Source organism: Mus caroli, unplaced genomic scaffold, assembly GCF_978045245.1.
Source record: "Mus caroli unplaced genomic scaffold, Mus_caroli_1 scaffold_11, whole genome shotgun sequence".
NCBI classification, from domain to species: Eukaryota; Metazoa; Chordata; class Mammalia; order Rodentia; family Muridae; genus Mus; species Mus caroli.
The window spans coordinates 101,352,780-101,424,145 of NW_028227266.1; the positions used below are offsets into that span (position 1 = coordinate 101,352,780).

Sequence of the window (71,366 nt, forward strand, 5' to 3'; positions counted from 1 at the left end):
CTAAACAAGTAAAATGTCTCCAGGGAACCAGAATGAAGAGAGCTAAGTGGGGTAAGTTTCTGAAATCTTAACCTGGCAGCCACAGACGGCATCCCCAGGAGCCTAGAGGCATAACACAAGTCTAGGGCTCCACGAACTTGGGCTCTCTAACTGAAATGTGGCATTTCTTCCATTGTGACTAGAGGCTGTAACCCACAGTGGTGTTGCAGTACCTGTGGTTTTAGTTCCAAGAGAAATCACAGATGTTCCCACAGCTCTGCAAACATCACAGAACATCCTCTGCACGCACGGCTGCTTCAAGGCATGGTGGGTGATAGAACTGCCATAAGGCCTTATTATTTAATGACTTAATAGAGAAGCACACATTAGACAGTATCATAAATTTGCTTTTCTTGTGTTTTGATAGCTCAGTGCCAACATAATTGCTGTTCTCTTTAATACTGTGCATTTTATTTCTTGCATTTAGTCATTTTCAGAGAAGTCCCGGGGCTCCACCATAATGCAGGAGGAATCCTCAACAGCGAGGCTATCAGCCTTTTGTCCACTTGGGAAGCAGTGAGAATGGTGGGAGAAGATCCTGGCCATTTGGTGGGGGAAGTGCCCTGGACCTGAGCTGTCTTGTAATGTTTCACATGCTGATTTAGCACATCATTTGTGTATACACATGCGTGTTCATGTGTGGGACTGTGTAAATAGACATGTGTATGAGTGTATACAGGTGTGTGTGCATGTGCCCTAAAGGCATATGTTAGGCAAGCTCTTAATGCATTGCCTTTCTCTACCTTGCCCAGTCAAGCTCAGAGAAATATCAGAAGGGCTTGCCAAGCAGTCTGGGAGCACAGAGAGTGGTCTGCAATCCTAGCCATGAGGCTGACCCCAAGTTCCCTGTAGCCCAGAAGCCACTTGGATCCTGCAGCTTCACCCTCTGTAACTCTGGGAACTGCTCCTCCACGGGAGCAGCACCAAGACCACACCCACTGCAGCGAGCTGGAGCTGCCTAGAGCATAGGTGCGTGAGAAATCTCTCTGAGCCATGCTATCTCATCAGCTGAAGCTTTCCACAGAAGCAACTGCTCCTGAAGTTCTATGATCCACCCTCTGACAGGAGTGTCACACTCCAGAATAGGAGCCAGAATAGGGAATACCAAATCCCACCACAACGTGTACTACATTTCCAAAAAACCAAATTCATCTTATCTTTTCCAGTGCTGCCTTGAATCAGGAGTACTGGGGGAGGGGGGAGGAACTTATTAAGATTAAGATAAAATTCAGAATCCTAGTGGCCCATGCCTATTATCTCAGTACTTGAATGAAGCGGGTTTAACCGACATAAGTTCAAGGGCAGCCTGGACTACAACAGTGAGTTCCAGGCCAGCCTGGGTTACAGAGTGAGAACATCTACAAAAATAAAAATAGAAAATAAAATTCATATATCATAAAATTCACTCATTTGAGAAGGGCCACAGGAATTTAACCCTCTGTGAAGATATATGAACAGTCCTTGGCTGCTGAGGGCAGGGAAGAGTCATATTCACCAGTGATATAGCCACTGGTTAAAGTGCCCTTGCTCAAGTAGATAGCTCTCTACCCATGCTCTTTCAGGCAAGTCTACATGCAGTAGGAATACAAACACACACACACACACACACACACACCACTGAAAATAGTAAGAGGACTGTGAAGGGGTTCAGTGGTAGGGGAAGTGGATAAAATGGGGGAGCTATTATCAAAATAGATCATTCATATATATATATGTATATATATATATATATACATATATATATATGATGACATATAAGAAAAAAATCCTCCCCAATCTGAAGCATGCAAATTCAATGTTAACCGTGATGTGCTCAGAGTGGGGCAGTGGTCAGGGCCATGAGTGATAAAATATTTATAATTCCCAAGGTAAAGTCTGTACTCTTCCATTTGTCCTGCTTCCCCCCACTTCCACCAAGATCTGCTGACCTCCTTCTTGCCCATATGAACTTATCTGATCTGGGCACATCATATAAAGAGTGTAATGTTCTGTAGCTGACACAGCACTTTCTCTGCATCCCCAAATAACACTGCGCTGCATGGCTAGCCATATCCTGCTCACCTACTCTTCAACTGTAGATGTCTGGGTTGCTTCCACTGTGGGGCTGTTGTGAAAACGCCACTGTGAACCCATGTGACCTGCTTTCTGCGTGACAATTTCCTTCCCTTGAGCATGCCTGGGACTGATGCTGCAACGTGATGGGCAACTCGACATCTGCTCTCTGAAGAACCAGTGTCATCTGCTTCCCCACATGCGCACCGTCCTTCATTCCCATCAGCAGTGTAAGCGTCCGGCTTTTCTCGCATGCTCAGCGCTAATCAGAGCCCTTTTGCAGTGGCTGTGCAGTGGTATCTCACTGTGGGTTCTAATCTCATTTCCTGGCATCCAGGGATGCCAATCATCTTTTCATGTGCTTTATTACACATCTGCATATCTTTCTAAAACATCCTTTGCTGATGTAACTTTTTGTATGTGTATGGTTGGTCTGAGCCGGAGCCCCGAGTCGCCAGCCTCTTGTCCCAGCTGAGTCCTTGTTCCACTCTGCCTTGTTCCTTTGCCCATTTTTAATGATTTGTGTGTTTTGTTTTGTTTGCTTTTAATTACTGAATAGTTTCCATTCTCTACTACACTTTAAAACTTAACCCCGGGTAAGGAGGACTTGACTTCAATTTCACGTCTCTTGCCAGGAAACAAGACACTATCCCAGGGGCACTTCAGTCCTGAGAGCTGTGACCCTTAAATCCCTTTTTTGGCTCATCGATACCTTCAAGAATCTAACAAAAACCAAATTCGATGCCAGAAAAACACATGTGCACACCTCTCTCTTCTCATCTGATACTGAGGGGTTTCTGGGCCTTCCACTGTTCAGGCATCACCTTGACCGGGTGCTTTCTTTTCCCAGGAGGACTGTAAACTCACTTTTGATGGTCAAAGAGGCAGCATAAAAGGTCCATATTCTAGGTTCCCACAGAGGAAGGTGTGAACAGTGTGTTGGGGCTACTCTAAGGCCTGCAAGGCCATCACCCCCACCCCACCCCACCCAAGCTTTCCCTTTGGTCCAGCTTCAAGCATTCATGCCCTGAACCTTCTCAGAACCAGATCCTCTTTCACACTCCAGCCCTATGCCTTCAACCTGTAACCGTACGGAAGCAAACAAACTCTCTATCAGTCAGGAGAATACTGTATACCTGTCACCTAAACAAATCTTCACTAGGCATGAACAAGCGAAACTTCTCTTAAGGTAGGCATCTGCTCCAGGCTTGGAGGCGCCAGAAACCTATAAAGTACAAGTGTTTTCTCCTCTGCCTTTGCCCCTAAGAAGCACCTGGGCTGCCTGCCTCGAGCAACTGAGTTGGTGTATCCATCACGGCCTCCGGCCCCCACTCTCCCTTTGACCCAGATCTACTATGTGGCTCTGCAAGTCCCACTGTTTTGCTGTTATTATCCTCCTGCCTCAGCCTTCTGGGCACTGGGCCGCCACGCCTGGCATGGACACAATATTTGGTATGTTAGCTCCATCTTTCAGGCACAAGCTGACAACTCCCTTCTCTCCTCTGTCCCGTACTTCAGTGCTCTTTGTGACAATTGTGTCACCTCTGTCCTCGGTGATGTACAGCTTATTTATAATATTTTTCTCACCTGTAACTTTTAGGTTCCAGACGCAAGGGTATTCTGCAAACAGAAAACTCCAGGCACAGCTCTGCCAGGGCCTCCTTATCACTAGGAGAGGGGAGGCAGGGCTTGGAGTCAGGGAGCCCTCACAGAACAGAAGGCAACAGGCTCTTTCCCAGTCAAGATGCTTCCCCAGTATGCTGTCCCAAGCAGGATTGTAAGTGCTTTACAAATACACTTAGTTCATTTTCACAAACCTCTGAGGTAGGCATTGTTTGCACTGCTCTATCTTACAGATGATAAACTCAAGTGTGGGGCTCAGTGCAGTGGCTCAGAGTCACCCAGCTAAAAGGTGTGCTAGGATTAGGTCATTAGGTCACTCGGTGCCCAGAGTCCTTGCTACCTCTTGGCTCTGTTAGAAGGAAGGCTCTAGGACCCTCCACAGACCAGTTTAATTCCCTTATAAAATGGGGGACATTACAGCTCCAGTGTCCTAGAACCTAGACACAAAGCCATCAGGAATCCAGGGCAAGAACTAACTCATCTGACAAAGCAGTCTCTGCTGCTCCCCAGCCGTGGCAGTGCTGTGTTCTCAGTGCTCTCGGCATTTCATAGGTGAAGGCAGGCTGCCGCCCGGGGGACAGAGGATGCTCCAGGACAGACTGGGCAACACTAGACCTTGTCTCAAATAAATAAACTTCCGATCCTTTCCATCTCATCTGGGAACTCTGGTCAGTGACCGTTTATAAAACCTGCTAAGAAACAAACTCACTAACTTTGGACAGCTTTAGGTAGTAGGAAATCTTTTGAAAAAGCAAAAAAAGCTTTTGTAAGAACACAGTATAATTCTAAGGAAATTCATCGCACCTCATGATTCCTGAGTGCTCCCAGGGACTGATCTGTCCCTGATCCTCCCAGTGAAGACATCAGATGGAAATCTTTAATCTGAAGCTTGGGAGACTCTGAAATTCAAAAACTCTTTCAGACTCATCTCCACAGGTGTAGCATCTCAGAATCTGAACAGCCCTTTAGAAAGAGCAAATATATGGAGTAGATGGGCACTTTTTCTGTTTCTTTTGAAAAGAAGAATCCCGGGATGTTTACGTGCTGATGGGAAAGACCCTCTAGCAGGGAGAATGGGAGGAGCTGGGTCCTTGAGCTGACAAGTCCAGCATGTGCCTTCTCCTTGCCCTGACTGCACCGTCCACTTCTGCACTGGTGTGGCTCCTATGCGCCTCAGCTGCCTAGAACCTTGCTCTCCTCTGTCCATGCCCTCCTTGGTTGTCAACAATGTGGCTTCAAATCCTCTCTCCCCTCTGACCTCTCCTCAGCATGCCAATGCTAAGCATTCAAACTAGATATCCCATGAGTTGCATACATTGAATCCAGCTCTGACCTATACAGTCCTCTCTTCGTGAACGTGTGCAAAAGCCTCCGTGCCAAGGACCTCCCCATGGCCCCTTGACACACTTGTAGCCAGACTTTACACCTAAAAAGGTGAGAAAGCGTAAGAAGCTAGCTGAACAACTTCACAGCCATGCTTCCACTACATACTTCCTTTAAGGGAAGCTCTGGAGTTACTTTAGTTTCAAACTGTATAGTACAATCTTTATTTTCATTAGTACACAGCTATTCACATGTAAGTCGGAAAGAAAAAGCATTGCTCTTTGTGGTAATAAACATTCGTGTGAGAAAAGTCTGCAAAGCGGTTTATTCTCACAAGTTCCTATGGAAGCGATCCTCCACACAAAGCAGTGAAAATACCCAAGTGCCCAATCTGCAGACTCCTCAGTGCTGCCCTTGCGAGCATTGCTTTATTAGAACTTTATAATCCAGTCTTCCGTCTGTGGCTGTGCAGGGCTACACGAGGGCTGTGAACTGCCTCACCGTCTTCTCACTCTCTCTTTTCAGTTCTTCAATGTGGGCGTCCAGGCGCTCTAGAATATGGTGAGACCTCAGCTCCTCCTCTTCCAGAAACCTGGTAGCTATCGATCCCAGAGGAGAGGTGGGCAGCGAGCCCTGGGAGAGGGACAAATCATGACATGTGTTAGGAAGCAGGAATGGATGCCCCAACATTTTGATATTTTCTGCCTAGTCCTGTTAAAGGGAGAATTTTTCCTGAGGAGATATTTTCATCTTAAATCCAAGAAAGAAAAAAAGGCAAGTTCTGAAAACGTAGCACCACAGAGCTCTTTCTTTCTGACGCAAAGAGTGTCTGTGTAAAGTGTACAGGAAATGCCGTCAGTGGTCTGAGAGTACCTCAGCTTAGACTAGAAATGCCTGCCTGCCTCTCACCGAAGAACACAGCCAATGCCTGCTATTTCAAAACTCTGAATGTTACTCTCATTTTAAAGCACTGAAAATCTACAGGAAACAAATTAAATGCCAGTTAAAAATCAATATTTTTCCCTTTCTTAAAATTCCACTCCATGGCCTTTGATCTGCAACTCTCAGTTCTGGTGATATTTCAGATCTCGGATTTTTGAAGGTAATACAGGAAATCTAGCACATGCAGTTTGCTCTCATTTAATGTTATACTTTAGAAGTCACTTTAAACGCTGAGTTAGCACAAATCATTGCCTCCGGGGGAAATAAACACACACCGTATAGACATATATACACTCTCTTGTCTCTATTTGACAAAACAGAAATGAGTTTCAGAAGTGAGAAATGACTTTCCCAAGGCTACCACAGTAACTGGTGCTGGAATTAAGGCTCTCACACAACAGGGTGCTGCCTGCCATCACCACATGAACACTGAGACTGGAACGAAACACGAGGCCACCTTTGCTCCCTCTATTAGGAGCATGGGAGCCAGCTCTCCTGCTTTCTGTGTGTCCACGTGTGGGCACAGCAGGGCCACAGTACAGTTTAGTGGGCAGTCAAAACGGCAAGTGATGAATAATAAGGACCAACTGTGCCGGCCCTGTAGAGTGCAACCATCAGATACCTGACTTCTGAAGGAAACGTGTGATGCTCACACTAGTTGGAAAAGGTGACATTTGTGAAATCACATCATCATAGGGCAGGGAAGGCTGGCTGCCAAACTTAGAAGAAAGGTACTTTTCAAGGTGTTGATTTTTTTTAACTATGTCTAAGTTAAATTGGACATTTATTTTGAAAACTAAGAAAATCTTTCCATGGAATTGCTGACACATTCAAAAATAAACAAAAAACAAAGGTTACTAAACTTTCACAAAGACATACCGCAGCTAACAACAGGCAATGGACATCCCAACACCAGCTTCATGATGGAAGGTAAAGAACACTGGAGCCTAGTGGTGAGGGTAAGGCGTCATCATAGGTACCCAAATCATGCTCTATTCACCTCAGATGCACCGCCCTCAGCCCCAGGCCACCAGCTCCTCCCCAGCAGCCCCTCTTTTCCCTTCTCAGTCTCCATGCTTGAGACAGTCCTCGATTCAATCCCTGCAGCATGGTCAGTCCTTTGGGAAAGGCAGGCAAGAAGACGCAGGCTAAAGTCAATGAATGCCTGCACTCATATTCTAAGTATTTTAGAACCTGAATTTGAAGTTGTCTTGGTTGAATGTGCCTTCACAAGCAAAACTACAAATGTGAAAGTAATACAGAGTACTGACTGGGACCCAGTAAGAAAAAAAAATCACCCTCTTTACCTTAAAATTAAAAATAAAAATAAATATTAGCATGAGAAAGTTTTCATACCGAAGATACAAACTCTTCTTGGTCATTCATACAGTCAGACAGACTGTCAGAAAAGTTGACATCATTTATATCTAGCACTGAAGGCAAAGAGTGAGTCTCAAATAGAAAGTTGGAAGGCAGAGAGACGGTGGAGCTGCCAGGGCTGATGTGAGAACTCAGGGGGCTGGGACCCCTGGCCACAGGGTCTATGCTATCCAACGTTTGTCCTCGAGGCGAGTGGTGACCTGTTTTGTACTGCTCGGTCTTTATTCCGTCATGTCTGTGCTGGCCATGGATTGGCCTGGATAGCAGATTAGAAAACAAGATAAATGAAAAACTGTAGCAACTTTTCTTTCCAATAAATGCTGAAAGAAGCATGTTCATAAGAGGCTATGTGACAGGACTCTACTGCTTACAAATGAGGGGTCCACTCGGAGACAAGCGCTCCTTGGGCTCTGCTCTCATGCTCCCAGCATAGCAGTGGCCAAACATGATGCCAGTGGGGTGCAGAAGGAACAGGGCCAGGGCACCCCGTGCACAGAGAAATCTCAGAATGTCACCGTGGGTGAGAGTGGGGTGGGGATGCTAACAAAGGCTTCTGGTAAGAAAACACACAGGCTACACAGAACAAACTCAAGCCAGTTGGCTTCTCATTGAAATAACCTTTCTTATGGTAACAACCTAAAATTAATTGATCAGAAGTGCAATGGGTGCTTTTTATAGAAAGCCACGTTTTACTTCTTATGGAACAGGTGTGATGAAGGTAGTGGGAGGCAGCATGAAAACTGGGGAACAAGCTGCTGTTCACACACATCTACACTCAGGGTGCACAGAACAAAAGCTGTGATGAAATAGGCTGAGCCACCTGAGCCTCTTGTGCACACTGGGCAGAGTTAAACCAGAGCCTGTGATGACTGCACAGCTCTAAGCCAGAAAGTCTTCTCAAAGCAGGAAAGCAGACGCCGTTAGCACATGCACTTCAAAGAGACTTTTAAGAAACTTTACAGCCGGGCGTGGTGGCGCACGCCTTTAATCCCAGCACTCGGGAGGCAGAGGCAGGCGGATTTCTGAGTTCGAGGCCAGCCTGGTCTACAAAGTGAGTTCCAGGACAGCCAGGGCTATACAGAGAAACCCTGTCTCGAAAAACCAAAAAAAAAAAAAAAAAGAAAAAAAAAAAAAAGAAACTTTACTTAAAGTGCTGAAGAGATGGCTTAGTAAAAGAGCACTGACTGCTCTTCCAGAGGTCCTGAGTTAATTCTCAGAAACCACATGGTGGCTCACAACCATCTGTAATGGGATCCAATGCCCTCTTCTGGTGTGTCCAAATACAGCTACAGTGTATTCACATACATAAAATAAATAAATAATTCTTTAAGAGACAGAGAGGAAGGAAGGGAGGAAGGGAGGGAGGGAGGGAGGGAGGGAGGGAGGGAGGGAGGGAGGGAGGGAGGGAGGGAACTTTACTTAAGCTCTGCATTCTTGAACCCGGCAGCTCTGCTGTGTGCTGGGTTAAAGATCTCGACATCTTTTTTTTTGCACATGTTAGTAGCATGCTCCAGCTCAGATTTGGTGCTCATCAAATCTTTCTGTAGTTGTTGATTTTCAGACACTAATTTATTTAATGCCTCAATATAATTCTCCTGAAGGTCTGCTAGTGAAATCTCTTTTGCCTAATAAAAAAAAGAACACTAGAATCACTAGTATGTTTAAGGGTAATTATGATCAATCTACAACAGTGTTGGCTGAGGTATTTTCTGTTTTAGTTTTAACTATGGCTTTACTTAGAGAAACTAAAGATTTGTCTTTAGCCCTCTTAAGATGAACACAGGAAAAGCATCAGTCTGCCTAGAGTGAAGGAAGGGACAAAGTTAAAGGCAGGATGGCCTCCCTCTGTACATAAGCATCCAAGGCATGGAAACAAGGCAGAGGAAAGCTTCAAGAATCAGACATGGAAATCAAGAAGAATGAGGAGCCCTCTCCTTACACACAATACCTGTGGAAGGAAATTAAAAGAACTAATTCAAAGAAAGTAATTTAAACACAAGAGTCTAAAGATAATTATGGCCAAAAGTGGTAACTTTAAAATAAATACCCTTCCATCTTAAATACTTTTTGGCATGTCGCTTGATAGGAAGTTAGCAACATAAAAGCAGGACTCAATTATGTGGCAGGAATTTACCATGAACTGGTCTTAGTTCTCTGATCATATATCTTATTTCTTGATAATACACATCTACTTTCTTTTTCTAATTTTTTCATTTAATTAACATTCTATAAAATTATGGTGATCTTTACAGTTTAACATATTTCATTTTCTGTAAAGAAAAATTGTGAAAGTAAGCTAGTCAATAGAGTTCTGATAAACATAATTTGCCTGTCAACTCACAAGTGTGTAAATAGACCTGTAAACTAGGAATTTACACTATCATTCAGTAGCTGTCCATGTTTTATAATATCTCAGAGAAGTGTATTCACAGGACATGTGCTATACTGTCGACTACCTACCCACCTTTTTATTTCTAAAATGCAGGGCTATGCTATGAACTACGACTCATCTTTAAAGTGGCCAACATTAATCAAAGCTGCTGCTTTCATTAAGATAATTAGATTAATTTGGAAAAGTAAATTCACCTTCCTGGGTGGTAACATGCAAAAAGCACTTCCTAATAATTATGTTTTGATAATCTGTACAGATATTCATACTGTATGCAACTCTGAAACCAGAGAAAGCTAAAGCTGATAGGATTTTTACAACTTTGATGTCTGAAATCATTAAACCAGCATTCCTTAACCTACAGGTCATGACCCCTTTAGCAAATGTCTATCTCCAAAAATATTTAGATTACAATTAATATCAGTAGCAAAATTATGGTTATGAAGTAGTGACAAAAATAATTGTATGGTTGGGGTCACTACAACATGAGGAACTGCACTGAAGGGTCGCAGCGGTGGGAGGGTTGAGACCCCTTGCACATACCTAAAAAGAAGAGAAACTTGTCTTTTCTGTGCATCTTTCTGAAATCTCCGAGAGCTATTAGCTTACTAACAATTCCTCCCCGTGCCTGAGCGGGAAGGGCAGCATGACAACTGGGGAGCAGGTATGTACTCAGTGGGGAAAGAGGATCAGCGCTCCCACTAAGGTTCAGGAGAAGTTCAGCTCCACAGAACCCTGCGCAGTCTGCCTTTAGCATCTCTGGAATCTCTCAGTTCTTTAATGTAAACAGAGAGCCACTCTAATACTGACAAATGACACATTTTTAAAGAACACTATAGTGTAAACAGATTAGTCCACAAATTACTACTCGCTCGGTATTGGCTTTATCAGGGCATACAAAGTCATTTGTTGGCTACACTCTCACTCACTCACCTACCTGCTCATCCATTTACCCACTCACCTACTAATCCAGCCACTTATTAGCCATCCATCTAGTCATTAAGACAGCCAGCTGGTTAGCCATGTGCCCCAGCCCCCACCTCTATCCATCTTCCACCTCCTTGATAAAACTTTCTAAAATATTTAGCTATGGGATTGAGCAAACGGTTCAGTTGGTAAAGTACTTGCCGTGCAAGAGGACCAGAGCTCAGATCTGTAACACTCATGTAAATACTGGTCGAGTAGACACGGTAGACTGCCAGTAATCTTAATACTTGGAAAAAGGAGACAGGATCTCTGGAGCAAGCTGGCTAGCCAGACTAGCCCAATTTGCAAGCTCAGGGTCCAAGTGAGAGACCCTGCCTCAATACAAAAGGCAGAGAATGATAAAGGAAGACACCCAATATCAACCCCTAGCTTTCATACATTCATACACATACACACATGTACATACACATGCGTGTACACAATCACCCACCATGCACACAAAAAAAATTATATTAAATATTTTAAATGTTTGGCTATTGTCTCCTCTATTTTTTTTCCCATCCATGTGAGTTTGTGCTTTAAAATTTTTTTTTCATTATAGTATCACAGGGGTGTGGAGTGGCAGAAAAATTAAATGAATGTTTCCATCTTAAATGACAGCATATTTCAGAGTACAATCACAAATCAACCATTTAAGTAACCAGTTTATTTCATAATACCTGTGTGCCCATTTCTGAACCTTTACTCCCATAAGGTGGGCTCTCTGGGGATGCAAACTGCTGAGGACACTGAAGAATGTGACTACTAATCTTCCAGGTGGAACTACCAGGAGGACAGTGAAGAATATGACTATTAATGTAACAGGTGGAACTACCAGGAGGACAGTGAAGAATATGACTATTAATGTAACAGGTGGAAATACCAGGAGGACAGTGAAGAATATGACTATTAATGTAACAGGTGGAAATACCAGGAGGACTTGGGGGTGTATGGACTTACAAGCTTCATGTCCATGGCTCAACTGTACTGAAGGCAATCTCTATATGCATGGGAGAGTCTACTGTTAAAATACTTGCCAAGAGAGGCCATATATTAACTTTCTAAATTATTATCAAGCTTATTAGCAAGAAAATTTTATTTTTAAAAATTTTGGCTATTAGGGAAGTTTAATAGCTTCCCTCGCTCACTTGAATTTAAATATCTACTTAGTTCTTTGCCCTTTTCCAACTGGGTCTCTTTCCCTATCGCCTCTGTAGGAACTCTTACTTGCTAACACTTTGTTAGCCTGTGTCTACTTACAGGTTACTGCTCCTTTCTTTCAAGCACTAGTGCTGTCAACCCCGGGCCTCATGCTAGGCGAGTGTTCTCCCTCTAAGCTCCACTCCCAGCCCCTCTGGTGTTATTTTTATTCTTGTCCAGTTTGGCCTTGAACTCTCACTCCTTCTGCCTCGGCCTCTCGAGAGCTGGGATTGTAAGCATGAGCTGCCATACTTGGCTTCTATTATCAGTCTTTTTAATGGAGCCTTTTGCCATCCAGAAATTTTACATTTTTATGTTGTAAAATCCTTTGTGGCTTCATGATGCTTAGAGAATCTTGCCCATCTGAAAGATTATGAAAATAGTCCCCCATTTTCCTAGTTGAAATAAAGTATTCTTCTAGCCTTTTGCGTCTTCACTCTCGGCCTCCATGACTGTGAAATTGGAACTATTAGGAGCAAACTGGGTGCCTTTTGTGACTATGAATCTTTTTGGAAGCAGAATACTCCCTGGAAGTTCAGAAAAAAAGAATTCAATCTTCCGACTTTTGACCTACACCAAAAAAAGATGGGTCAGAATAAAAATGCATCATTTTTTAAATTGTAAGACTTTTACAATATGAACTTCACACTGTCTGTTAGCCAATCCTGTTCTGATTTCACAGTAGCTTATATGTATTTCTCATATTCTCCACTAAATTACTATAATGTCTTCAGAGTCAAGCATGTGATCAGTTATCCTGTGTGCAATCTAGCACTGAGTGTTCTAGAATAAATGAACTATGTATGATAATAAAATGAAAACTAAAATACTTCAAGGATGGCATGCTTTATAATAAAGACACTGTGAGCACAACAGCCCAGCACTAAAAGCAGCGCCCAGTGTCCACTTCACAATGACTGCCAGCACTCTGCTGGCACTTTACAGATACTTCCCTTGCTGAGAACACAGACTATATATGCATCTTGTCACACACAATAGGAAACTATCCTACTGCTCCAGCAAAAACATCCTCTGGCAGGAGGCACCTGGACCTCATTTGTGACTGTATCCTAAGGGACTGTTCAAACTAGTTAATTCTACCTTCTTCTAGCATCAATATTAACAGTTTAAAGGCTTCAAAAACACAAAAGCTAAGTGTCGATGTGTGTACCTCATGCAAGCCCAGTTCCAGCTTCATCACTGTTTCAGAAAGACGATGATTTTCTAATTTGAGAGATTCCAGCTGACTTAGAATCTCCTGCAAAAGGAAAATCGGGGGACTCACATAAATCAAATATATTTTACAAAGCTTTTCCACATCATTTTCTCTAGTCTACTTAGTCCAGGCTACATTCTCTATCCATATAGATAAACTTTTAAAATGTGTGTAGATACAGGGTGTTGTGTGTGTTGCATACACATGAGAGCACAAGTGTGCCTGTCATGTTTATTTGCAGAGACCAGAGTCAACAAGTTCTCAGAATTCACCTATCTCTGCTGTGCCCATCCCCTGCAATGCTAGGCTAATAAACAGACCATGAAGCCATGCCTGGCTTTCTATGTAGGCTCTGGGAATCCCAACTCAGATCCTTATGCTTGCAGAGAAAGGGCTCTCACTCCCTCAGCCGTCTCCCAGGCCCCACATATACTTTTTAAGAGTGTCAAAGGTGTTAGTAGGCAAAGCAGTATGCATGTGATTAAATGTCACTCAGTAATGAATGGGACTAAGGCACAAAGTTTCAGTGACAGAAGATCTTAGACACACCCTGCTTCCAGCTCTCATCAACTTTCTGCCACCAACACCATGTGGGACTGCGCTTGCATAAAGCATTCATTTATTTTCAGTCCTCACTCTGCTGAGCTTTTCTGCTAGACTACCTCGATGAAAAAATTCCTGCCTCCTTTCATGGCCTTCTTCCTCAGCAGGCACAGTCTGGGAAACTCCTTCACTGCTACTTCTTTTAAAGTTCCATCCCACTCTTTCACTCCAACTGAGAAATCTGCTAAATTTGAGCCAAGTCACTCTTAGGCATACTCTAGTGCCTTTTCACTATAACTGCTGTATCTGGGAAGAGGGATTTCAAATGCCACCTTCATCCAGGAATTCCACAACTAAATGGCCAACCCTTGAATTTCAGGATTTCCGTAGAACCAATTAACCAATTTTTCCATATAAAAGTTCAGGCTTTATCTGAAACCAAATGTGCCAAACTAATGTCTCCTCTGCTAGCTTCCCTATCATGGGCATCTTTCATAGAAATGTATCATCTTCCACAGCACTACAACCATTTTCTGCCTTGTTACAGGGCATTACTTGGCTACTCAAGCTTCATCCCTCAGTAATAGCTTCTTATCGTCCTCTTTGTTACCGTAGTCTAATCAAACACAAAGCCTAGCCAACCGTGCAGCCAAGTATCTCCAGAACGCATCCATTCCCCATTTCCCTTGAATGGTGGGCCCCCACCCGCTGCTCAGGCCACATCTTGCAGTTTTCCTAGCTCTGCATGGTCTCTTGCAGCTTACTCATCCTCCTCTTGCAGGAAGAGAGATCTCTAGATATGCAACTCCTTGGCTCCCAGTACCTTGCCCACATTCCACTAGGGTAGTCATTTTCCTTGTCGGTATCATTCTGACCTCCCCACCAACCCTCACTATCCTGCTTGCTAACCAGCCCAAAGCAGGCGTCTACTACTGAAATACGGAAGTTATTCCTTGAATAAATTCATTCTTTAAAAACAAACAGGCAAATATGAAGTGGAGAGCTCTGGATGGGCTTTACCTTATGCTCTACAGCCTTTTCTTCTGCCTTCTGCATCTCTGCCTTCAGCTGCTTTTCCATGTCTGAAGAGGAACACTTGGCAGAAGCAATAGTGATATCTCGCTGGTGTAACTCCCGAGTTAGCTGGGAGATTTCCATCTTCATTCCTTCCAGGGCAGAACTGTAGGTCTGATCAGCCTGCAGAATCTGTTCCTTCAACTATAGAGAGGCACAAAAGAAAACACCAAAAGTTCAGAGAAAGTATTTAGGATTCAGGCATATAAATCTACACAGCAGTAACTCTGACACTTAGGAGGTAGAGGCAGAGACAGAAAGACCCCAGGATTGAGAGCAGCCTGATCTAGCCAGTGATTGCAAGGCCAGATTGAACTTCACAGGAAGACCCCTTCTCAACAAACAAGGTTTTGAGATGTAGCTCAATGGTAGAGCGAGCACTTGCCTAGCATGTCCCTAAAGAACAAGGTATTCAGAGAGAAAGACACCTGGTTAATGGCTGCCAGGACAGCGTTGTCATTTTCTTCAATAGTGTAGTTACTGGTAAATTGCTCCAGTAGATAACTCCCTGCCAACGTTCATGTAAGCAACCCTAAACAATGTAGGCCTAAAAGAAAAACAAAGAGAAAGAAGGAAGAAGACAAGATAGGAAAGGGAGATCATAGAAGGGAATAAAAGAGGGTACTGGAGATGACTATGATATAATCATGTATGAAACTGACAAGTAAATGTTTAAAATGTACAGAATTTAACGAAGAAAAATATACACAAAATTGATAAAATAAGGTAATGTCTATCTTACTTTAAGACATGAAATTTTTCCTAGATTAGATATACAGAAAATCATCAATTACAAGTTATCAACTTGTATAACTACTGTGAAAGTCTGGTATTTAAATTCAAAATCATGCATTAGGTCTCAGAAAAACATGTGTTACTCAAACACTGGGGTCAATGGCAAAGTCTACGTCTAATTTATGTAGTCTCTAAGACTTTCATTCTTTTCACAGCTACAAATTAAAATTTGTTTGTTTGTTTTGGGTTTTTGTTTGTTTCTTTATCTAGTTTTCTGTTTCTCAGGAGAGAACTAACAGAAAGATAAGAGGTAGAAAGGGGCAAGAGCCTTTGAGGAAGGCAGCTCAGTCTATAACATATCTGCAGCAGGAGCAGAGGACTTAGTCTAGACTCCTAGCCCCCACATAAAATTCATCTTGGAAGGTTGTATACATCTATAATCTCAGCATGGGGAGAGGGACAGCAGATAAAGGTTGATTCTGCAGCTCAATGGCCAGCAAAGCTAGTCAGCCAATGAATACTGAGTTCAGTTACAGCCGCTGAGGCAGGTGAGTGTGTGAGGAGAGAGCAATAAGCAGCTACTTAATATCTACTTCTGGGTTCTACATACACATGCATGTGTGCACCATACACACACATGCACAGGAACTAGCAATAATCTCAAAGTAATGAAAAACACAAATTAAGACAAGTATGGTAACAGATGCCTCTAATCTCAATATTTAGAATTCAAAAGACCAGAAGATTATGAGTTTAAGGCCAACCTGGGCTATATAACAAGACTAATCCTCCAAATAAAGCCTCTAAAAAAAATTAATTTATTTTTGGTATTTTGAGACAGTCTCATCTAACCCAGGCTGGCTCTGATCTCCTGTCTACACCTCCCAAAGCCAGGATTAGAGTGTACCAGCACACTGGGGACAGGACCCCTTAAAAACAGTCTCTAGAGTACCAACAGCCAATGAGGATATTAACTACTTCATAGCACAAAGGAAGCCAATAAGAAAATTACAGGTAATACAATGTCTTTTTTAATAAACAATATAATTGTTTAGAAATCAGCATGAACATATTTCCCAATTTCCCACACATGCACAGTGTACTTTGATCATCCATCCCTATCGTCCTCTCGTATCCCTCCTTCTCCCACTGAGTTCCAGCAAACTCTTCCACTGACCATCCAACAGATTTCCCTCACTGAGCACCTCCTGTCCAGCTCTGAGCCCAGGCTCTGACGGAGGCTCTCACCTTCTTTATCTCTGTCCGGTACTCATTATTATGCCCTTCCATCCTCTTCAGCTCTTCATATTTTTCCATTAGTTCTTGGCTCAGCTGTTTGCATGTTGCACTCACAGATTCTAAACTGTATGGCAGAAATACAACCATATATAAATAAAATTCCTGAAACCCATCAGATGGATTATCTAAGTGTACCCTCTTGATGCCCAAGATACCTCCTACTAACACCTTAAACCTCATACCCCTCATGAAAAGTCATTTGTAATTCCCCTATCACTAGATGCAGCAAACCCATCTCAACTCTGAGGTAGTTTTGTCTTCCATGTTTTCCTCCACTCCCGCCCCCTGATTTAAACTTTACTGGCTACAGAATTATAAAGACACCAGCTATTTTACTAACAGTTTTGCTCTAGCTGTATGGGTTTTCTCTAGCTCTATAAGAGAGGGAAAGCCACCAAGAACTGTCACAACAGACTCACATTTCATCACTCTTAGCAACACACAGACACACACTCCACACTATACAGAACCACAAGAACTCTTTAAAGAGTCCCCAACTCATTGTTCTTACTCAAGAGCCAATCTTTCTGACACTTAGCACCATGGAGGCAGCATGCCTCTCACTCCAGTGCTCTGCCTCTTTGTAGCAATGCAATCGTCCCTTCACCACAAAGCACCTCCTTCCCCTAGCCCACGATGGCCATTAGCTTCTCAGGAACCAAACTGGCACTGACCTAATTACAGTCACTCCAGTCCTTACTCCCCTGTTCACCTTAAATAATTCAATTTTTATAACTTGAAGGCAAATTTTTCTAGAAGTTGTCTACTTTAAATATGCTCATTTAATTTCCCTAAGTCCTTTAAAATGAATATTTTATCTCTAAAACTGAAAACTATGGTTAAAATATTTTACTTCTTATGCCTGCCAAACTTAGCCATTAGCCCTTACCTGCTACAGCATATACTTCTAAATTATTCTACAAATTATATTATTAATATTATACTATATTATTTCACAAACATGGCAAATTTGCCAGATAAGTTATTATTCAAAAATATCATCTTTGGGAGCTGGAGAGATGGCTCAGCAGTGAAGAGCAGTGGTGTCTCCTCCAGAGGACCCAGCTTCAATTCCCAGCACCCACATGGCAGCTCACAACTGTCTCTAACTCCAGTTCCAGGGTTTCTGATACCCTCACACAGATATACATGGAGGCAAAACACCAATGCACATGAAACAAAAATAAAATAAAATAGATATCATCTTTGTAGTAAAACAAAAGCCCCGCCCTTCCTGTTTTAGGTGCTATTCAAACTAAACACCACACTGTTTAGAACAGTCTTTTTGTCCACTAGATTTTTCAAAGAAAAAAACTGAAGCCATTCTTACTGAATACTGTTATTTATTCATTCTAATTTTATTTCCAGAAATTCTAGAATTTATATTTGCCTATTTAATACTAGTATATGGTTACAATGTGCTAAACACTGAGACTAACAGAGGAGTAAAATCAGAGATCACATTGTCCTAGCCATGCATGGAAAAAGCAGGACCTGAGGGGCTAAGGTGGTCAGTGTAGTGCTGGAGGTCAAACCCAGAGGCACAACTTCTGAGCCTGACAAGAAGTCCATGAAGATTGGAGGTCGGGGGAGGGGGAAATGACAACTATGATTAAAAACATAAATTTTTTTGTTCCAATATCAAAAGACTAATAATCTTTATTTAACACTCATGGTGGGTGGAGTACACCTTTAATCCCAGCATTTGGGAGGCAAAGGCAGGCCAATCTCTAAGCTCGAGACCACCATGGTCTACATAAAGCAGTTCTAGGACAGCTAAGGCTACCCAGAAAAAAAACTGTCTCAAAAAAAACAAATGATAACAATACTAGTAATAGTAGTAATAATAGTAAGTTTTATTTAGCTCAGTCTAAAGCATATACACACACCTCAGTAGTGATCACGAGTGCCCCACGCACTCTAAAAGGCCTACAGCAGAGGGCTGCACAAAGCAGAGCACACTGAGGAGTAGTGCTGTCCACAGCAGCAACATGAAAACCAAAGGATACAATGTATCAAGACAAGCTAGAAAGTGTAAAGCGGCACTTCTTGTTATGTTTGCCTAAAGGCAAAGAGCTTATGCAAATACTTTATCTTTTACCCACACCAAAAAAAATTAGTATACAAGCAATTATAATGAGTTTAAAGCAAAATATCAAACTCTTCCCAATAAAAAAGTTTACAAATGTGACAAGCAAAATAAAGTTTGTAACTATGGCAAAAAATAAAATAAAATAAAAAGCACTACCTATCACACATGCCATGCTATGCATGCTATGCTAGAATATACTATGCCACCAAATACTATAGTTTTTGTCATTAGCTAGCATTCAATTCAAAGCCAAGAAAATCTAAATCACACCATAAACGAGAATGAAGGAAGAAAGACATGCCCACTGTGTCTTCTCCAAGAACAGTTTCAGTGAGGGAGTACAGAAGAAAGCTGAACTGAATGGGGCCTAAAAGGTAAAGGGTGAAGTGGGAATTATCAGAATACACAAATCTTCAAGAATTTGATTCTAGGGCTGGTGAGATGGCTCAGTGGTTAAGAGCACTGTCTGCTCTTCCAAAGGTCAGGAGTACGATTCCCAGCAACCACATGGTGGCTCACAACCACCTGTAATGGGATCCAATACACACACTTCTGGTGTGTGTCTGAAGACAACTACAGTGTATTCATATAAATAAAGATAAATAAATAATTTTTTTAAAAAAGATTTTGACTCTGAAGAACAGAGAAAGAGGAAACATTCTGATGGTTTAAAGGGGTTTAATTGTTTTCAAAATGGAAAAAGCTCCCAGAATACTTTCTGTCCATATAAACCACTCTGAAGAAAGCCCTAAAGAGGACGTCACAGCAGGAGCAAGTCAGCCTCAGACACATCCAGAGCACAGGCTCAGATGCAGGCCAACTGGCAGAAGGTTAGGACAGTGTCTTCTGTATTTTCAATGAACTAGGGAGTGAGGCCATTTGTGAATGCTAGAGAAAAAAACAACTTCATTTCACCAATGCACTGTTTGACTCAATCAATGTGAGAATCAAAGTTCATCCTAACAACTTCACATTTTCAATGTGTAGCTAATTATCTACCTGCCTTCAAGACGCGTCACCTCTGCCTGCAGGAGTTCTTCACTGCTGTGGCTGAAGTCCAGCTGGGAGAGCACATTATCCAAGACTCCATGCCCTGGAGAGCTATACTTCCTTTCCTTCTGACAGTCCTCCAGAGGCCTAAGAACAGAAGGAGGAGGAAACAGGTCTCTCTCTTATCCCGGCAAACAGACAATGCAAGCCAGGCTGCTGTCCCAACTATTCTTTTAACTAAGCTCCTTAGAGCTGGTCAGTCTGTAGTCTGCTTTCGGGAGGAGGGGGATACCTGGAGAACAATCCAGGGTCAGCAGCAATTTAATCTTTACTAGGATTTGGGATGTGTTTCAAGGGGAAAAGTCGCATAAAACAGCAAAACCATTTTGTTGACACTCGAATCCTTCTATCAGAAAAACTTTACAAGACAGTCTGGCAAGAACAGAAGCATACCTGACTTACACAAAAGGAAGCTCATTTACTCTATTATTTTTTACTATAACCCTGCCCTAGCAATAGCCCAGGGCCGGAGATTTATAGCTTAGTTGGTAGAGAACTCCCAGGGCATACAGGAAGCCCTGAGACAGGGTGGGGTCACAACATTGCTAATCCCAGCACTTAGGAGGCAAAGGCAGGAGGATCAGGAGTTCAAGGCCATCCTCAACTGCAGAGTAATTTTGAAGGTAGCCTGGGATAATGCATAAAATCCTATTTCAAAACGTAGTAGTAGTAGTAATAATAATACAATAATAATAAGAATAATAAAGTCAGTTCCCAAAGGGCTAGCTAAGTGGCAGGCTGTCACTGACAGCAAGCGACTACTTTCCACCCTACCCCAGTCTTCTAAGGCAGGGAGGCCCTCCAAGTCTCAACAAAGAGAGATAAGGAGTTTCCAACCTTATGATCCTCAGAATCTGAGAAACTTAAATGAAAAGGAGACAAAACCATCCATACAAATTTTAAGACAATAAAAATCTAACTCATAAATTAAAGTCAAATAAGACAAGATGATCAAACACAGAAATGAAAATATTCGATATTAAAATCAGCATTCAATGCCAAACTGTCAAACAGACCAGCAGACTAACATTTATGGTTCAAACAGACCTTTCTACGGACTGCTGAGTGCCAACTGCCTTTAATTTCATTTGCAGTTTCTCCTGCATTTTTGCCTCAAGGATGAAGGTTTCTTGAGATTGAAGACTTGCCTTCAACTCTTTCTGTTCTTCCTGCAGAGCCTGCAAAACACTCAAGAAAAAAGACAGATATTATTACAACTTTCCTTTTAGTTCTCACTTTTTCCTGCAGAGACTGCAAAATACTCCAGAAAAAAAAAGTCAAATAACATTGCAATGCTTCTACTTCATGAGAAAAGCAACCAGGAAGGCTGACTGTAAGTTTTATGACAAGGACAGTATGAATACAGCTATCAGGAGCTGAGCCACCAGCCTCAGCCCAAGGAGGAAGCTGGGCATCCAGGACCTAGTCCTAGGGCATGCATTCTAACACACACCTGTAGTAACTTCTCAGATTCCCTCAGTTTCTCCTCCTTCTGCCGACGGTCCTGCAGGATAGTCATATTGGTGCCCATCAGGTCGTTGACCCTTATGTTAAGGCGCTCTATTTCCAGCTCATTGGCACAGATGGTGTCCTTAGCCCGCTCAAGCTTACTGTTCAGGTGCTGAATTTCTGACTGGCTAGACAGTTCCACGGACTCTAATTTCTGTTTCCGGTTGGCAAGCTGAGCCTAAAAACATATAGGGAAAAAAGAGTTGATAGAAGAATGATCAATAATTGTATTCATTGAGGAAAGAAAAGATTCACTCCTAGGAAGGCTGGGCTATCAGCAGGTTTTAGATATTTTCTTTTAGTGGCATATCCTACTGAAGTCTATTCAAATAAAGCCACTTCAGCAACTGTCTCAGGAACCGTGGAGTACAGTGTCTAACCTTTTGGCTCTGCATGCCAGTTGAAGTGTTTTTGGCTTCTCACATTCTGGTTTTTTTCAAGTTTTAATTCAGTATCCAGACTGGTTTCTTATCTATACATTAAAAATGGACATAAATCATTTGTAAAGTTAAACTTCCCTCTTTTATTTTTAATAATGTTAGTTTTTACATTGTTCTTTTAAAAAAAAAAAGATTTATTTATTTATTATATGTAAGTACACTGTAGCTGTCTTCAGACACTCCAGAAGAGGGCATCAGATTTCGTTATGGATGGTTGTGAGCCACCATGTGGTTGCTGGGATTTGAACTCCGGACCTTCAGAAGAGCAGTCGGCGCTCTTAACCACTGAGCCGTCTCACCAGCCCAACTTCCCTTATTTTAAACCTCTCTTAAAGGAAAGGCACCCACTTGCATTTTAGAAATTCAAGCAGAAACATCTCTGTGGAATCCATCTGCGACAGATTTAAAGAATCTGCTGTACATAACTGAGGCCCAAACTCTTTCGCCTTACAATATGGTGACACAGAGATGCAAAAAAAAAAAAAGGAAACAAAAAGGGAGAGGCAAAGACACAGACAAATAATTTTGTGTAAATTAGAGTTCAAGGCCTCAGAGTAGAGGTAATTTGTTTTCTACCAGATCCCTAGAATGGCATGTGAAAGAAGATTCAGGACAGGGTCAACGCTAACCACTCTGCATGTAATTGGCAGAAGAAATCTTATACAGAACCCTCTGCACAACAAGTAAATGTAGAGATTGGTTGAAGGTAGGAGGAGAAAATGGCTGTGCTCCGTTGCTGAGCCTCAGCTCACCCCATCTCTCACCTGCCCACCAGCCCTGGAGCTCACAGAGCACAGCTGGGAAAAACTGTCCAAATGAGTGGCCAGGAGGACAGGGCACATAGCCCAAAACCTCAGCACTTCAACACTGTGTGACACTATGGTCTGGATTCAATGCTAGAGCTTTAGCTGTGTTAGCAACTCTGTAACCAGGTAGTCTCCATTTGTTACTTTAGAATTAGTCTCAGTCCTCTTTTATTGATCTACTATTTCACTCATGCAAAAACACAGTATTTTCATTAACTAGAAATGATAGCCCAAGTTCTACTGTCCACTATGGCAATAAGGGAGATTGAGCACTGAGCTGTGGCTAGTCTGACTTGAACAATGTTCTAACTGTGTAATACACAGTGAGGTGTCAATGACTTAGTTTTTAAAAGAATGTAAATTTTGAACTTATAATATTTTGATATACTGGGTTAAATAAAATATATTATTAAATTAAATATATTTATTTATATATTTATATATAATATATTAATTTACATATATTTATTAATATATTAAGTTAATCTTATATTTCTTTTTACCTTTTTAATCTAACTGCACAAGATAGTAAACTGTGTAATTCACATATTTCTACAGTGGTACTAATTTCAGAAATACCTCTTTTAATCCTAAGCAAGTCAGAAAATCACAGAAACAACTCCTAAAATTCCTCCTCTTAACTGGCGAGCTTTAGAGCACTTGTAAATATATTTGAAATATATATTTTCATGCACAAATACATTTTCTTTCAAGAAAGCAGAAATGCCCTTCTTCGATAAGTATTCAGAAGGGTGGAGCTATCTCACTACACAGAGGGCAGTGAAAGTAAGGAAACCACTAAGGCAGTTTGCCTTAGGGAGACAGAGGCACGTCTGTCAAGGCGCACCAGGTGACAGACACCACAGAGGCATGTGCACACTGAACTCAGAGCCTTGTGGGATCCTCAGGCTGCTGCCTACAAGGATGCTATGGCCTGCGTGGACACATCTGAAGGCGACCCAGATGGGCAGACAGGTACTGGTGCTGCAATGGAAAATCAAAGCCTTTGCTGCCTCCAACATCACTGTTCTTAAGCAAACTCTTTGTAACAATGGTTTCCTTGAAGCTCCAAAACTACATTAAAAAAAAAAAAAAAAACAAACAAAAAAAAACAGACAAAGGATGTTCTCATTTTTTTTTTCCTAAAATAAGCATGGAGTATAAAACTTCAATAGCTGCATAGATGAATCCAAATACATGACTCAAAGTGTGTGAAGCTGTTTTTGAATCTTCTTCAATGTTAAAAATATGAAAGATTTTTTTTCAGTTTTTTCTCATAACATTTACCCAGACTCTCAGATTTTCTGCTGTCCCACATATCAATTAAATGCAATTAGTCAAGCTTAACTGGATTCTGCTTCAAACAGCCACTGTGAGAGAGCAGATTTTAGACAACTGGATAAAACTGCGGACTGAATACTAAGTTATATTACTATTATTTATCCTATTGATGTTATCCTATCATATTATAGGGATTTTAAGTCCTTGCCTGTTCAAAAATGAGTTGATGCCATGATTTGCTTTGTAACATTTTAATAGCAAAAAATAACGAGTAAAAGTGTACCCAGTTTTAGCTTTCCAAGATGAAAGAAGTGGGCTGGAGAGAGGGCTCCTTGGATAAGAATGCCATGGGCTACTCTTCCAGAGTTCAGTTCCCAGCATTCACACTGTACCTCACACTGATCTATGTCTCCAGTCCAGAATCAATGCCCTGTTCGGGCACTGTGGCACTGTACAACAGTGGTCACATATATACATCAAGGAAAAATACCAATACAAAGAAAATCAATCTTTTATTTTTTAATGCCATGTCCCTCTTTAAAACAAAAGAGGAAGAAATCTCAAAAAACAGCTGCACAAAACAATGTGTACATGTTGTCAACACTAATGCGCTCAGAAAGCAGTAAGGGTGGCACGAGATTTAGCTCACTGGTACAGTATTCGCCAAGGATAAGTGAAGCCCTGGGTTCAATACCACACGAAAAGAAAATTAGGTATAATTTCTGTTATGAATTTCTAATGCTCATTTACATACAAGATTGGCAAGATGATGACAATCATTAACACTAAGTAATGGGCACACAGAGATTTAATTAAATGTTTAGTAAAGATAATAATACAGCATTGATTGACACAAACTGAGTTAAAGGAAGCTTTCATTCTTGTTTAGTTTGCCAAGGAAAAAGAGAAAGACATTTATACCTAATACTTTTAACTAATCAGATAACTTTATGTTAAATAAAACTATGAGAAGAATTATTCAAATATCCTTAGTGGGCATAACAGATGTCAGTTCTTTCAAGGTATCTTATTCTATCTCTAGTGGACTGCCTGGTAAACAACAACTCCACTTTTACTAAAAGTGAAGTTTGCATTATATGGAATTAATCACAATAGTAATTTGATAGCAGTGACTTAAAGATAATAATCAATAAACATGAATAAAATGAGGATTGAAAAAACAAAAACTCACCAGGCAGTGGTAGTACATGCCCTTAATCCCAGCACTTGGGAGGCAGAGGCAGGCAGATTTCTGAGTTCGAGGCCAGCCTGGTCTACAGAGTGAGTTCCAGGACAGCCAGGACTACACAGAGAAACCCTGTCTCGAAAAACCAAAAAAAAAAAAAAAAAAAAAAAAAAGAAAGAAAGAAAGAAAAAACAAAAACTCAATTTGTTCTTTCCCAGTCTAATGTTTATAATTAGGTTACAGCAATGTATCATAGCCTTTAAGAACATAGAGCTTTTTCAGTCAGGTTAAACCCTGATCCTTATCCTACCCCAAGCCCTCCAGAAGGCTCCACTGTCCTACTTTGGTTAGTAGCTTCTTGAAAATGACAAAAGTGAGGTGTAGGGTCCTCCTTGAAAGTCTCAGTAGAGTTATTACTCATAGCAAAACCATTGACAATAGTGTGACTGACAGCTGGGATTTTAGGGGACAAAGAAAACGCCAATGCTTTAAAAAGAAAGGTTTAAAAATGAAGGTTTGGTCTGGAGAGATGGCTCAGCAGTTAAGACCACTTATTGTTCTTCCAGGGGACCTAAGTTCAATTCCCAGCACCCACATGATGGCTCACAACCATCTGTAATGGGATCCATTGCCCTCTTCTGGTGTGTTTGGAGACAGCAACAGTATACTCATATACATAAAATGAATAAAAACAAACAAACATCTCCCTCTAGCTCTCTGAACTTACCCAGCCTGTTCTGGCATCCTAGAAATGAGATAAGTACCAGAGTGGATGGATTGTTATACTACAAATAACATACACAACCAATAAGCACCCGACAGCAGATAGTAGAGGGTGGCTATACATACTCACCACCCTCTCTCTGTTCATTCCTTCTTGTAGTCTTGATTTTAAGGAAAAGGTGAAGGAGCTGGCTATGTGGTAAGAACACATCCTATATTCAGTGTCTATTTAGTTTTACTGAAATCCTTAGTTTTTAAAGTTCCTATTGCTATACTAAAAAAAGCATTTCTGTAGCCACAAAGACATGACTTTCCATTATGATGCATACCAATGCAGTGAGTCTTTCCAATCAAATTATCTGGGTTCCCTGGCTAAGGCTCCTTAGCCAAAGTGCTCAAGCTACCATGGAGATGAGCAGTGGGCTTAGACAGAAGCCAAGTCAGAAGGACCAATGACAGAAGCAGAAAGAAATGGGAAAAAGCAGACAGTGGTCAGGGGAGAGCAGGGTAGGGACCAAGACTAGGAGATTGAAGACAGTATGGAAGAAGGGTGAGAGTGATAGGAGGAGACGAGGAATCTGAGTGTTTTAGATACTGAAGAGGCTAAGCCACAAGTAGAGGAAGACAGACTTACCACACAAAGACTACAGAGAGAATCCAAGTAAGACAGAAAGAGCATGGCAGTAAGTCAGATCCAGTCAATACCCATGCATTGGACAGCTTAAACCTACCTGGATTATCTCCGACTGTTCAGCCAGAGCCTTCCTCTGTGCTTCCAGAGAAGATACCTGTTGCTGATAAATCAGACGCTGCTTCTCCCAGTCCAGAGACTTCTGTCGGAATTCCTGAGGAGGTAAGTAAAGTACTTAACATCTAAGTGCTCCCAGGCTGTGAGACTTGCACAGCGCCCTGCTCCCTGGGCGCCCTTCTCTCAGCAGGAGCCCCATTCCTCACGCTGCAAAGGAGGACTGAATCCTGCTCACACTGTGCCTCTGGATGTCTGTCTTTCTAAATGTAACACCTTAGTGGTGAAGAGGAAGAAACGGCCATGACAGAGGGCTCAAGAGCATTGTTGCAGATCTGCTGCCACCTATGGGCTGTTACCATTTTGTATTTTTCAGAAAAGTGATGCTAAAATAATAATATTCCCTTTGCCATCTAAATTTCTAACATTCAGACCCAGAAACTGAATAGATTCGAACAGATTTCTAAATCAGTAACTCAGTAGCCTGATTCTCACTTCGTATTCTGCCAATAATAGTATCTTTGATAGTCAAAATTTTTATTTCATAGAATTGCAAAAGCTTGAATAATATGAAAAATATGCATCACATTTTATCAGGTACTTATAATCCTAGAGTCAAAACTTCAAAATAGGTAATTAACAGCAATTTCAAATTCTATGTCATGAAAACGGGCCCCACTTTTCTGAAAATAAAGCAAGTCAAGGGGAAGATCCTCAGCCTCCCCATCCTTGTCCTCCAGGGTCTCGAGCTCGAGACTGCTCCTTAGCTAGTGTAAGTCAGCTTCCTGATATTCCATTCATTCACAGTCCGTCTGTCTATATGACATTCTATCACATGTGCCAGCACTGACTCAGGAATAGCAATTAATAAAAATAAACCAAAACCCAGCCCCATTCAACTGGAGGGGCTGGACATGACATGCACACTAAATGAATGAATAAGTAAGAACGTTCAATGAAATCAAACAACATAAACAAACTTTTGAGGGATTCAAAAAGGAAGCCAACGAGTATCTGAATGAAGTAAGAAGTCAATACAGGATATGAATGAAGCACTCAATAGAGACAGAAATACTGAAAAAAACTCAAATATAAATTTTGTAAATAAAATCTCATTGAGTCAAATAAAAGCTCAATGGAAAGCCTCTCCAAATAGAAAGCAGAGTTTCAGGGCCTAATGACAGGTATATTTTACAACGGTAAAAAGAAAATATGAAGGGAAATGACAAGATACACAGGACATTATTAAAAGGCCCAATCTAAGAGCTACTAAGATGACTCGATATGTGAACAATGCTTGCTTGACATGTAAGCATATAGGCCAGATCACTAGAGAATGCTAGGCATGGCAGCAGACATCTGAAATTCCAGTGCTGAGGAGGTAGTGACAGAAGAATCAGGGGCTGGAGAGATGGCTCGGTGGTTAATAACACTGACTGCTCTTCCAGAGGTGCTGAGTTCAATTCCCAGCAACCACATGGTGGCTCACAACCATCTGTAATAGGATCTGATGTCCTCTTCTGGTGTGTCTGAATAGAGCAACAGTGTACTCACATATATAAATAAATAAATAAATCTTAACAAAACAAAACAAAAAAAGGATCAATCTATTTGTTACTTGCAAGAAACATACCTTACAGGTAAAGACAAATATTGCCTTAGAGGGGAAGAACAGATCATCCACTATGACCAAACACGTAACATTACAATGATACAAGGATGGTGCAAAATACATATTAATATGTTATCAAATTATGATATATACTATATATTAGCAAATATCATTTATCATTAATAGAACAGAAATCACGTGATCCTCTTATTTAATGCTGAAAAGACTTCTGATATAATCCAATAGCCTTGAAAAAACTAACAAGAACTATAGCTCATGTCTCCTCCCGTCACCAGCTACACACTAAAGTAAGCTGGACCTACCCCTCACAGGACAATGCTGGAGAGCTGGCCCTGGAGGCATGGGTGTAGATTCCAATGGCATGAGTGCAGGACAGTCAATCCCACCCCTTGCCAGTTGCCACCTCACCTGAGTAAAGCAGGAGAGCTGGCCCTGGTAGTGCGGGCACAGGAAAGCTGGCAGGCTGACCATATACCAGGCCCAGATCCAAGGCTCTGAGTTGGCCAAACCCAACATCTATCCCATTTGTGAACTGCTGTAACCCAAGAAGGGGCCTGGTCCTACAGATTCAAAGCTGAACATCTCCATGACACAGAGTAACAACAGGATATCTGAGACAAGTCCAATTGACAATCCAGTATTGATAGTGTAGCATAAGCCAGAGGGCTCAAACTAGACCAATGACTCACTCCAATGGACATTTGCAAGTGTAGCTGTTTGGACAAAAGGGGATACTATATGACACACTGCCTCTCCCACAGGGAGAGGTTTGGGGTTTTTTGTTTTGTTGGTTTTATTAGTGTTTCCTCTTGGCACCAGGGTTGGGGAGGGGGGGAGGCAGGGATGGGGAGATGAGTGGGATTGGGGTGCATGATGTGAAATTCACAAAGAATCAATTTTTAAAAGGCTATATGTCGGCCAGGTGGCAGTGGTGCTCATCTTTAATCCCAGCACTTAGGAGGCAGAGGAAAGCAGATCTCTGAGTTCAAGGCCAGCCTGGTCTACAGAGTACCTTCCAGGATAGGCAGGACTATACAGAGAAACCCCGTCTCAAAAAGCCAAACAAACACAAAGAAGTACAGCTCAACATAATAAAGGACATATATGGCAAGCCTATAACCAACACACTAAATGGGGAGAAGCCCAGAGCACTGCCACTAAAAGGAGGAATGACAGACAAAGGCATACACTTTTTCCACTGTTACTCAAGTTTGGAGTCTTAGAACAAAAAGCCAAAGGAAAGAAAAGGGATACAGCTAAAGAAACTAAATGATCCTTTCTTTACACAAAATGGTCCGTACATGAGACTCTTAATACCATCACTCAACAGCTTCTAGAACTGATAAACACCTTCAGAAAAGGAGCAAGACATAAAACCCACATCAAAACTCAGTAGCTTTTCCATAACCAGTAACAGCCACCCTGAGAAAGAACTCAGGAGAGCAATCTCATTCATAACAACTTTAAAATACTGCAGAATTAAATAAATACACACACACACATATATGTATATATATATGCATATATATATACACACATACATACATATATACACAACACACACACACACATATATGTATATATATGCATATATATACACACATACATACATATATACACAACACACACACACTTGTGAAATAACATAACCAGGGAAGTAATCTCTTCAATGAAAAATTTAAAACACTAAAGAAAGAAATGGAAGAAGACACCAAGGATGGAAAGGCTTGTCAAGCTCATGGATTGGCAGAAATAGTGTGAAAATGACTATCTTACTGAAAGCAATTTCATAAAGATAAGAACTGAGGAATGTCAACAGGAGTAAGTGGATGAGACAAGGAGATCAAAATAGCTACAAAGAAAGGACTCCAGGAAACTCCAAGGCCGGAGTGTGATCAGCACTATGTCTGTGGATGAAACTCTCAAAGGTTATGATGACAAGGACTTTAAAGATAACAAGGATCTGAATCCAGAGTCAGTGAAGTAACCTGGACCAGAGGATGGCTACCGAGGTTCTGTGCTCATGGTTGGTGGTGCAGGCTGGTGATAAGAATGTGCGGGAGCGCCGGGCAGTGGTGGCACACACCTTTAATCCCAGCACTTGGGAGGCAGAGGCAGGGGCAGGCGGATTTCTGAGTTCGAGGCCAGCCTGGTCTACAAAGTGAGTTCCAGGATAGCCAGGGCTACACAGAGAAACCCTGTCTCGAAACAAACAAACAAACAAACAAACAAAACAAAAAGAATGTGTGGGAGCTGGAAGAAATGGTAGCAGTAGAGAGGCTGGAGGAGAAGCAGTATCTGTGTGCTCCTCTGATTCTAAGTTCTAAACATAAAAATTACAATTCCACAAAGTAAAGTATTGTGGTTGTTTGAATAGGTTTGACCCCCAGAGACTCATGTGTTTGAATGCTTGGCCCATGTGGAGTGGCACTATTGGGAGATAGGACCTTGTTGGAGTAGGTGTGGCCTTGCTGGAAGAAGTGTGTCACTGTGGGGGTAGGCTTTGAAGTCTCCTATGCTCAAGCTTCATCCAGTGTAGAAGTCCAATGTCCTGCTTCCTGCAGATCAAGAGGTAGAACTCGGCTCCTGCAGTACCATGTCTGCCTACATGCTGCCATGCTTTCTACCATGATGATAATGGACTAAAGCTCTGGATGAATAAGCCAACCCCAATAAATGTTATCCTTTATAAGAGTTGCCTTGGTCAGGGTGTCTCTTCACAGCCTTGAAACCCTAACTAAAACAAGTATATAAAGTAGCATTTCTATATGACAGATCACTCAGAACATTTTTAAGCAGTCACACACAATAATATTGAACAGTTTCTCAATTAGGTAAAGTACAGATTCCCAGGTCCCATGCCTACTACCGGATCAGACTCTGAAGTCCCAAAACATCATGTGTGGGGCATTGGGCTATGCACAGACAGCCTGGTTTCCAGTTGAGGCTAGATGTTGAACCCCGGGACCCGGTGGTGATAATTCACCTACATGGAACAGAAGGAGTTCTCTCATGTCTCCTGGGACTCTGGCTCCTGTCAAAGTTACTGCCCCCTCAGCCCCCCACAAGAGAGGTGTGGCTAGTAGTCCCATAGGCAATGTCCCAAGCTTCTGACCTTCAGGCTAAGCTCCTCCCCAGTTACCTAGCAACAGTAAAGATAGCAGCATACCATAAAAAGGGCTGCTTAGCCCCTCCTCACTCTCTCACCCCTCTCTTGCTCTCTTACTCTTACTCCTCTCCCTCTCTCCCTCTTACTCTTTAGACTTTCTTCTCTCTTTCTCTCTCTCCTTTTCCCCTTTCTCTCCTCTTGGCCATGGCCAGTCTCTCTCTCTCTTTTACCTTCTCTCTTCCCCCCTGCCTTTCTATAATAAAGCTCTAAAACCATAAACTGTCTCTGTTCTTCAAGGCCCGCTGTGCAGACTCTCACCTGTGTGGGAACCTCTCCCCTAAGCCCTCTCTCCCATAACCCCAGGGCTACAGGGTGTTGCTCTGGGCCCCTTGGTTTCGGGGGCTGCCCCTTGTCCACCCCCCCACCCCGCCCCCATCGAGTGGGGTCAGTTGCTTAGATGCCCACCCAGGGCTGAGTGGAAAGTGTCTGGCAGCCCTCCCACATCCGCCTGCCCAGAGCATAGGAGGAACTCTGGCCAGCGCGGGTTATCCTCCCTCCCTCTCTTTCCCCTGCCCCTTTTTAGCTCCCACAATCCTGAGTGACTGTTTCAATGTACTGGAGAAGAGCGGGGACTCACTGTCTCCTATCAGTAATCACGGAGTTATGGAACAAAATCAAAATCAGAGAGGGAGGCGAATCCATTGTAACTCATGCTCTACCTAAATGGGAACTGATAGGAAGCCGCCTGATGAGCAGAGCACTCTCTACAAGAAAAAGCCAAGCATCCCCATGGTCACTAACACCTACAGGATCAGGGGTGGAGGAGACAGAGATACGGTAGGATGCTGCCACTAACTGATGCTCCTTGTTTCTCCGAATGGGAGGTACTGAGTACTAGGATATTCTCCAGGATACTGTCCCAGACATGTTGGCTATCCCTGCTACCTCTACTGTGAATGCCAATTTCATGCTCCATCATTTTAACAGTAATAACAAAAAACAAACAAAACAAAACCTCCATATATTTCCAAGTGCTCTGTATGGGAGATCTACACTCTTGAGATTAATTGATGGCTTGGAATCCCATCAGCCACAGGGGAGCATGTGATGGGGACCACCATCCTACACTGACTAGTTCAGTGGCAGCCCCTGAGATAGCAGGAACTTGCTCCGGGAAACAGCTCCATTAGAAATGGCATTTTCCTACATGATGGACGACTGCCGTTTCAACTGGGACTATTGCTGTAGACATACCTCTATTTTTCCAGTTAGCCTCTCAATCTCAGACCGATCCTCTCGAAAACTTTTGGTATTTCCTCTAAATTCTCTTAGTTGCTTTTTCTGCAGCTTCTCATAGCTTCTCTTCAGTCTGCTTAACTGTAAAAACAGTTATTTAAGAGTTAGCAAATTGTAGTGGTCAGATGAATTGGGATTATACAGCAAGAGCACTGCTAAATTACACTATTGAAAATAGATTGGCAGCATGTTAGAGCTGCAAAGCAAAATAAAAGAAGACATAAAAATGGCAAGGCTGGGCTACAGCTCAGCTAGGAGAGCGCTGACGGGCCTGGAGAGCGCTGGCCCGGGCTGGACCGGGCTCCACATAGGTCGGCTGTGGGAGTTGGTGCAGTGATCGCAGAACTAAGTGAAGGCAAGAGAAACAGAAGGGCAAGGTCATCTTCAATCACATGAACAATCTGAGCCAGCCTGGGCTACCTTATCTCAACGTGCATATGCTTGCTTGCATGTGTATGTGAGAGAAATAAATGAAATTTATAAAAGTAATGAAATTTCCAGTCCAGAAAAAAAAAGTAAAATTTAGTTTAATGGCAATTGTCATTCATAGATGCCCCTCCACGACCCACTCCACAGAGGAGAGGAAGCAGTGACTGTTCCCCTCTGAGCCAGTGGTTCTCAAGACATCCTCCTGAGGGAACTGATGATGCACGCTCAGTAGGAGACTTTGACTTAAGCCAAAACAAAAGTAATTTCCCCAATATTAAACATTAAATTGAATATGAAAATAGAATTTTCTTTTTAAAGATTCTATTTTTAATTTCTAATTATGTGTGTTTCTCTCTACGTGGGTATATGCATGCAAGTGCAGATAGATGCCTAAGAAGGTCGGAGAGGATGTCCAAGCCCTCCAGCTGGAATTCTAGGTGTTCTGAGCTTCCTAACATGGTACTGGGGACTGACCCAGGACCCTCTGCAAGAACAGTACACTCTCAACTGCTCACCTAGCTTTGCCTCCCAATTTTCTTACTTAAAAAAGTGTTTTTAAAACATTTTTATTTTTTATTAGTGGTAGGGGAGAGGAGGTGTGTGTGCATCTCAGCCCAGCAAGAGGAGGTCAGAGGACAGTCTGCTGAAGCTGGGTCTCTCCTCCCACCATGTAGGTTCCTGGAATCAAATTCATGTCATGCAGTTGGGTGGCAGGTGCCTCTACCCAATGAGCCATCTGAAAACCCCTGCTTTTCTTAATCGCAGCTCTTTTTTTTTTCTCTCCTTTCCTTTCCCCTTTCTTTTCCTTCCCTTTCCTTTCCTCTTCCCCTTCCTTTCTTCCTTCCTTCCTTCCTTTTCTTCCTTCCTTCCTTCCTTCCTTCCTTCCTTCCTTCCTTCCTTCCTTCCTTCCTTCCTCCCTTCTTTCCTTCCTTTTTGGTTTTTAGAGAAAGGGTTTCTCTGTGTAGTCCTGGCAATTCTAGAACTCACCAGGCTGGCCTCTAATTCACAGAGATCCATCTGCCTCTGCCTCTGCCTCTGCCTCTCAAGTCCTGGGATTAAAGGTGTGCACCAGCACCTCATGGCTCCCAAAATATTTCTAAGTGCTTTGTATCTTCCAATATAAACTTAGAAATTAAAATATTAAATGTTGCCAGGCAGTGGTGGCACATGCCTTTAATCCCAGCACTTGGGAGACAGAGGCAGGTGGATTTCTGAGTTCAAGGCCAGTCTGTCTGGTCTACAGAGTGTGTTCCAGGATAGCCAGTGCTATACAGAGAAATCCTGTCTTGAAAAAAAAAATTAAATGTTCTGTTATCAAGATTTCAATATTAAACAACTTTTTTCCTCTCAGCCAACTGCTGGCCTAGGAACTAGCAAACATGCTTGGACAAGATTCTTTACCTAGATTCAAGGTCAGAGAAAAATATTTCTACCACATTCTTCCCACAGACTATCACACAGGCTGTGCAGTTCTCACCACTGAAATCAGAAACAAGTTGTCAACACAACAGTCAGGAGTTACAGAAAGAGAACGACTACACCTCACGGCACAGCACACAATAAAAGGCTCACTTCCTCCTGCAGCTTCAGTAACTCCTCCTTGTACTCCATGGCCATTTCTTGCTTGGTTTTCTCATGTTCTTCTATCTGCTGATGCAATATTCCAACCTAAAAGCAGGAAGGTCATTAAGTATATTGCTTAATTTCCAAGTACTTGAAAAGTTGTCTTTTATTGTGTTGAGTCTTAGCTTAAATCTACTTTGCTCTAAAAATATACAACTTAATCTGCTGGTTATGGTGATAGCCGCCTGACTGCAGTAAAATGTCCCAGTCACTTAAGAAGAACACGCTTAAGATTAACTAGGTCAAGTTGATTCTGATCAGCACTCTACCTTAAATGGCCTTTCCGTGTGCTTGTTCTATCAACAGCCAAGAGAGCTGTGCTACTTCTATAGGTTCCATGGACATAATTTCTCCCTATCTCCTGCCTGTGCTGCTTTGTACACTTTAAGAGTGTACGGCTACTTAAAGTTGGATTATTAGAGTTCCAGAGTTGAGGTCTGGGACTATTCAAACTATTTTCCATTTCTATTATGTCTTCTCTGGGTCATTCATAACTTATTTAATTTCCAAATACACAGATTTTTTTCAAGGTTACCTTTTTCTAACTTGCTTCTGCTATGTTAAGAGAATTTATCTATGATTTCAAGACTTTGTTCATGGACCAGGATAGAGTCAATTTTGGAAATCATACAATTTGTGCTGCAGAAGAAATGCATGCTCTGCAGTTCTCTTGTGTTGAGTTCTATAGTTATAAACTGGGTCAAGTTTGCTGATCATGCTGTTCAAATCTGTATCTTTATGAATGCTCTCCATCAGTTACTGAGAAAAATGTGTTAAAACTCTCAAGCATGACTCTGGCTTTATTATTTCCTACTGACAGCCCTGGTAATTTTTACATATTTATAAGGAAGGTTAAAACTGTCTTACTATATTATTTGGTCTTATTTTGAGGTTTCCTAGAAGTGCGATCTGAGAGTAGACTTCTGGGTGGATGAGGAGAGTGGCCTTGGAAAGTACAGTGAGGAGATGGAAGGAAGAGCCATAATGGCCCATTCCTGGGCAGACTATGGCAGTTAGCAGTCAGAGCTGTCACTGGGAACCTACTAAGGAAGCAGACAGCTCTGTTTCTGTCTCTGTGAGCAACAGGAAGCTGCTGACTTCACCCATCCTCACCCTGCTACGTCTAGACTTGGTGTGAACAGTTCACAAGGTCCTGAGAGAAGCAGGTGCAGTGGAAGAATAAAGACCCAGAGAGCCACATGGGTGTTTGGTCTGTGTGTATCTATCTATCACATCGAATGCCTGGTGCCATGGAGGCCAGAGGAAGGTGTGTTCTGAGATTGGGACTACAGACAGCTGTTAGCCACCATGTGGGTGTTAAGAATGGAGCCTGGATCCTCTGAAAGAGCAGCCAGTACTCTTATCCCCTGACCTGTTTCCCTAGCCCACCACACTGTTTCTTCTTTGCAGTCTAGCGTGGCTATCATTTGATGGGCTTCCTTATCACCTCCCTGTCTCTGTGTAAGTTGTGTTCTTAAAAGATGTGCCTAGGGGCTGGAGAGATGGCTCAATGGTTAAGAGCGCTGGCTACCCTTCCTGAAGTCCTAAGTTCAATTCCCAGTAACCACATGGTGGCTCACAATGCCCTCTTATGGTGTGTCTAAAAACAGCAACAGTGTACTCATATACATAAAATAAATACATAAATCTTGTTTAAAAAAAAACTTCAAAAAAAACTTTTAAAAGATTTGCCTAGGGCTGGTGAGATGGCTCAGTGGGTAAGAGCACCCGACTGCTCTTCCAAAGGTCCAGAGTTCAAATCCCAGCAACCACATGGTGGCTCACAACCATCCGCAACGAGATCTGGCGCCCTCTTCTGGAATGTCTGAAGACAGCTACAGTGTACTTACATATAATAAATAAATAAATCTTTAAAAAAAAAAAAAAGATTTGCCTAAACTTTAAACTCTAGATTAGCAAATACCATTTGCAGAAATCTAAACTAATACAGCTGGTATTACTAAAGTGTCATTTGACTCTAAGTGTAAATGGCCAACCACTCACTGGGCGATAACTTTTTAACTCTTTGAAAATTTCACACATGTATACAGTATCATCATCAACCAAATCACAACTTGTGTTGTCAGTCCTGGTAGTATATTGGCCTTCAGAAGGGCAAGTGCCATGCAGGCAAGTCTGGTAGAACGAGCGTGAGGCTTAGGGTTAGCATTTACCCACAGTTCGTATTCTTCCCAGACTAATCTGTATAGAAACTCAGAGACAATGCTTCCACCTACACTGCTTCCTGCTTCCCTTCAAGTATTCAGTGTTCTTCTTCTACTGCACCAGCTAAGTTATGAGGACTAAGTCAGGAGCTAGTCTTAAACCTCCCCCCAGCACTACCAATATTAGTGGTGGTGAGACTAGAAATGATTTGATTTTCCTTCTTCTCCCTTATTTTAAAAAAGGTCTGTCTGAGTAGGTTTCACTCCATCACTGAGCTGCTTCTCCTGCCTTGACCTGCTTAACTCTGACTGTTAAAAGCAAGGGCTCAACTTTTACATTTGTTGGGAAGTAGGGGGGTAGAAGAATTCTGGAACTGATCCTAAGGCTTTCAGCATACTAAGCAAGCACTCTACTGCTACACCATGTCCCTATATCTTCAACTTTGCTGTCACCTAACTTTACAAGTGAAGCCAAAACCTATACTATAAACCTGGTGATGTTAATATGGACATATAATATGATGAAGGTTATGCAAAGATTATGCGAGCCTTCTCCCATTTTCTTGTGTGCTAGGGTTGCAGATGAATACCACCATGCTTGGCTGTATCACATGACCTCTGGGAATGCAAACCCAGGGTCTTAGAGTTACACAGTAAGCACTTAACCACCAAAGCCATACCCTAGGCTCCACTGACATTTTCTTAAATAAAGTATGCATTATATGTTTCCAAAGTAAAACAGTCCTTGAAACAAATACTAATGTACTTATACTTTCATAATAAAATGTCTTCTAAAAGAAACCATAAGAGGACTGGAGAAATGGTTCAGTGGTTAGAAGCACGGGCCGCTCCTCTAGGGGACCCAGGTTGGATTCCCAGTACTCCACATGGCAGTTCACAACTGTCTGTAATTCCAGTTCTAGAGAATCTGTGACATCAGGCATATATATGGTGCACATATGTGTGCATGCAGGCAAAATATTCATTCACATAAAATAAATCTTAAAAAAAGAAAATAAAAGAAGAGAAAAGAAAAGGTAACAATTAGAATAAGATTGGGCGGTGGTGGCTCACACCTTTAATCTCAGTACTCAGGGGGCAGAGGCAGGCAGATCTCTGAGTTCCAAGCCAGCCTGGTCTACAGAGCAAGTACCAGAACAGCCAGAGCTACACAGAGAAGCCCTGTCTTGAAGACACATACACACACACACACACACACACACCAAATAAACAAACAAACAAACAAACAAACAAACCTAACTTGGTAAACAAATGCTTACATTTAGAAACCCCTTTAACATAAAAGATTAAACTCCCACAAAGATGGATTAAGGGCTTGGACATGGGTTGCTCCAAGTATATTATATACATGCATGAACATGGGTGTATGGAACCATGTATAATTTAAAGCCAGAGTCAGATAACAAGAGAAGTGAAGCAGCCACTCTACCTCTTTGTGCTTCATGTCCAGCTGACTCCTCAGAGCCTTCAGTTCCCGATCACGGATGTCCAAGCAAGTCTCCAGAGCGTGTGTCTGCCCCTCCCACTCAGACTTCTTATGAGCCACCATTATATCGATCTGTTTCATGAGCTCTTGCAGTTCTGCTTCACAGGATGTCAAAAATCCCCTACAAACACCAACAGACCAGTCACAGTTCATGCCCAAGTGGTTTCTCCTGTTTCACAGATAAAAATATCACAGACGAAACCTATCTGGAGAACTGAAACATCACAGAAGCCAAGCCCAGGGTGCCTGGCCTTTGCTGCTCATGCTGTCATATGCTATGCTGCTCAACTGCACACACTATTTTGCCCTCCTCTAATGAGTAACCTAAAACCAGGCTCACTGGCTGAAACACAGATAGATGCCTTACATCTGGCTGGCAAAGTGAGACTTCAGAGCTACTAACCACATCTTCTGGGATATTTAAGGGATTCTTTTGGGAGAATCCAGGCAAGCCTGTGTTGCAGTTCTTTCAGCCAAAATGAACAGTCTTAGTGGCAAACAGGCTATATTATGCAGGAAAAAATGATAACAAAGAAGAGCTGTTTCAAGAAACTCATCCTTGAGCAAGATCTATTGCTGTTATTTCTCCCAACTGTTATTTGGAACACACTGTAGCCTACCTCACTGCTCAAGCTACTGATGCCCTTCTGAGCTGAAGGGGAAAACTCAAGCTAGGATAGGAGCCACAGTCCTCTCTAGTAATGCTGAGAGAAGGCAACTGATGTAGGAGGGATGCTGTAGGAGGGATGCTGTCCACAAATGTGCCTTAGCTCAACTTATCTTTGGTCTAACAGAACCCAGGTAGGTTTTTAAACTGCAATGAGCTCACAGTCAAAGGCAAACTTACCCACTATGCCCCCGATTTTGTATTCCTTCCAACAAAGCCTCCATCACCAAATCCTCTTTGTTTTGGCAACTAGGGGAAAAAAGTAAAAGAAAAGAGGGGTGAGAAAAATTACTGTTCTGAATTCCAGCATTCCAAGTTAGGGTGAGTAAAAGCAATCACAGTGAGAAATACAAAGCAGCCTAAGAAGTCTGTAGAAGCAAGGATTATCATTTAGAAATGCAAGCACCAAATACATTCCAAAAGCAAACAAAATCCTAACTGCTGCTGAAACTATCCTACAAAACCAATGAAACATCGCATTACTCTAGGCCTTTTTTTTTTTAATTGTTTAACTTAATTTTTTAGACATAGTCTCACTATGTAGCCCTGGCTGGCCTAGAACCAGTTATGCATGTAGACCAGGCTGGCTTTGAACTCAGAGACGTCCAGCTGCCTTCTGAGTGATAGAATTAAAGGTGTTTGCCACCAGGCCTGGCTTTCTTTCTATTGTTGTAGTCAAGACTTATTTTTTAACTATGGTCCATGGAATCCAGAGGCAATGGAGCCACCAGATGTAGATCTAGGAACCAAATTCTGGTTCTCTTTGAGAACAGTATATGTATGCTCTTACTGTCCGAGCCCTCCTTCTAGCCTCTCTATGTTTAGTTCTTAAAGAATGTCAGGGTGAAAAGTTATTTTCTCTCAAGGGACATTAACACAAACCCTGCTACACATTGAGAGGAATCACCCAGGACCAATGCTGAAGAGAAAGCAGCACTTCTCACTAACACAACAATTACTGCTTCTGACACGTCCCCCACTCTTCATGCCAAATTACATAGAACTGGAAAATAAAGGTTTAATATATTCCTCCTTTTTTCTAAGCTATTGGTTTCTCAGTGACAGAAAACCAATGTCACTCATCTCTGAGGTCCAAAGCTGAGACCAGATTTTAACAGGGCACTGCTGCATGCCTTGGGAAACTTCATCTTCCCTTAAGCATGCAGGACTGTCAAGAAGGATCTCGAAGGAAAATGAAAGGAGACAGAAAAGACTGCCTAAAGAGAGAAATTCACACCATAAAGAAAGAATAACCCTTAAACTCATAAGTATCGAGAGCTGTATGATAAATTTCTCTTCTTCAGAAATCCTCAATGTGTTCTTTCAGAGCCCATCTTTCATTCTGAAGAAAGTGCCCCATTAGGCTGGAAAGAAAACCTGTTTATCTTGCAGAGGACCCAGGTTTGATTCCCAGCACCCATATGGCAGCTCATAACTCTCCATAAATTTAGTTCCAGGGGATCACAAGTTATGTTTATAGTGCAGAGATAAACATGTAAGCAAAACTCTCATGTACATAAAATAAAATTTAAAAAGAAAAGAGAAATAGTCCTTTATCCTCAGTTTTCAAAGTTTCAATTCAACTCTGAATTAAAGACAAGGCCAAAAGTTGTGATGTAGAGATTGGGTCCCTCTGTCCTAATGCTTTTCCAGAAGTAATCTACTTCTCTGAGAAGTAGATTTCCTTATTGAACAGTTTAGTGTTGTACAAACAGCCCTCTACATAACAATAAAAAACATACTCCTTACCAAGAAATATCCCAATGTGGGACTAAAAAGGAAACAAAATGGTCACCATCCCCTGGCAATGAATGCACAGACAGAAGACACACAGATGACTCTAGAGACACAGACAAGGATGAGAAGACCAGAGGTACAGCTAGTGTGCTGGAACTGCACCTATCTCTACAAGTCCTAACAAGGACTGTTGGCTCTTCATGCACGGGGTGGCTAAGGCTCTTTCCTCCAACCAGTGTTCCTGATAGAGCTCACCATGACCCAAAGTAAATCCTAAAGGAGAGGACTCCACATTTTATTACACTTTCTTCTAAACCACAGTAAGAGCCAAATTACAGAGCAGCCCAATCCCAGCCTTTGCTCTGCTCCAACGCTAGACAGAAGCCCAGAAAACAATTCTGCTCTGCAACTGACCAGCTCTGTGTCCTCGAACTTCGGCTTTCCCATCTGTAAAATGAAGGGTAGGAATAGTAACTGCCAAGGTCTTTATTTCATCTTTTTTATAATTATTTCTCAAAATAATTTCTACTGAAAATACACCTCTTTAGGTCATGCTTTTTTTTTTTTTTTTTTTTTTTTTTTTTTTTTTTTTTTTTTTTCGAGACAGGGTTTCTCTGTGTAGCCCTGGCTATCCTGGAACTCACTTTGTAGACCAGGCTGGCCTCGAACTCAGAAATCCACCTGCTTCTGCCTCCCAAGTGCTGGGATTAAAGGCGTGCGCCAGCCACCACCGCCCAGCAGAGGTCATGCCATTCTTAAACAGTGATTATTTAATAATACATAGTTTCTTGGCATTTATGTATGACACTAATAACTAACAATGTGTATAATATATGCTAAACTTTAGTGAATGTTCACTTTATCTACCTGCCTCTTACACTTTCTATCTTCCTTGTAAAAGGCAGGTGCTACCCTTTTGATGAAACAGGGAGAACAGCTTGATTATGAAAAGCTATAGGTTATATTCCTTAAGTTCAAATCCAGATAATGTGACCCTCCAGTCCCAAGCAATGTGCCATCTTTTGGTTAACACTCTGCTTTCTTATGGTTAACAGGATCTCAGAGGGCAACAGAATAAAGCTGAAGCATATTGCCTAATCACCACTAGGTGGCAGCCACACCGTGATAAAACTACTCAGCTATAAGAAAAGCTCAAAACTTAAATCCTAGGATTGAGACAAAGGAATTCTAGTTTAAAACAGGCACAGATGACCAGTAACATGCCTTGAAAAACGTCTGCTAATGTGGAGTGTGTTTCTTTAACAACACTCTACCCTTCTCTAGGATCCGATATACAGGGAGGACTGAGATTTCCTGTAGATATTTATCACAGCCACATCAGTGACTGTCTCTAACCAACATGGCCTGCATTTACTCAATAAGCCATGTGTTTCCTCTTTGGTGGTGCCACGTGACTGTAGCTGAGAATTCTGTGTTCCTAATACTCAATACAGACTTAAGCAAGTCTGCCACCGCTTACTTAGCACTAAGGTCAAATGCTAACATAGGGCCGACAGGGCCCTCATGCACTGAGGGAATACTAGGAAACTGTCAAAAGAGCATATATCAGTGGAGGGCCTGTGACAAGGTGAAAACAGCTACAAAGCAAGAAGAAGAAGTGTGCTTGCCTTTGGGTGCTTATTTACTGAAGAACAAACTGAGAACTACTGCCTTTACGGAGGGAAGTAATCAGGTGGGGGAGTCAGTCAGGGATAAAGCTAACTTTCTACAGAGAAGCCTAGGTTTGCTCTTTCACAGGGACAATGACAGTGCTTTCTCACTACCACACAGAAAGGCAAGCAGCAGCACTGACGGGATAGGACGCCTCACACCTGGGATCCTAGCACTTGGGAGGTGAAGCAGGAAGATCTTAAATTCAAGGTCATCCTTGGACAATTTCAGGTATCAAAAAAATGTTGGGGCTGGAGAGATGGCTCAGCGATTAAGAGTGCTGACTGCTCTTGTGAAGGTCGTGAGTTCAATTCCCAGCAACCACATGGTGGCTCACAACCATCCATAATGAGATCTGACTCCCTCTTCTGGGGTGTCTGAAGACAGCTGCAGTGTACTTACATATAATAAATAAATCTTTTTAAAAAATTTTATATGTTCAAACAATTTAAACACATAAAAGCCTATTGGTTGGTTGGTTGGTTGGTTGGTTGGTTTTTAAGATAAAGCCCTTGGGTTACTTTTGGAGGTTGCTACGTCACAGATTTAAACACATTCAAGTCTATTTGTTTGTTTTAAGGTGGAGCCCTTGGGTTACCTTTGGAGGTTGCTAGGCCACCAATTCATTGCTGTAGTCTGAAAAGAAAGGAACGGAGTTAAGCATTTTGCTTGCCATTCCTGTACAAACTGTACTTCAGGATAGTCAAGCTGCGGAAGGCAAGTTCATCATAAGAGTGCCAGCTAAGCAGCACTGGGCACATGACGCCACTAGAAAGCACCACGGTGGCTCTCACGCAGTAATCTGCCCAGGCACTATTAGCCATGAAGAGCTCCCTATTGACCAAAGGCTCTTGGGCAATTTCATGGCGGCTCAACTGAGCAGACAGCACAGGAACCCCGACATACACAGCTTAATTCTAACATCCCTAATGGGGGTGACTCAGACATTACAGGTCTCCCTGACAATGAATGCAACAGATAATTTTTATAATGTAAAACCTATACCTTTGAGTTTTCTTGTACCTCCCATCAAAAATCAAGGTTGAATCTAACACTGTATTTCAAAAGATCATTGTATTTCAACAGAACTTTCTGTAATTATGGAAACATCTTATCAGTATTAATCAGACAACAGGCAGCCTGTGTGTGCTGGGCATTTCCAATGCGGCTAATGCAACTGGGGAACCAAACTGTTAGTTCATTTAAAATGTCAGGGCTGGCTGATGACTGCCACACTGGATAGTGTAGTTCAAGATTTAGCCAGTGAAGGAGAGGTCATAGAAGAGATAGAGGCATAAATTCAAAAATATATACAACCAGCTAAACCTGAGTGATAAAGAAACGGGAGGTAAGAACCTGCTAATAGCATATATATGCTATATATGTATACATAATATATATGTATATATGAAAGAAAGAAATTGATTGAGGGTTTTGATTATTGATTAGAGGGTTTTGAAGGCCTAGCAACCGAATGCAACAGACAGTTCTCCGTAGGACTTTGGTCTACAAGTCTACAACTTTGGTATTACAAGCACATACGGAATAGCTGAAGAACCTGAACTCACTGGACACTGACACTGTGCGCTTTTTATAAATTTGTACTGATGTAAAAATAGTACGGTGGTTTTTGTAAAACTTAAAAAAGCAACTCTAGCCTTTGGCATGGGGAGCACCTTAAGCTATGACAGTGTGGACTAATGCTGTCACCATCAGCCACCACAGTACAGGAAAGCCTAAGTAACCGGTCCCTACCCCTCCACAGGAGGAAGCAGCAGCAACATAATTAACAATATCTCCATTGTTTCTGAAACTTCAGCATATACACAAGGAACATGTATGTGTCTGTGGTTTAAGTCTCTAACCCTCTTTAGTTTCGAAGCCTCCTTTACTATACTGACCACTGAGGACGACACAGTAAAAGACAGAGAGCATGGGACAAAAATTAACCTAAAAATGGCGCTGCATTCCAAATATGATAATTCGTTTCATCGTATCATTAAACTGCAGCCTTTAAGAATAAGTGTAAAAGCCGGGCGTGGTGGCTCACGCCTTTAATAGGCAGAGGCAGGCGGATTTCTGAGTTCGAGACCAGCCTGGTCTACAGAGTGAGTTCCAGGACAGCCAGGGCTACACAGAGAAACTCTGTCTCGAAAAACAAAAAAAAAAAAGAATAAGTGTAAAAAGCTAAAGATAACTATAGCCATTGATCTCTGACTTACAAAATATAAAATACAAATATTCGAAGAGTTGTACAAAGAGCACCTACCCTGCTATAATAAAGTAATAAATTTTTGAAACTCTAAATTGGCCTCAAGAAAGCCAGGCGAGGTGGCGCAGATCCTTAATTAGGAGACATAGGTAGGCCCATCTCTGAGTTTGAGGCCAGCCTACACTGCAAGTTCCAGATCATAGCTAAAAAGGAGAGCCAGCGCTAGTTAGGGACAATGCGGAGCACTTTTGGCAACAAGTGTACAGTCTGTAAATGAAAACTAGGTCTGACATCAGAATGCACTAACTCCACGATTTTGTAAAGGTCAAAAGCCCATTCACTGTCAAGTGTCTCCGTGTGAAAGCGCTGTTGTGGAATTCCCCTTTCCAAACTTTCACTCCACCAATCTTGTTTCCTATGCTTGACTTGAAAGCGTGAAGCCATCTGCAACTCCCCTGCCATCAGGGGTTCCGCCACATTTCCGCACCTATCATACTAGCATCACCAGGGAACCCTGCAGGCTTCCCGCTGAGCGGCTAACGCTAAGGCCTGGTCCTACACCGTTGCTACCGGGTCCCTTCCCGGGAGCCATGCAGCCCGCAGCCCGCCCTCCCGCAGACCGAAGCACCTGGCCGGCCAGCCCAGAGTCCCACAGGGAGGAGGAGGAACCCAGGGACGCGACGACCGGGCAGCCGCAACCGGGCATTGGAAAGTCCCGCGGCAGGTGGGCCGCAACGAGCTGCGGCCGCGGGCCATGAGGCCTGGAGCCTAGCGGCACCACCGTGGCCAGGGCCGAGACCGCACCACAGCAAGCCGCAGCTCGCCCGTCTTTGGGGCATGCGGTCGGTTACGGAGCGCGCCCCCGGCAGAGCGCGCCCCCGGCGGAGCGCGCCCCCGGGCCCGCCCGCCGTTCCTCCGGCCAGGGATGCGCGCAAGGCACAACAAATCGCCGTCCGTCCCGCCCCCTGCCGCAGCGATTGGACTCACCCACATCCGGGGCTTGAGAGCGCCGCGAGTCACGTGACCCAGAGGAAGGGCGGGGCCGGGAGGAAGCCGACGCGCGCGCAGTGGGTAAGGGTTTTTCGCGCCCGCGGCCGGGGTTTCCGAGGGTGGCCAAGCGTTCGCCCTCGAGCTCGGGCGTCCACCGCTTCCAGAGGCGCGGGCCGGTACTTTCAACCGAGCTTCAGAGCCACTTCTTTACTGCACGCTGTGCGAGTGGAACGGAGCCCCCATGGCGACGCTCGACCTCCCCCTTGCACTTCCGCATGTAGTATCCTCCCACCCCTCGAACCGGAAGCCGCTGCAGCGGGTGACTGTAGTGTCCAAGGATGGTGGCCTGCGAGGGCCATTTTAGTCTAGGCGCCGTGCTCGTAGCTTAGAAATACGTTTACAAAGCTGTATGCATAAAAGGTGTGTAAGTCTCATAGGACGTACGCATCTAATGCCTAGAAAGAGATATCTGGGCAATGTGACAAGCTCTCCTCCTGTTGTCACGTATTGTGCCCAGAGATCTAGGGGACTGGTGAAGGAATGGACTCTTGGGACTGCACTCAGCCTGGGGTCTAAAGGAGACAATCTGAGAGCTGAGAGTTTCCTATTATCTGGTATCCGGAGGGGGCGAGCATAGAAGAGTACGTTTTTTAAAAAGAAGAAGAAGAATTTTAAGAAAGCTGGAGATGCTATGCTCTGTCGTAAGGGTTCGGGGCATGGCCTGTGCTTGCTTTTCTGTTCACGTAAAGGGGGAGCACCCGAGCACCTGACCCAGGAAAATAGATGTGTTTGGAAGGACAGCCAAGCATAACTGATGAAGGACAGGTGGTGGGTGAGAAGCGTGCTAGTTTCTAAGCATGTAGAAGAGAATCGTGTTACAAAATATTGAGGCGAACTTGTGGAAAGACTGGGTATCCTCACATTACCACTGGAGACAGTAGTAGCCTGCCAGTCAGTCACAAAGATGGCCTGACTTGTTTCATAGATCATTTGGGGCAAGCAGCAAAGCATTCAAGGACAGAGAGCCTGCTGAAAAGCTGGAGAGAAAGTCAGAGCACTTTAGAAAAAGGTGCAATCCATAGGGACTGGGAAAGTCAGCACCAGAGGTGTGAAATGCAGCCCAAGGCTCAGCTACAAAAACAAAAGGAAAGGAGCAGGGGAGGGATTAGAAGTGGCCCTATCCACTAGCTAGGGTCTGGTTATGTCTGAGGAAAACTGCTAAGTTATCACCTGGTTTTAACGTGGCAGAGGGAGCTTCAGTGTGTGTGTGTGTGTGTGTGCGCGCGCGCGCACATACCTTCACAAAAGTGGTGATGGAGGTTTCTGCCTACAGGTGGAGTTGTGGGTGAGTGTAGAGGCCAGAGGTCAACATCAGTGTCTTCCTTTATTACTTTGGATCTTAAACCTGGAGCTTTCTGATTCAACTAGACTGCCTGGCCTGGCAGCCTCCCAGAGAACACAAGTGTGACATCATGCCAGGCTTTTTATGCAGGTACCAGCAATCTGAATTCAGGTCTTTTTGCTTGCACAGCAAGCCACTTCACTCCAACGAACCTCCTCCCAGGCCCCAGGTTGTTTAATTTTTGAAAGTAAAAGCCCTTTCCCTCCTACAGACTAGGTAGATAGCGCTAGCTTGCCTCTATGCTGTTGGAGGCAAGCACATAGCTGTGTGGCACAGTTTGTTTCTTGTATGAGTCTCCCTTCTCTCAGAAACAGAACAGTCCCTGAGAGAGCCACTGGTACTAATCCTCACAAGACCTTTCCTTGGGTTGCTACTTTGTGGCAGGGAGCACAATAGGGTGTGTTTGTGATAAGGAACAAACTTGGAAGCTAGAAACCCAAAAGCACTGCTTGATGACTGGTCTTTTGAGTTAGATTGCAACAGTTTCAGGAAAAAAATGTGGAACAATCTGTGGTCTGGGAGCTCTGCAAGTATCCTGAGCACTAGGACCAGGCGCTGAAGAGAGCCAGCAAGACGGCTCAGTGGCTTAAAGACGCTTGCTGCCAAACCTGGCAACCTGAGTTCAATCTCTGGGACCCGCCTGATGGAAGAAGAGAACCAAAATCCCCAAGTTGTCCTTTGACTTCCACACGAACATACACATATACATTGGTTTTTGGGGTTTTTTGTTTGTTTTTTCAAGAAGGAAGTAGGCTGGGTGTTGGGATCACAGCACAAAAGTTCTTGCACCCTCACATATCCAGGGAGGCCGAGATGTTAAGCATGCAGGATTGTTCTTCCAATGTAAGAGATACAAAACTTGTTCTATCCACAAAGCTGGGAATTGGAAGTGACTGACAGCCTGGTGATCTGTGTTATCTGTTGGGCCAGGCCATGTCAAGCTCCTACAACCAGGACGGAGGGTGGCTAGTAATTTAGATGACCCTTATAGGCAGGGGTTCCCTAAGCTCCAGAAGTAACTAACAGACCAGATGATGTCTATGTTATTGTATGACCTTCCTTAGACCCTTGGGCTAGTACAGGTAGCCTATCTCTAGAACCCATCTTATTGGAAGAAGTAACATACCCTAAGTCGAGTTTCAATGGAATTGCACCTCCTTGTGCACCAGAAACTGTTATCACACCAGGAAACTTTCTTCCAAATCATGCTATGTTTCAGTTTGTTAGGAGTAAACAGCCTGGCGTCAGACTCCCCAAGTCTAAGCAAGACTGATAAAGTCAACCTGAACCCAGTTTTCATTCTCACCTGACAGTTTGCTTCCCTCCCTGGACTCCTGCAGGGTCCCCCTCAGTTGGGGATAGAGGTCGGTTGGCAGTGTACTTAACTAGTAGTATACACAAAGCCCTGGTTCTGTAAACAGAGCCGGTGGCACAGGCCTGCAATCCCATTGGTGGAGGCAGGAAGATTGGAAGCTTAAGGCTGCTTTTGGCTACAAAGAGTTTGAGACTCTTAAAAAACAAACAAAAAGGAGGAAGCCCAGAGGGATAGAGAACCTGGAGCTGCCACCGTTGATCTTGGATAGTTCTGTTGAGTTCAGTCTGGATGCTGTTTAAGAAAGGAAGTGGTTTCCTGGGTAAGCAAGCCCCACTGCCTACGTTGTTCCTGCCCTGAGAATTAGCAACTGGCCTATGGTTGGTCACTTCACACATCCCAGCTCAGTGTCACCCAGCTGTTCCCTTAGCTCCTGTGCCTTTAGAGTGCCAATGTTTGGGCCAAGACAGGTGGAGACTTGTGCCAAATCGTAGGGGAGGGTTTCAAGAGCAGGAGCTGACACTCAGGTAAGTCGGTCTGAGTCAAGTCAGAGACTCATCAAAGACATCACAAGCAGGGAAGGGTGATTGTATTAGATGGTAAAGATAAAAGAAAGTTACATTTACACGCAGTGTCTTCCAGAACTTTATTCAGAAGACCTGTGTTGCTCTCTGGTTCCACCAGCAGCCTGGTCTGTTGATCAAGCATGTCAGCTGAGGTGAGGAGAGAACTGGGGTCTTTATGTTGTCATCTGACACATACAAGATGGGCCTTTCCTGGGGTAATGTTAAACACGGCAACAAAACCAGTTTCAAGGTGGAAGTATGAGGAATCCTAGTCCTGGATTATACTATACCTTCACTGTGTTAGAAAAAAAAAAAAAAAATGACCTCTTTGGCTTCCAGGCCTGACAAGATCAAAGCTGCAGGAGGATGGACAGTGAGGTACAGCGAGATGGAAGGATCTTGGACCTGATTGATGATGCTTGGCGGGAAGATAAGCTGCCATACGAGGATGTCGCCATTCCACTGGTAGGTTGTGATTCGAGCTCAGGAGAAAATGTGGTGAAACTTAGTGGAGGTTGGTGGGAAGTGAAATGCTAAGGCCCAGAAATCCTACTGCCTGGTGTAACTAGCTTCATTAGAGGTCATACCAGGGCTGAATTATACCCGGAGTTTTGGAGCCACAAAGGCCAGAGGGAGGCTAAGTGTGAGTTTAGCACATCACAGCAAGGAGCATTGCTGGCTTACCAGTCTTTGTGTTTTGTAGTTGTTTTTATTTGTGTGTGTGTGTGTGTGTGTGTGTGTGTGTGTGTGTGTATGTATGTATGTATGTATGTATGTATATGTGTATAAGTGTGAGAATGTCTGCCACCCATGTGCAGATGGGGAGGGTGACAGAAGAAGGCATCAAATTCCCTGGAGCTGGACTTACAGGTAGTTAGAGGTCACCCAACACAGGTGCTGGGAACAAAGCTTGGATCCTCTAGAAGAAGAGTCAGTGATCTTACCACTGAGCCATCCCCCGAGCCCTTAGGATTTATTTCCATTTGTGTATGTGTGAGGGTCTGGGATACAGTGGAGGAGCATGTGAGTACAGGTGCCCTCAGAGGCCAGAAGAGGGTGTTGGGTCCCGTGGAGCTGGAATTAAAGGCAGTTGTGAACCACCCAACATGAGTGCTGAAAACCAAACAGTGTCCTCTGCAAAAGCAGTAGAGCCCTTAACCACTGAGCCGTCTCTCAGCCCCTCTGATGCAGGCACACAGGCCGGCTGCTTAGAGGCAACCTTGCCTTTCTTCTTTGGCCTTTAGACATACAAGCTCTCAGTAAGCCTTTTCTTTGCTGATCTCTGGGGACTCCCTTAAAAGGCGGTGGTTGAACCTTCTGTGATAAGTAACCCCTCCCCCACTTTTGCTTATGTAGATTAAAAAAACCTCTTACTGATGTTACAAAGGCCTAACAAAGGACGAGGCAAACAGAGTCTGGGGACTTTCTCTGTACAGTGTGACACACGCTCTGGAAGAGCAGCTAACACAGCATGACTTCCAGGAGCATTGCCTGCTGCTGCTGTTTTACAAAGAACAGACTCCACTCGCTCACTCACCGGCACTCTCTTTCAGGAGTAAGAGGTGGGATGTGTTCAGTGGATATTCAAGTCGCAGCTTAGTTCAAGTTCAGGACAATAAAATAATAAGAATCATAGCTACAATTTATTACCAGTTTTAAGCCATCGACTGAAATTAAGGCTTGCATTATCTGTAATCCTTAAGACAGCCATACAGGGGAGGTGGTGGTGTCTCCGTTTGGCGGGAAAAGAGTAGGATTAGAGAAGTGCACTTACCTCAAGTCTAGTGACTAGTATGTCAGATTTCATGACTCGGTCTGCAAAGCTCAAAGTCTGTAAGCTTTCATCTGTCCACCCATCCATCCATCCGTCCATCCATCCATCCATCCATCCATCCATCCAACAATCACTTCTCCAAAGTCTACTGTGTGCCCTAAGGATATATGAGCATAAAATAAAGTTCCTGTTTGGAGCCAGGGATCAAGAGAGGTAGGTGACTAACTAATGACACTACCAAGCAGGAGGGAAGGATAAGCAAGTGGAGAATGGCTGGAGGCCTGGCCTGCAGTAGAAATGCAGAGAAGATGTAATAATGCTTAAGAAAGAATCAGATGGTTCATGGTGCTAGACAGGGTACTGCAGCAGAAAAGAGTGTAACAGGCCCGGGGTTTGAAACCTGTTGGGAGATGGTGAAGCAGTGGGCAGCAATTACCTTAGTAATTAGGAGGCAGAAAGTTGGGCATAGTTTTTGAGAAAATGTTTGTGCCCCACTTCGGCCTCCTTCTCTAAGGATCTAGGGATGAAAGGTCTGTGGAGGGAAGCTGCCGTGCTCACATTTGTCTTTCAGAAAGTGGGGTCTGTAACATTGACAGACAGCCTGATAGAAGAAAGGGCCAGGGGACATCAAGTAGGATGTTACTGCAGTGCAGCGATCTAGGCAAGGGAGGAAAACCACAACAGCACCAAGAAAAGTGCTGTGACTTGCTGAGCTCCGTACAGCAAGATTTAAGGAACACTTACATGGTAGGGAATGAAGGGGGAGGTCCCTCTGCCGACTTCCTGGTGGCATGGTAGCCTGATCCTGTGGTCCATCCACACAATATTGTGATTCTAAAGGAATGTGTCTTGTCAGTTAGCTTTTGCTGCATAACAAATTATCCTGAAACTTAATGGCTTACAATAACAACTGTTTGGTCATAATTTTATTTCTTATTGGGAAGGTCTGGTCCATACCAGTTCAGCCAACTAATCCTAGGCTTGCTGGTGCTGCAGTGTCCGCCAGCAGACTAGCTGGAGCTGAGTGGGCTCTGGCAGTTAACAGGATGTCTCCAGGAAGTAGGATGCCTGGCACTTGGCACACACCACCCTGCAGGTCCTCTGAGACCTCAGCCTCAGGTTCAGCAGCAACAGGGAAGTGCAGAGCCTTAGGGCTCAGGCCCAGAACTGCCCCACAGCTGCATTCTGCTGAGATGGGCAAGTCTGTGGCCAATCCAAACGCACAGTCAGGGATTAGACTCTGTGGCTTGGCAGGAGCAGCTGCAGACAGCTGCAGCTGTTGGTGAATTTGTCCCCGTGGATATTGTGCGTATGGTATTTTGTGTTGGGTGGGCATGTTTTGTCTAGTTTTACGTGGTAGTGTTCATCGCAAGAATTTATAGTCACCAAGCAAAGGATACATCATTTTAGGAAGCCTAGTATGCCATTAGAGAGCATGACATTAAGTCGTTCTTAATCAAAGACCTTTTTATTTTTTGTGACCTGTAGATAGCTATTAAGGTCAGATTTCTAAATGGACTAGAGAATGACAGTTCTCTGGCTCTGTCTACAGAATGTTGAATCTCACTTTACGTTCGGCATAGCAGACGGGTGTTGTGCAAACACATTGGGGTTTTCCTGTATGTGTGTACCTGTGTGCCATGACACACATGTAGAACTCGGCGTTGTCTGCAAGTGCCTTTACCCACTGAACCACTTTACTGGACCTGCTTCAAATACATCTGTACATATTGTAGCTAAATATCATGTTCCATATGTTGAACATAATTTTAAAAAGAAAAATACCTCCACATAGTATAAATATAAGTGAGAAATCCTAACTTTGAATATTAAAGCAGCAGTTTTCTAACACAAAGTGTAAGTTCAGGGAATTGCACAGAAATACATGGTATCGGTGAACTCTGGAGCCAGGCATGGGTCTAGTGTGGCTCCATGGCTTATCTCTGTAAGAAAATGGCTCTTGGGGTGTGAGCTAGTCTTTACTGTGCTTTCCCACTAGGGGGAGCTCTCACCTGTTACATTGTCAGTGTCTCTTATCCAGCCCATATTGTCACTAAAGAAAGCATTTTGGTGCAGCATTTTTTATTTCTTGGTACAATTCCTGTATTTGAGAACATACCAGCAAATCAGATTGACCCTTAAAGCATTCTTCAATAGGTTTACCATTGGTTCTTGTCAGTGTTCTCAGCCACTCAGCAGTGCATGCCCTAGAGTACTGAGTACCCTACACAGCATGCACTGGATCTAATGTCCTCACTCTCCCTGTCCCCAAGGCAGAGACATGGGGGGAAAAAAAGGCTCATTTTTCCTCCAATTTTTGAGAGTGGAAACAAAGGCCCCAAAGGTTTGAATTACCTCATCACCCCAATAAGCCAGCAAATGAAGGCTGTCTGGGCCTCCAGTCTCTGCCCTTAGCCCTCCTGCCCCACTGCCTTTTATAAGAAAACCAGAGTCACCCGGCCAGCATTCCCATGCGGCTTCCAAGCAAGCCGCACTGAACAGACCTCTGATATTTTCTATCCATCTGTTTGTTTAGGCTCTCTCTTTAGAGCATCTTATCAGCTTTGCTGGCTTCGAGTTTTCAGAAGTAACTGCAGGACCAGGTACACACCTATAATCCCAGCTCCTGGGAGGCAAAGGAGGATGGGAAAGAGACTTGGGGGTGATCAGCTGAGAGTGTGGCTCAGTGAGAGAGTGCTAGTGTATCTCAACAGGGCCCTGAGCTCAGTCCCCGGCCGTGCAGAAACACAGTTCAAGATGACGTCGTGAGTTTGGGGCCAGCCTAGGCTACCTGAGACCCATCTCAAAAATAGAAAAGAGACTTTCTGATGGTCGTTACAGCTATGCTTCCCTTCCAGAGTGAGCTTCCTGAGCCCGAGCAAGACAACGGCGGCACCACAGAGTCTGTGAAAGAACAGGAGATGAAGTGGACAGACCTGGCCTTACAGGGCCTCCACGAGAACGTTCCACCCGCTGGAAACTGATGCCGGACTCCTTCCCAGGGATGGAGTTTTCAAACATATGGGGATAAAAATGTTTCCTGTCGCCAAATGCAGATCTTTAGTAATAAATCAACACTCAAAAGCATATGCCCACTTGGTTTTCGTTTTGTTTTGCTGTTTTGTTTAACCAACAAAGCACAGCATGAAAACATTCTGAGTGAGAAACTGAGACTTCCCAGGAGTGTAGACCGCGGCTCTGGAAGCCTGCGGCTAGTGATGCACACACTTGCGTTTGAACACCATCAATTAAACGTTTGCCTTTAGCTCCAGTTTTGCTTCTGTCAAAGTTTAATACTCCCCAACTACTTTGGCACGGGTAGTTGAGAATACAAGCAGGAAAGGCAGCAGAAACCAGGCATGAAGAGAACCACAGACTCGCATTCCCATTCCTGAGACGTGTTCTGAGTGAAGTTAGCCTGTAGGTGCCTATGCCCCAAGCAGATACTCCACTCTCTGATAACTGGCATTCTTAAAATTCCCAGGCTACTTTTAGACATTGCATAAATGTACAGATTTAAAAGTTATCTCTGAAGAATTAGGGGATGGCTTAGTCAGGACCTAAGTTTGATCCCAACTCCAGTAAAAATTGGGCTTCGTGCCATGGTAGTGTGTGCTTGTAATCCTGCTTAGCTGTTAGTCACCTCTGCTCTCCGTCTGTGGTTATTGCCTTTGCACCCCTGGAGAGGTTCTCTGCGTGAATGGAATACTCCTTTTATTCAGAATAATGATGGTATCTCATACCTCAGAGCCCCCTCAAATATAAAGCACTGTGAAGCCAGTAGTCAGTACGATATTTATACAAAAATTTGTCAACGGTGGAAAGATGGCTCAAGTGGTTAAGAGCACTGCCTGCTCTTGCAGTTGACTTATGTTCTTGGCATCCACATACTAGCTCATACCTGTCTGTGACTCCAGTTCCAGGGGGTTCCTTGCCCTCTTCTGGCCTCTGGGGGGTATTGCATACATGAGATGCATATGCATACATAATAGGCAAGACACTCATAAAAATAAATCTTTTTCTAAAGACTCCACGGCATCAAGCCTTGGGGATAGAGGTACTGCTATGAAATTTCAGTTATTGGCTCTCCCTTCCAGCCGTCTCCCGGGGACAGTATAAGCACAGCACTCCAGAGGACATACATCTTTGGCAGCCAGTATACAGAGTCACAGTGGCTAGAGAACCGGTGGGGGAAAAAAAAAAAAAACAGGGAAAGGGACATCCGAGAAGTACAGCGTAGTAGATTCCAGTAGATGTCATTCACTTTAAAGAAAGTGTGGCATTTCTTGTACCTGCCTTGGCTTTCTGAACCAACACCTGACATACGAGTGGCCAGGGAAAACAGTGAGGGGTGAATGTTGACCACCGAGCAAGAGATGACACAAAGCCTCAAAGTGGAACTGGTGCTGCCAGCAAGAAACCTGGGTGGTCTAGGGGCTTCTCCACATCTCCCGAGTCATCGAAAGGCTTAATCAGAGCTGGGGACTGCCTGATCTGTTTGGTTTGGTTTTTGTCTGTTTGTTTGTCTATTTCATTTTGTTTTGTTTTGTTCCAAGACTTTCTTTGTATAAACCCTGGCTGTCCTGGAACTAGCTCTGCAGACCAGGCTGCCCTGGAACTCACAGAGATCGCCTGCCTCTGCCTCCCAAGTGCTAGGATTAAAGGCATGAGACACCACCATCCAGCTTTTATTTGTTGTTTTTGTTGTTGTCGTCATCGTTTATTTGTTTTTTAATGCAAATCACCCCAGTAGATTGATTTCCGTTAAGACAGGAAATGTAAAAGACAAAAGAGCTTTACACTGAAAAGGATGATGGTGGCTTGGACTGTGGAGGTGCGAAGGTGGAAGTAGAGGAGGTAGAGATAGCTCTTCCTGGTGGACTTGTCCAGGCTTACCCACTGCACAGTATTCCCTGTCGTGAGACCCCTGGATTGTACCTAAAGAGACTCACATGCAGTGTAAGCCTTCTCTTATAACCCAGAACTGAATTCTCTTGAGCCAGACACGGGCCTGCAAATACAATCTCTGTCCCTGAGAAACATCCAGAGGCCAGGAGCTGCCCATCATCTGAAACCCGTCTTAGACCCACCCCTTCATGGTATCGCAACAATGGCAGCTAGGGTGGATGGAACACTTCCATGGCTCAAGCCCTGCCTTTTCTTTTTAGCTGGATGTCATTGTCCTTTGAACAGGAGATAACAGCTTAAAATTTAATGTTAGCTTGTCAAAGGTTATGAGACTTATAAAAGTCACTCAAATAGTAAGGGCTTTCCAACCTAGACTGTCACAGCTCAAAACCTATGTCCTTGCCAAAAGCCACATCAATGCCCTAGAAAGTCCCATCAGAATTCTCAAAATTTTCATGTTTGTCTAATTTCTAGAACAGAGACAGAACTGAGAGCATTCTTATTAGGGGACCTGAGATACATGGAACAGTAAATATTACTGTTTAGTTACCAAAATAAGATAATTGCCACCAAAAGAAAAAAAAATCATGGTTTCACTCATTTTCAGTTTGTCATCAGTGCCCCTTTATCACCAGCAGGAGACGCTCAACTCCTTTTTAAAATGTTGGGTCTGGTTCCTAAGCCGTCCTGTAGTCCTTCAGTGAACCAACCCAACGGAAGCTGCAAGTCCTGAGGTGCTGGCCCAGAAGGGCAGCTGGAACTCAGATGATGGACACCCCCAGCCTGCCTCTGCCTCTGAGCCAACCAGCTCTGGTTCCATGAGTGTGCACTCTCAGAAGCATTCATTCAGATTAATGCTTCACCCTCTGATCTTGAATCTTTCAATTGCTTGTTAAAAGGACCCAGGTTTTCATCTTGCAATGGCTTCCAACTGTAGCTAGCTAATCCATGGCAGCCATCAGTCAGAGCGTTCCATGTTGACTGGAGAGTGACTCAAATGTCACGACATTGGCAGGGTGGGCATTGGAGGTCCTATATCAGCAGACTTTAAAGCACAGGAAAAGCAGGCAGGTCCCAGAGAAGCAGAGCTTAGGACGAGCATCTTTGCTGTCACAAGGGGCTTAGGGGTCCTCTCAAGATCTCCCATGGTGGTAGCTGATTGAACTCGGGAAGACTTGCCTAAGTGACTGTGGGGTGAGGGGCAGGTACAGAGATTCTGTAAGCCCAGCAAGACAGGTGCGTGGACAGCTAAGAGCACTTGAGGCAAGATAATCATGTGACTCCGGGGCACATCCTTACTGCAGTTTTCCCAGGCTCTTAGCCAATGACAATGTAACCTTCTGTAGCCCTGTCTCAGAGTAGACCCTTTGACCCAAATAAGGTAAGAAACGCATGATGACAGCTGGGGACAGTGTTCAACTCCTCTGCCTATGACTGGCAGGTCAGTAGTATAAAGACTGTCTGCCTATTTTTCTTTGGGTTATTTTCTCAGTTGGCTAAACGTATGCAAAAACTATTTTTGTGACTCAGATTTGGCCAAATCATAGCAGTTTCCTTTGTTTTCAGCTAATGCTGTTCTGGGAGTTGATCGTCCATATGCAGAAAAATATGCACGCGCACACACACTCATTAGCTAGATTTGCTGGGGGCGGGAGAAGGGGACAAAGGGGTGGAGAGCTCAAAAATACCAAATGACTGGAGAGGAAATGAGAGAGGGTGATGTAAAAGCCCATCCCTGTTATCCACGTCTTCCCTGGTGACTCAGGCCCCCTTTATAGAGATGCCACCACCCGAGGGCAAAAAAGACTTTCCTCCACCCATACTCTGGTCTTGCCTTGGCTCTTCTGGCAGTTCTGTCCCCAGCTTCCACTCCACCTGCCTTCCAAATGCTACTAAGTGGCAGTCGTGCTGGCCCTGGAGGACTTTCTGCCAAATCGCCAGTGAGCTTGCCCTAACACCTGCCCTTGACTGAGACCCCTCATGGTCTAATCTGTCTTCTTTCAAGGCTCTGGTGTTCCCAGCCTCTCTCCTCCCAGACTCTAGTCTCACGGTTGTGATGATTTTAGGAGATGTACCTACCTCTCCATCCACCCCGCTCTCACCCGGGCTACCCCAGAGCTGGGGAGGTCAGGGACTTGTGCGAGTACAGGGCACCAAGGCATCTCATCCCTGGGCTAGGTTTGGGGCACGCATGGCAGAAGCAGAGAGGGCTGGTCCCTACCTCCTGGGCTTTTCACTTAGTATCTTTCCCTCAATGAGCCACCTCTCCGTGATCTGTTTTGTTTTGTTTTGTTTTGTTCTGTCGCTTGCTTCTTTTATTTATTGTAATACTAGCATTTATCTTCTTATCTAGAAGCATTCAACTTCTCCCCTCTCTGCTTTCATTTTGCAAAGTCTCTGAAATAATACATTTTGTTGTTGTTGTTGTTGTTTTGTTTTGTTTTGTTTTGTTTTTTCAAGACAGGGTTTCTCTGTGTAACCCTGGCTGTCCTGGAACTCACTCTGTAGACCAGGCTGGCCTCGAACTCAGAAATCCGCCTGCCTCTGCCTCCCGAGTGGAAATAATACATTTTATGTCAAATTCACAGCTCATTTGTCTCCCTTAATAGTTGTGCATCTAACATTATATATGCATAAAATGTATGCACAGTAACTAAGTGCACAGACCTTGAAACCAAAGGACTTGAGTTCAAAACCCAAAGCCAAGCAACACTCCAGCTGCGCATCCCCTCACAGGCGATATTACCTTGCTAAACCCAGGTCTCCTTGAAGCGAAGGTTGACAGCACTACTATATCATACGTGTCTCAGGTTAAATGAGGCAGTGCAGGTAATGGGTTTGGACAGATTGGGACCCATGGCAAACACCTGAAACCTGAGCTATTGCTTCTTATTAATATAATGCAGCAGGCACTTCAAAGGCATCCTATATTAAGCTCGTGACTTTTGGAGATGGTGAGGTTTAGCAGCAACGACTTAGAAGGCAGAAGACCTGGGTTTGAGCTCTCTCTTAAGGGAACTGTGCTGGGGGGGGGGGTTTGAACCCAGGACCTTCCATTATGCTCAGCAAGACTATACCACTGAGCTCCAGCTCCAGCCTGAAAAACCTCTGGTTTTAAGATCTAGTTGACCCCTTGCTGACCTCGGGACCAGGAGGAGTCTGCCAACTTCTCTCAGCCTTCTGGAATCAAAGAGTAAAAATGCATTCAATACTCCACTGTCGCTTAAAGAATGATAAACATTTAAGTTAAGCATCCAGATTTTATTTCCTGCATAAATGTTCTGAAATTCATGTTTTAACAGCGCTGGATGTGTGTGCTAAGCTGATAGGTGCTTGTGCAGGCATAGCTGACTGATTTGCATAAATATGTTTTCTGCAGTCTAGAAGGAAAGACAACGAACCTACTGGCAAGGGTCACGTCCAGGGACAAGATTTGACAGGCTGAGGAAGGAAATTCCACAGCTATCCTTCAGAAAAAAAAGTCGTAACTCTTTGGGTAATTTTTTTTTCAGATAATCATATAAATGCTGCAAAATTTAGAAAAATATTGTTTATTTTCATAAAAACAAAACCAAAAACTCTTCTCACTCTTCTTGAAAGAAGTTCTGAGACATGGGTCAAAACTCTAATATGTAGTCAATAACTTCCAAGCAAGCGTCAGATCCACACAAAGCACTCTGGGAAATGCACGTATAGCTCTAAAGATGGGGTTCGTGCCTGATAGTGCAGTGTGTGAGGCCACGTAAGTCACTCACATAGAAGAGCACAACATGGAATGTGCGCAGCTCAGGAAATAGCTCAGGAAATAGCTGCTGGACCAATGGACTGCTGGGTGGATCTGTATGTGGCCACATCAAGTGCATGGATTTGTGGGTGGACCTGTGGATGGATAGGTAGGTGGACAGGTATGGACATGGAGACCATGCAAGAGGAGAGAAGGAAAGACAAAGGCCTCTGGCAGTTGAAGGCACTTGGGAACACTTGTGGATGAGCCTTTGAGAGGCCGACTGCGGACACTGCACTTTGGAAGGGGTTGAGAAGACGTCTTACAGTAATGGCATTCTGATTATTTCTCATTCAGTCTCTTTCCCCCTCCCTCTCTCCTCCTTTTCATCTGGGTGTCTTTAGAAGCATGTGAGGACTTTTTTTTTTTTTTAAGATTTATTTATTTATGTATGTGAGTACACTGTTGCTGTCTTCAGACACACCAGAAGAGGGCATCAAATCCCATTACAGATGGTTGTGAGCCGCTATGTGGGTGCTGGGACTTGAACCCTGGACCTCTGGAAGGGCAGACAATGCTCTTAACCACCGAGCTAGCTCTCCAGACCCCAAACCCATCTTTTTAAGGCATTTGGATAACCAAAAAGTATGAAGTCATCAAAATTAATTACTGTTAAGCTTTATCAATGGGGGAAAAGGCTTAAGAAAAATGGAAGAGGTGGTACAAGTTTTTAAAAAGATTCTCCAGGTTTAAACTATGGGAATTTTGGAGGGGGGAGGACAGATTATTCACCAAATTATTCAAATTAAGCTAGCTAGGACAATTAGTTTTCCATTGGTGGGGGTGGGGGAGGTGTTCATCTAGAGCCCTGGATCTTCCTCACATGACACTTGATCTTACCCAAAAGACTGAGATGTAATTACACCTCACAATAGAGATATAAAACTATCTTAAAACAGACTTAAACATACATTGTCTATAAAGGCATTTTGAGGGCTGGTGAGATGACTCAGAGGATATAGGTGCTTGCCAGTAAGGCTGATGATGTGAGTTCAATTCCCAGAACCCACTATGGAAGGGGAGAATTGGCTCCTGAACGTTATGCTCGGACCTTAACACTCAAGAGCGTGTGCACCTACGTACATCACATTATCATCATCATCATCAATTCCCAGAACCCACTATGGAAGGGGAGAATTGGCTCCTGAACGTTATGCTCGGACCTTAACACTCAAGAGCGTGTGCACCTACGTACATCACATTATCATCATCATCATCATCATCATCGTCGTCGTCGTCGTCTTTAAAGTAAAAAGATATATAAAATGTAGCTGTGTCCTTTAAGAACTCTGAGGTAGGGGCTGGTGAGATGGCTCAGCGGATAAGAGCACCCGACTGCTCTTCCGAAGGTCCTGAGTTCAAATCTCAGCAACCACATGGTGGGTCACAACCATCTGTAAGAAGATCTGACTCCCTCTTCTGGAGTGTCTGAAGACAGCTACAGTGTACTTACATAGAATAAATAAATAAATAAATAAATAAATAAATAAATAAATAAATTTTTTTTTTTAATTTAAAAAGAAAAAAAAAGCCTCTGAGGTAGAGGTGCCTTCTTAAGCTACAAAAACTAAGAACTAGAAACTAGGAAAGCAGATGAATATAAAATGCCTACATGACAGGGATATAAAATTACATATTGATTCCATATATAATAGCTGAGAATTTTCTCCAAGTAACACATAAAAACCTCAGCAAATCAAGTAGAAAAACAGGACCCCGGTAGAAAAGCAGGCAAGGGGTAGAATTAAGCAATTCACTGGAAAAAAAGATACAAAATACAAAAGTATGATTATGTCATGAATTGCAGACTGGCTCAGGCCATGCTCGGCATCCTGCAGCTTCCCTTCCTACACTCTGGACATTGGAATGTGGACAGCAAAGGTTTCCAAGTCCAGTCTCCTTAGTGCTAAGCTTTTGCGTATGGCTTGATACATTCTGATGTGTCCATCAAAAGCCACCAGCTCCACTGTCAAACAAGGTCTGTGTGTGTGTGTGTGTGTTACCTTGCATCTATATGCGGACTCAAGATCCATGGGTATCCCAGACAGGAAGTAGGCATCCATTGTATAGCCCAGAGAGCATGATCCTAGAGACCAGATGTGCCTGACTGAGGCTTCCTGGCTTCCAGACTGAGAGGTCTGTGATTAGGTCCTAGTTTCTCAAGAACCCAGCTTCCGGTTCGTGGCAGAAGGAGAAGCCACGTCCGTGGGTCAGTCTGTAGCTGAGATTTGAACATGGAATCTCAACCTGGAACCCTCCGTTCCACCTGATTTGACATCATTTTAATAGATTGATTTTCAATAATAAATCTCTTTCCCTGTGTTCTACCTGAAGTGGCTTCTGTCATCTGAAGCTGAGCTAAGATGCATTATGGATAATTAAAAAAAAAAATACAGATTATCAACAATGCTTCATCAGATGTCAACCCTTTAAAAGATTAGCAGAGAGCCCCACACAGGCTGTCATTCCTGGAAGCCATGTCTTGAAGCAGCCATTTTCTAATAGTTTGGAATCGTGCACCTAGACATAGCAAGTTCATCTCATCAAGGATTGTACCTAAAGGATGTTGTCAAAGAGAAACAGGACACATGTCCTCCAGGAAAGACTTCCCAGGGGGTCTCAGTTGCATCACTGTGAGGAATGGAGAAATGATCATAAAGGAAAAGCTGAAGTCTCCATCCAGAGGGGATTGCCTAAAGAATTATTGTATAATTATTCCTGGGAATTCTTTGCAGGGGTCAAGGAACAAGTCAGAGCTACCTACATGAGCAAGGGAACGTCCCTGCAAGTAAGAAGTAATTTGGTTATCAGCGTGCAGAGCGTGACCTCATTCATGATTGAAAACATGAATTTTTGTCTGAACACGGGTGTGTTTGCATAAACGTGGAGAAAGGTGAGAGAGGACACAAGGGAAGCTTCCTGGGAGATGATGATGGTGGCAGAAGAGCCCACATGTAGTTTTTGCTTATACTCTCTCTAGAGTCTAAACTCTCCTGTCTGACTGTTCTATGAGATTATGCTCATATGACACATAAGTATACAGTTCAACTCTCTAAGGAGCAAGATTCAAGTTTTCCAGTGTCTAAGAAAAAGATATGTGCGGATGTTTCCTAGAGGAAGCCGGGAGAAAGGGGAAGCAGGACAGAATGTAGCGTTTCCTGAATCTAGGCCGAAGGACATGAATGTTCAGTGAGCTAGTCTTAGGACCTGGATTCTTTTCATAACGTAGGATAAGCTCACATTAAGTAAAAATCCTTGGACACACGCGTTTTTCCTGCATAAGCAGATTTTTCCAGATGTGGAAGCAAAGCTTGCGGCTTGCTCAGCTGTAATTATGGCCAAGAGTTATTGGTATTCCTTCTTTCCCTCCCCCACCCCAGCTGCTTAGGGTAAGCGTGTCCTCACCCCCGTGGCCGGTGTCTTGCAGAGGCCACAGTGTACAGTGACTGGGTGGACAGACAGTCCCTCTACAGGCTAGGCCCTGTCGGGGAGCAGAGACCAAGCTGACCTTCTGCTCCCTCTTTTTTGACCCTTTTAATTGTACACACATCTTCCGGGTGTTATCTGGACTCTAGCTGGTGACAGTACCCAGAATGCTTGTCAAAAGAAAATATGACTGCTCCTAGCAGCCCCAGGAAGAGCCAGGTGGCACTGTCAGGATGACTTAGAGACCCCTTCCTGATCATCCCAAGGGCTCTGAAAGGACCCTTATTCAGTGGGCTTTGCTCCTTAACCTGATGTTTATTTTTGAGATAGCAGTTTGAGAAGAATGGGGCTGGGGGGGGGGGGGGAGAACTGCAAAAGGGGGGCAATGAGGGGACTGGAATTTTAATGAGAACCATCTGGAGTGGTTTCCAAGAGCGTAATGTTTGGTACAAGAAAGTAATTCCTCCTCGGCTCAAATGGAGAGAGGAGAAATGGAAGAGATCGTTATATTGTGTTTACCCTCCAAATGGTGCCAAACAGCGCTGCTGAGACCGGGCAAGTCACCCTTGAGTAGGGCTGGGGTGGGGGCTCTGGGAGGGGACCAGCAGCGTCTCTTGGCTCTGATGTGGCTGCAGGGAGAAGGAATGCTTTATTTCTGCCAGGGAGACTTTGAGGGATGGGTTGTGGTGGGCCCAGAGCCAATCCCTGGAATCTGGGTAACTATGGAAACGGGCTGAGGACTACAACAAACACGGATGGAATTTCAGGCTTTACAGCCAGGGCAGGGAGGAATGGGAAAGTTCGGGAAAGTTCCGCTCCCTTCTTTTTCTTCTCTCTTTTCCTTTCCATTCCTTTCTGCTTTCCTTTCCTTTTTTTTTTTAAACGGGGGGGGTGGGGGGGGGAGGAAGGGAGGCATAAGCGGGCAGCCCCCGCCTTGCCCCGGCACCCTAACGGAGGGACCATAAGCAAAAGTCTCTACAAGTATCAACTTTTCACTTTATTCTTTCATTTACTCTTAACCTGTTGCATCTGATCAGGTATTCTGTCGCCACTAAAGCCACTCCTAGAGGGAGTCTCTGTCCACTGTCTAACAGCATCATAAGGACTTACAGACCCCTTGGGGCCTCCAGTGTGACTGCTTGGTTCATCCTCACCATAGCCCTGTAGACCAGATGGTAGGGTCTCTGCCTTACAGATGGGGTAAAGAAAACTCAGAGCCAAGATCACCCAGAAAGCAGAGACCAGCTGCCTAGACCCAAACCCGGCATGCCGTCTTTCTGACAAACTTTATTCTGAGAAAAAAAAAATTAATAATATGGCAGCCAAAGAGAATAAAGCAGCTTCCAGTGTCTAAATGGCTGCAGAAGTGGCTTGTGCTCTCACCTCAAAGATATGGCCTCAAGATGGCTGAGGGAAAATATCTGTGGCGGAGATAGGGGACATTTAGAGTTACTGAACAGTGAAGTTAAAGAAAAGACCATAAATCCTGGAGTCTTCTTCTTGCTCTTCACTTAGGAGCAGAATAGCCAAGGTCTATATAGATGTGATAATAAATGGACCCTCATCCTCCAGATGAAGAAAACAAGGCTCAATCAGAACTTCCAGCCCGCACTCCTGGCTTCCAATACAAGGTTGTTTTCTAGGGTGAGCCACGAGTCTAGAAAGAGTGGAGACCGTGTGACTGAGCTGGGTGAAGTCAGATGTGTCTCTGGGTCAAAATGGGGAGTGGTAACCACTCCGAAGAGCAGAGGTCTGAGTCTGGGGTCAAAGGAGGAAACAGGACAGAGTGGACAGGCATTCTTTCCAGACTCATCAGTGTGGTTTCAAGTCCATTCGAATTCCCCATCAGGAGCTAGGAGGGAGCCTCTGTCCAGCTAAGGATTTAACAGGAAGGTCAGCCTATATCAGCAAATTCACAAAACCTTTCAAGAAACTCGCAGCTTCGCCGGGGGAGGGGCTCCTGAATAAACCATCAGGAAGCCAGAGTGCAGAAATGTCTGGGAATGAGAGACGGGGTTTGGTTGGTTGGTTTTTTAAATAGAAAAAAAAAAGTTTTGAAGGAAAAAGGAAGCCTTGACCCACATAAAGATAGAGTTTCAGTAAAACTAACTTGAGAGGAAGAGGGCCAGTGTAGAGAGGCTCAGCAAGGCAGTGCTGGCCAGGCCCCTCGGGGCTCTCCACACATTCAAGGCAAACCTTTACCCAAATGCATTCAGTCTGCAGGAGATTGTCCATGGCCCTGTTGAAGTTTGTGAAAAAAATTTAAAGATTGCTTTAGTGTTTGGCAATTCTGGAATGCTTGGGGTTTATCCTGAAATAATTGATTTTCTCTAAAGCTCTGCTTTGTAAACTTGTATCCTGAAAACCCCCTGGAGGGCGTGTCACTACAGTCGCAACTATTTATGTGTTTGCATATGTGGGGGAGGGTCTGCTTGCGTGCATGTGTGTGTGTGTGTGTGTGTCTGAGTATGTGTGGTGTGTGTGCGTGTGAGTATGTGAGTCTGAGTGTGTGTGTGAGTCTAGTGTGTGTGTGTGTGTGTGTCTGTATGTGTGTATCTGAGTGTGTGAGTCTGTGTGTGTGTGTGTGTATCTGAGTATGTGAGTCTGCGTGTGTGTCTGAGTGTGAGTCTCTGTGTGTGTCTGAGTGTGAGTCTATGTGTGTGTGTCTGAGTGTGAGTCTGTGTTTGTGTATCTGAGTATGAGTCTATGTGTGTGTGTGTCTGAGTGTGAGTCTGTGTGTGTGAGTCTATGTGTGTGTCTGAGTGTGTGAATCTTTGTGTGTGTGTGAGTGTGTGAATCTGTGTGTGTGTGTGTGTGTGTGTGTATACATGCCTATGCCACATATCCCACATATGAACTCCAGGCGTTTCTCTCAGAATCTGTCCACCTTGTTTTTTGAGACAGGGTGTCTCTTACTGGGACTCTGGCCAGCCTAGAGTGGTTGACAGACATGCTTCAGGGATCCTCCTCTCTCCACCTCCCCAGTTCTGGGATTAAAGGTCCCAGTTTATGTGTGCACAGGGGTAGGGGCTGCTTATGTGTGGAGTATGTATGTATGTATATATGTTCCAGTGCATGTGGCCACGTTTGTGCATGGAGCCCCCGGGAATATATCCTGTGTCCTCCACCTTTTTTTCCTTGAGACAGGGTCTCCCACTGAGCCTGGAGTCAGGCTGCTAGCCAGAGACAGGAAGCTCCCCCAATCTTCCTCCTCTCTCTGCCCCTAACAGTGCCAGATTTGCAAACACGTGTGCAGCCATGCCTGGGTTTTTATGTGAACGCCAGAGATCAAACCCAGGTCTTCACACTACCAACTGGGCTATCTCCCCATCCTCTCGGCAAACATATTTTTCAATTTATATTGTATATTTATTACTGTGTGTATGTGTGGGCATTCCATCAGAGAGCAACTTGAGGAGAGTCGGTTTTCTTCTTCTACCTGATGGGTCCCAGGATTGAGCTCAAGTTGTCAAGCTTAGAGGTAGTGTCTTTACCTGCCAAGCCATCTCGCCAGCTCAACAAATATTTTTAACAAGATGCCAAACCCTAAACAAGGTGCTATTAAGTTATCAGATTATTGCTTCTTGGGCTGAAGGCTCTATCTGAGTTTCTAATATTAAAATACAGAATGTGCTGTGAACCCATGAGTATCCCACCGAATGCTGAGTTTTCCACCTTCAGATGTCACAAGTTCCTCACAAGCTGCAGAAGGCCACTGTTCTTTCCTAATGGGACTCTTCTGTCTATGATTCATGGATTAAACTCCTATAAATGGTTTTATGTACATGCTCAAAATATGTGGATCTGCAAGAAGGCTAGGAGTGCTCTGGTAAGTGTGTATCTGCTCGTGAGAAAGTGTGCGTGGGAGGAAAGGCTGGAGTAGAAACTGCTTTCATTTTAAAAAGCCGGGAGGGTAAGCAAAACCTACTGATAGACATCATCAAAGAAGCAAGAACACAGGGCACAAAGTGGGAAGAAAGCCTGTGTTCTCAATGGCCGTTCCTTTCATCCTTTAAGGCGGTGGTTCTCAGCCTTCCTAACGCTGGGACCCTTAAATACAGTTCCTCGTGTTGTGGTGACCCCCAGCCATACAATTATTCTCATTGTTACTTTTGCAATTTTGTTACAGTTGGGAATCTTAATGTAAATATCTATGTTTTCCAATGGTCTTAGAGGACCTCTGTGAAAAGGTCATTTGACCCCTCAAAGGTGTCATGACCCATCGATTGAGATCCACTGCTTCAAGGCCATGTTTCCTGATGAGGAACTGGGCTGATGGTAGCCTGTCCTGAGAGAAGGGTTCCCACTGCCGGTGGGCTCCACACCTGTACACCACACTCATGGGGTGCCAGTCTGACTGAGAGGGAACTGTGGTACCCAGTGTGTCCACGTAATTGTCATGAGGAACAAACTTGTTCTCCAAGCCGAAGTGCCCTTGCTGGTCAACTCCAGACTGTTTCATAGGATGAGCCAAAGCCTGAGTACAGACATGCTGTCTGGAAGTCACGATCACACTCCAGACTTCTTCATCTCCCCATCACCGCTGGGTCCCTGTGGCTCTCCTCCAGCTCTCCTGAGTGAGGCTATTAAGCATCACTTCTGTCCCCACCCAGATGCCTACACCAGGCCAGAGTTTCTATCGTCTCTGATGAAAGTTCCATAGCTGAGCTCCACTTGGCACTGGGTCATCCATGACAGATGATCAACAAAGAAGCCAGTGTCCAGGAAGTGGGGAGGTGGAATGCCATTGTACCTTTTGCTTTGGTTAGTGACTTAAACACTATAGGGAACTGTTATTTCGAACGATCTACCCAGCTCCAGGGTTGGTTAATCCAGCATCTAAATGATATCTCAGAGGTCCTTGTCTGTCTTTAAGGTTTTTTTTGTTTTGTTTTTTGTTTTTTGGCTTTGTTTTGGTTTGGTTTGGTTTGGTTTTGGTTTGGTTTGGTGGTTGTGTTTTTGTTTTGTTTTGTTTTGGGGGATTGTTTTGGTTGGTTGGTTTGGTTTGGTTTGGTTTGGTTTGGTTTGGTTTAGTTTTTTTTTTTTTTTTTTTTTGGTTTTTCGAGACAGGGTTTCTCTGTGTAGCCCTGGCTGTCCTGGCACTCACTTTGTAGACCAGGCTGGCCTCGAACTCAGAAATCCGCCTGCCTCTGCCTCCCAAGTGCTGGGATTAAAGGCGTGCGCCACCACGCCCGGCTTTTGGTTTAGTTTTTTGAGACAAGGTTTCTCTGTGTAGCCCTGGCTGTACTGGAGCTAGCTCTTTAGATCAGGCTGGTCTCAAACTTAGAGATCCATCTGCCTCTGTCTCCCAAGAGCTGGGATTTAAGGGTGTGCACTACCATTGCCCATAGGTTTTTGTGTCCTGTATTCATCATTTTGTACAGTCATGGTTATAGGATGCTGTCCACAGCTCTGGGCATCCTCTGCTCATCTCGGAACAGAAAGGGGCCTTTCTTTTCCCTGTGGTTCACCTACCAAATCTGGGCCATTGAGAACCTAGCTTTGTGGACATCAGGCAGTCATCTCAGGGCTGTGTTGTGGTGACATATCTAAGAAGGGCTGAAGAGTTTGAAGGGAAGTTAAGTCAAGAAACAGGACATACCTGTGTGCAAATGACAACCTGAGCCCACAAAAGCTTCTGGATTTCTTCAGTGGTCCAAAAGCTTCTTCCTCAGCTTGGTTGCCTGTCACTGTGTCCCTGAGGACCTACTCCTGGGCCTCACTTGTCAAAATAAAAATCCACTGACCCTAAGCTCCAATGCCCATGTAGAGATTGGATGAGAGCTTTTTGGAGTTGCTTCTTTCCTCCCTCCATGTGGACTCCAGGGATCTAACTCAGCTCAGCAGGCTTGGCAGCCTCTTTACCTGCTGAGCCATCTCCCTGGCCCCAGCGGCTCCTCCTCTTTAGAACTATTGAGGTTATGATTTAATAAGAAAGATGAGACATGGTCACAAGATAAGCAGACTGGACCACTCGCTATATGTGAACTGACATCCAGGGCCATTCCTCGGGTAGGAAATTAATCCTGGGGAAGGGAGTAGTGAAATTCAAATCAACAGTCCAGTTTACAGGACTGCATCTGTGTTCATCTCTGTCTTTTGGCAAACGCACTGAGCTTCCTATGAGATGTAAAAGTCGGAGCGGCTCAGTTGGGAAAGTGCTTGCTGTGAAATCGTGAGGGCCCGAGTTTGATCCCTTGAACCCACAAAAGTTGGATGTAGTCACACATGCCTGGAATCTCAGCTCTGGAATGTTGATCTTGGAACTACAGAGAAATGGAAGAGCCTTGGGGCTCCCTGGCTGGCCATTCTAGCCAGATCAGAGCACAAGGCCAGTGAGAGACCCTGTCTCCAAAAGAGCAAAGCCAGAACCAACCAACCAGACCAAGGTGGATAGATAGTTCCTGAGACATGATACCCAAAGTTGAACTCTGGCCTCCACACGTGTGCGCACACACATACATGAGTACACACACATGCACACAGACACACAATGATATTAAAGACATAAAGGAAGCTGAATAAAAGCTAACATTAGGGAAAGATGCCTGGTTTTGTAACTTTCCTGTGAATCTCAAATTGTTCCAATTTTTTAGAATTATTAGTCATTTATCTCTAGTAAGTGCTGGATCAATCAGACGTCTTCAGCTCGAAGTTAACACTAAGTCCCAAAGAGGCTAAGGACCTGTTCATCGCACCTGACAATCCGTGTCAGAGCTGGACCTAGGACCAAGTCTTGTCACCTGAGTGGATGATTCATGTAAGCCCAGGGATGTAAGCCAGGCCTTTCTCACAGGACTCTGTTCCCATGGAAACAGAGCTTTTCTAAACATACTCAACTCCCTTGTGGCTCTCACCACATTAGCTCTGGATTACTGCATTTCAAAGTCCATTTTTCACATTGATAAATTGCACAATTATAGGCGTCCAAGAATGAGCCGTAGCCTCATGCAGATGGAATTTGTACTAGAAATTTACACTGCCATACGGCCAGCGGATTAACATTAATCGTAAATGGAAGGCAACACGCTCTCTGGTGCTTGCCAGTCACATCCCTCTGAATTAGGTGTTTTCTGAAAGGCGATATGTTGATGCCGAATGAACCAGAGCTACAGTATTTCCTAAGGACATTTTAAAGGGGTTATGCTCCAAGGCACGTAGGTGGGGGTGACATACTCAGGGAAAAACGCTATATTAGATGATTCAAGAAGTGGCTTTAGCGATGACAGACGCTGATGTCAAAGACTCATTTGTAAAGTGTGGGTAACATGTGTCCCATAAAATGTGAAGGAAAGAAATGAGATCCACGCCATCAGGGGCCATCGCCTGTTTTCGAGAATTCTGCTGTTTAGTGTTTCATAACCCAGTGTCAGGATGAGACGGTGTTCCCAAATGAATGAAAGAGCGAGTCCCTGATCTGCTTCCTGTCCCTAAATCCATCCACTCCTATCCTTCAGTGTCCCCTCCTGCCAAGTTCTGTCATCCATGCCTCCCGACCATGTGCCAGGAGCAGTGTCATCCACAAGTGTGAGATCCCTCCTTTCCTTTCCCCACCCAATAATTACCCCTCTCCCATCCTGTGAGTGCCAGGCCCTTGGGCAGAGTCCAGGCATCCTGGAATGCTGACCGCAGATGTCAGAACCCAGGGGATCCCTGAGAAACGCAGACAGGGATGGCTAATGAGCACTCTCCCCTGTAATTGTCCCGACGATTGGAATTATCTGATCAGAGCTACACCACTCCTCTTCCTCAGCACAGAGATGACTTGGGACGCACCTCTCAATGGAGGGGAAAGCCACAAGCTCTGATGTTTGCCACACCATCCTTCATTAGTTAATGGTTATGTGACAGATGACTTTAAAAAAAAGAAATGATCTTGACAGACAAGAGTGAGGTGCCCCAAACTGTAAAAGGTAATTTACAAAGAATGTAAGCATTCCCTACAGTTAGAGTTACAGAAGTGCCCTGAAGGGGCTCAGAGGACAGCATGTGACAGCAGCTAGAGCTGAGATCCAGGCCTTGGGAGCCACAGGTTCTGTCCCAGCCAGCTCTCCAACCATCTGGCCATACTCCACTTAATGATTGGCTTCCCTGGACCTTAGCTTCTTCATCTGAAAATGATCATCCTTGTACTCTCCAAATTCAGAACAGTTTCTGCCAAAACCAGGAGAGCCAGATAAATTGTGGAGCATCCTCAGGACAGAACAGCACGCAGCTGCTATGAGCCCCATTTCCCAAGAACACTTGATAACGTGAGAAAGTGCTTGCTACACGGTGGAAATTTAAATGAAAAAATAGGAGGGCGCAAACTAAGTGTGGCCAACAGGCTCTAATGATACAAAAGGAAATGCAGGCTTGCAGGGGAGGGGGTGAGGCGAGGGGTGAAGGGGGCAGGCCAAACGTGTTAGCACAGAAAGTACTAACAGTGTTTACTATGGGAAGTTGGCATTAGGTTTTATGACTCAAAGAACTTAAAATTGTGCTTATTATTACAAAAGAAGCTAGTGCTTTGTTAAGATTCCAACAATACACAAGCATAAAG

The 71,366-nt window shown here is 43.9% G+C and overlaps 2 protein-coding genes across 13 annotated transcripts; one reads left to right on the plus strand and one right to left on the minus strand.

Moving 5' to 3' along the window:
- Positions 1 to 5,343: 5,343 nt before the first annotated feature.
- Cep63 (centrosomal protein 63) lies at positions 5,344 to 45,901 on the minus strand. Of its 10 annotated transcripts, XM_021172023.3 has the most exons (17): positions 45,291 to 45,626; positions 43,049 to 43,086; positions 41,194 to 41,226; positions 39,223 to 39,291; positions 38,319 to 38,496; positions 34,653 to 34,748; positions 32,610 to 32,732; positions 26,600 to 26,713; positions 21,377 to 21,610; positions 20,971 to 21,101; positions 19,873 to 20,010; positions 16,731 to 16,845; positions 14,694 to 14,891; positions 13,086 to 13,172; positions 8,779 to 8,984; positions 7,336 to 7,615; positions 5,344 to 5,670 (listed from the first exon to the last, which is right to left on the minus strand). In XM_021172023.3, exons 1-17 carry the CDS (start codon positions 45,366 to 45,368, stop codon positions 5,512 to 5,514), a joined length of 2,277 nt encoding a protein of 758 aa, XP_021027682.1. In that variant the 5' UTR covers positions 45,369 to 45,626; the 3' UTR covers positions 5,344 to 5,511. The 10 variants fall into 10 exon arrangements, with proteins under 10 accessions (XP_021027682.1, XP_021027681.1, XP_021027684.1 ...); XM_021172022.3 differs by lacking the exon at positions 43,049 to 43,086; XM_021172025.3 differs by lacking the exon at positions 41,194 to 41,226.
- Positions 45,673 to 53,793, plus strand: Anapc13 (anaphase promoting complex subunit 13). 3 transcript variants are annotated; one of them, XM_021172031.2, is made up of 3 exons: positions 45,673 to 45,733; positions 49,272 to 49,397; positions 53,565 to 53,793. In XM_021172031.2, exons 2-3 carry the CDS (start codon positions 49,299 to 49,301, stop codon positions 53,688 to 53,690), a joined length of 225 nt encoding a protein of 74 aa, XP_021027690.1. In that variant the 5' UTR covers positions 45,673 to 45,733; positions 49,272 to 49,298; the 3' UTR covers positions 53,691 to 53,793. The 3 variants fall into 3 exon arrangements, with proteins under 3 accessions (XP_021027690.1, XP_021027691.1, XP_021027692.1); XM_021172032.3 differs by lacking the exon at positions 45,673 to 45,733 and adding an exon at positions 45,789 to 46,072; XM_021172033.3 differs by lacking the exon at positions 45,673 to 45,733 and adding an exon at positions 46,986 to 47,144.
- Positions 53,794 to 71,366: the final 17,573 nt, after the last annotated feature.

Coding starts and splice junctions, on each gene's coding strand:
- Cep63 (XM_021172022.3), bottom strand. CDS start 45,418: ATGGCCCGCGGCCGCAGCTCGTTGCGGCCCACCTGCCGCGGGACTTTC. Junction 39,292..41,193: donor AGTTCGAGGACACAGAGCTG/GTCAGTTGCAGA, acceptor TTTTTCCCCTAG/TTGCCAAAACAAAGAGGATT. Junction 32,733..34,652: donor TACTGAAGCTGCAGGAGGAA/GTGAGCCTTTTA, acceptor CTGTTTTTACAG/TTAAGCAGACTGAAGAGAAG.
- Anapc13 (XM_021172031.2), top strand. CDS start 49,299: ATGGACAGTGAGGTACAGCGAGATGGAAGGATCTTGGACCTGATTGAT. Junction 49,398..53,564: donor AGGATGTCGCCATTCCACTG/GTAGGTTGTGAT, acceptor CTTCCCTTCCAG/AGTGAGCTTCCTGAGCCCGA.